At 36.5% G+C, this 70,085-nt stretch overlaps 2 protein-coding genes across 17 annotated transcripts; one reads left to right on the top strand and one right to left on the bottom strand.

Moving 5' to 3' along the window:
* Window positions 1-10,435: 10,435 nt before the first annotated feature.
* On the bottom strand, window positions 10,436-12,185 carry si:ch211-135n15.2 (uncharacterized protein LOC557207 homolog). Its single transcript, XM_067399107.1, has 6 exons — window positions 12,081-12,185; window positions 11,898-11,981; window positions 11,763-11,819; window positions 11,601-11,681; window positions 11,252-11,347; window positions 10,436-10,669 (listed from the first exon to the last, which is right to left on the bottom strand). Exons 1-6 carry the CDS (start codon window positions 12,183-12,185, stop codon window positions 10,436-10,438), a joined length of 657 nt encoding a protein of 218 aa, XP_067255208.1.
* Window positions 12,186-15,774: 3,589 nt separating this feature from the next.
* slc4a7 (solute carrier family 4 member 7) lies at window positions 15,775-68,481 on the top strand. 16 transcript variants are annotated; one of them, XM_067410280.1, is made up of 27 exons: window positions 15,775-15,911; window positions 32,007-32,088; window positions 38,343-38,486; window positions 38,592-38,730; window positions 40,180-40,340; window positions 40,426-40,614; window positions 42,368-42,781; window positions 44,576-44,691; window positions 47,334-47,396; window positions 50,404-50,561; window positions 50,731-50,818; window positions 52,139-52,285; window positions 52,445-52,548; window positions 53,410-53,584; window positions 53,807-53,940; window positions 54,907-55,152; window positions 55,258-55,363; window positions 55,793-55,954; window positions 56,035-56,148; window positions 57,919-58,080; window positions 58,155-58,406; window positions 60,456-60,524; window positions 60,654-60,827; window positions 61,408-61,539; window positions 61,753-61,844; window positions 64,726-64,833; window positions 66,484-68,480. In XM_067410280.1, the coding sequence occupies exons 1-27, from the start codon at window positions 15,867-15,869 to the stop codon at window positions 66,563-66,565; spliced, it is 3,858 nt and encodes a 1,285-aa protein (XP_067266381.1). In that variant the 5' UTR covers window positions 15,775-15,866; the 3' UTR covers window positions 66,566-68,480. The 16 variants fall into 16 exon arrangements, with proteins under 16 accessions (XP_067266381.1, XP_067266409.1, XP_067266422.1 ...); XM_067410308.1 differs by lacking the exons at window positions 15,775-15,911; window positions 64,726-64,833 and adding exons at window positions 21,663-22,127; window positions 64,297-64,435 and having other exon boundaries at window positions 66,484-68,481; XM_067410321.1 differs by lacking the exons at window positions 15,775-15,911; window positions 64,726-64,833 and adding exons at window positions 21,663-22,127; window positions 62,004-62,055 and having other exon boundaries at window positions 66,484-68,481.
* Window positions 68,482-70,085: the final 1,604 nt, after the last annotated feature.

The raw sequence follows: 70,085 nt of genomic DNA, 5'->3' as shown, positions 1-70,085 counted from the left end.
GTGAACTTTGTTTATGCTGTGATAGAGTCGAAAGCTCGGGAGGGGGCGGAGAGCGTGCGATTTAAAGGGGCCGCAACCTGAAATCGGCTCGTTTCTAAGTAATAGGCAATTTAAAAAATTAATTAAAAAAAATCTATGGGGTATTTTGAGCTGAAACTTCACAGACACATTCAGGGGACACCTTAGACTTATATTACATCTTTTAAAAAAAAGTTCTAGAGCACCTTTAATGACGGCGAAAACTAGCACTTGCGTCACATTGCACCGGGTGTATGACAGGGCCCTATAAGTTAAAAACAATAAAATCTCTAATGTTAGTATATGTGACATGCTGTTAATTACAACAGAAAAGACTTTCTAGCAAAATCAATGAAAAAAATGTTTAGGTAGGGTACTTACAAAGGAAGCCTATAGAGCATCACAAATAAATGGTGATAAAATTAAACTGTCACACTAACGCATGTCAGCATGAGACCTGTGTGATAGCAATGTTTGCTATGTTCGTTCATAACACTGGGACATGGTACACAATGTACAGGTCAGGTACAAACAGACTATTTTGTAGCATATTTCATGAATTTAATCCTTGAGTGATATAAACAGAACTCAAGCTCTAAATGGCAGTTACTCGGGTACAAGTAGGGTACAAAGTAAAAGTCTTATTTTTGCCATTCAGTCAGTGAAACGAGGAGCACTACCTTTAAAAAAATGTTCATCATTAACTGAATGGGTTACATTTCTGAATTTTATTTAAGCTTTTTACTGTAAATTTTCTTATTTTTAGCAATATAATTTATTTATGTAGTAATTCACTAAATATAATTAGCCCCCTGGACTATTTTAATTACTGAAGCAATAATAATATATGCTTTCGGAGTGGAAGAATGATTACAGAAGTGAAGTAAAATACCTTTACGTTGTGATTGACATGATTAGATGAACATCCTTAATATGTTCGAAAACACTTAAGCACAAACAAGGCCATAGAAACGTTCATACACAAAGTGATGCTTTGTTGTTTATTTAATACTCCCTCTGCTGGAGTATATGGATACTGCACACACCTGCACATTCTTATTTTATGAAATATTTCGCTTTTAAACATGAGTTACAGTCATTTAATTCCCATTTATTCCCATTTACATTTAAAGCTCAGAAATTGTGAACCTAGCAAAGAGATCACAGCAAAATGTGAATGTATTGAGTTTATTATAAATGTTGTCATCAAGACACTCTAGATTTTAAAATACACTTTCAAGAAAATCAAAACAGTAAGATCTATAATTTAAGATAAGATTAAAAAAATGACTGGCAGTGAATCTTATAGAGATTTTATAGAGGAGAGGTGGCTCAATGGGTAACACTGTTGCCTCACAGAAGGTCCCCGGTTCGAGCCCGGCTCAGCCCCTTTCTGTGTGGAGTTTGCATGTTCACCCTGTGTCAGAGCTGGTTTCCCCTAGAGTCCAAAGACATGCAGGGTAGATGAGCTGGATATGCTACATTGGCCGTAGGAGTGTGTGTGGGTGTGCTGCGGCAGGAAGGGCAAAATCCAATGTGTGGATAATTCCGCTGTGGCGACCCCTAATGGGAGCAGCCGAAAGGAGATGGTCAAGGAGTTGACACAGTAGTGGACATCACTAAGCCTTTGTGAAACCACCTAAAACCAGGACTACAGATGTTATAGTGTAAAAGCTCTGGATAAAAAGCCAAATTGTGCTATAGTCCCGTGGTTTAAAACAGAATGACTGTAGGTTCAAACCCACCAAGAGCTAACACTATTGTATAAAATGGAACATACTCTTAAAGGGATAGTTTACCCAAAAATTAAAATTATCCCATGATTTACTCGCCGTCAAGCCATCCTATATGACTTTCTTCTTCCAGACAAACACAATCGGAGTTATATTAAAAAATATCCTGGCTTTTCCGAGCTTTATAATGGTAGTGAATGGGGTTCGAGATTTTAAAGCCCAAAAAAATGCATCCATCCATCCATCATAAATATAATCCACACGGCTCCAGGGGGTTAATAAGGGCCTTCTGAAACAAAGCTATGGGATTTTGTAAGAAAAATATTCATATTTAAAACTTTCTAAACTTTAATAAGTGGTTTCCAGCAACGGCTGTATGCAAATCGAGTTCCGGCAGATGTGTAACACATGACCCGACATATGACGTAGGATGTAGGAGTAGCATAAGCACCGGTCAGAGGTTACTCTTCCGCCAGAACTAGACTCACGTACGGTCGTTACCGGAAGCCAGTTATTATAATTTATAAATTTTAAATATGGTTATTTTTCTTACAAAAACCCATCGCTTTGCTTCAGAAGCCCTTTATTAACCCCATGGAGCCATATGATGGATGGATGCACTTTTTTGGCCTTTAAAATCTCGAGCCCCATTCACTACCATTATAAAGCTTGGAAGAGCCAGGATATACTCTGATTGAGTTCGTCATATACACTTAGGATGGCTTGAGGGTGAGTAAGTCATGGGATAATTTTCATTTTTGGGTAAACTATCCCTTCAACATTTGTACACTCTAAAAAATGCTGGGTTAAAAACAAACCCAAGTTGGGTTAAATATGCCCTATTATGCCCTCTTTCACAAGATGTAATGTAAGTCTCTGGTCTGGTCAAGTTTCAGCTTAAAAAAACCCACAAATTTGCTCCTATTTGGGGGTGAGTAAAAACATGCCTTTTACTATATTACTATATTGCTGGCTAAAAAAATAAATCCAAAATTGGTTGGAAAAAAATGGCTGGGTGAAAACAACCCAATCCCTGGGTTTGTCCATATTTAACCCAGCATTTTTTTTAGAGTGTATAAATAAGAAAAAGCGTTTTTGAAATGTTAAATAATTGGACGTTTCAGAACATTCAGAAATAACGTGTTCATAATATTGTAATGGGAAAGTTATCAAAATGTTTTCTTTTTCTTTACTACAGGATGAACCTGTAAATTGTTTGCCATAATAAACTAGCTTTAGCACTGTTGGTTAATGACAGCTGACAAAAACTGCTTGCATATCTAGAAAGAAATACAATGATTATTAGATAAAAAATTGCTATTATAGTACAGAAACAAGTAACTAATTTATGTTAATCTTCTGGTTGGGATCTTGAACATCTATTGAGCTTCAGTCCTCTTCAGCTTTCAGTCTGGAACAAAAGGTATAGATCCCTGTGGATAATATTCAGGCTGTTATTAGAATTAATATTAAATTATTAACTTAATTATTAGAAAATGCACAATGCACAATAATTACACCTCAGGTGTGCATTATTTTCTAATAATTCAACAGACCAGAGTCAATTACCACACCTCAAGACATTGCTCAGATGTTGTATTTCAAAGGTTTTTGTCCTTAAAATGTTCTTGTGTGTAGGGCTAATTTCTTTGCATCTCATCCAACGCCTCTGTTGCTAATTCTAAAATGTCATTTTAAAGCTATAGTATAGGAGGCTTCAGCCATTGATAACAGGCTAATGCAGTTATTAGAGAGAGAGAGAGAGAGATGAAGCTTGTGTGAATTACCTGAGTCTGTCTCTCAACAGTGTTCGGCAGAAGCGTCTCTACTAATGGCGAAAATGTAAGTTTATCTGCTTCAAGAACAGCGCTGTTATTACTTCACTAGTGAGAAATGTCATGTAGCTTTTAAGGTGATAAACTATTTTACTGATAAAATGATCAGAGCAGTGCTGACAACACGTTTCTGTGCGAGTGTGTGTCCATACTGTATGCGTGTGTGTTTGAGAGGGAGAGAGAGAGCGGGAGAAAGAGACTATGTGCTTTCTGTACATAATAAAACATAATTTTGTGGTAAAATGTTGGAATATTTTGTTGTTTTTATCCTATTGTATACTATATTTATTTGCTTGGTCAGTGTCATTGTGGGTTTTGGTTCTTTTGCTGTTGTAGGCTGTAAGGTCCTTTGATATGGACACTGCTGTGATAATGCGATTGCAACATGCCTGGAATTGTTTTAGCCGTGCGTTTCTCTGAAAATAATTGCACAACGTAGAACATTCATCAACCAATCACATTCAAGCATTCAACAGCCCCGTAGTATAAATTGCACCTTACACTGATCATTAGTTTAAAGAATTTCCTAAAGACAAAAAACACTGTGATTTTATCAGGGTTTTAGTACACAAGCCACAGTTTCTTCATGCTAGTCAAAGTAGCTCTATTACCTTATAGTCTGGTACAGGAAGGACCATGTTGAGGTGGTAGACCATATTGGACTGAAGTGAATACTGTTGTTGTTGTTGCAGCAGAGTTTGGTTGGGCCAGAAGCACAATATTGTTGACAGTCACATTAGTACGAGGAATATTAGTTCGATAAACCCTAGTGCGGCAAGCCGGTCTTCGCTAAAGGATTGAGACAGAAAACAGAACCAACATGGCACATTTATTTCACATCCTGTGATCTCATTTCACCCTTTCAGCATGTCATGACGAGAACGTGTTAAGGCCTGTTTACACCAAGAGCGATTTTCCAGCTGTTGAATGATAAAACACTGACAGCCAATCAGAATCCGTTGTAATTTAAGTGCCGCTCACGCATTTAAAATGGCAGAAGTCATTGTGGAGAAGTTAGTCGCCAAGGTCCAGAAAAGCCTTTTCAAAGATACTTTAAAGAAAATGGATATATGGAAAACAATTGGTCATCACCTCGGAATAAATGGTGAGAAGTATTAACGATGAGATCATTATGCTAGGCTAGAAAATAATTGTAACATAAAATTAGCTCAGGTATCCAGCATTAGTTTCGATAACATGTTGTTTTGCTTCCTTTGAAGTTGCAGTGAAAAAGACTAACGTTACGAGTTGTTTTTATTCCACTTTTGACTTCGTCATCTAAATTCACTGTTAGATTAGATCGATTACACTAACTATTCACTCGAAACATAGTACGCTGAGGACGTCTGTAAATGCAACAAGAACAGCAAAAACATGTTGTACACACTTTAAAGTCGCAGCGCATGAGCTTAGAATAAACAGACTGTTGTCATTCATTGGTGTGGTCGCAAATTTAGTTATCGTTATAGTTATCGATCTTGGTGTGAACAGGCCTTAAATCTCTTGATGATTTTGGTCTGCAGCAATAACCGTATTTACCGTAGGCAGTCGAAGCAACATGGATTCGAGAGAAGGTCCATAGCAAAATATCACAGACTACAAGGGCAATGAAAATCATAATCTGAGCCTGTAATAATTCATCTCAATTCAGTTCAATTCAAGCTTTTTTGTGTAGTGCTTTTCACAATAGATATTGTTTCAAAGCAGCTTTACAGAAACAGCTTGTTTCCATGTTAGAATTTAGGAAGTGTTCTGGTATCAGTATTCTAGTTATTCTAGTATTAGAGGCCTGAAAGTGAACATGGTTGATATACAGTACTTCTTGAATGTACAAATGATCCATTATTAGATCATTGTTAGCAACTTTTAAGGGAAAAAAGATGAACCTCACATTCGTCTGGATGAATAAATATCTATCTGTGAGATACAAATGTGGTTCATTTTTTGTTATATGGCTTTTGTAAATATCGACAGAATTTTATCAGCACATATGTTATGTCAGAAGTCCCATTAAGTAATTAAGTAGTGTTTGAACCACATCTTGAGTTTTACCTTTGTCCTGCAGCACTCACAGGAAGTCGAGGCAACAATAATAGAGATGGCGATGACCAGAGCATCACAGACCATCAAAACAATGTGAGTCACACCCTGAGTGAATATCAGAGGCAGGATGATTATGAACGAGGTAAATTTCATGGTTGATATAAACATTATGAAGGAGAGACTAGTATAGATCTAAATAATTACAGTAGCTTGAAACTGCATTTGAAACCAACCAACATGTAAAATACCTTCTGGAGTCATTTTTACAGATCTATCATGTGTTGGTAAGAAAGTCTATACACTTACATCATTTGCAAAGGCATGAAAGGGAATGGAGATAGCAGCTGTTATGGGATTGAGGTAGTTTAGCGATTGTGATGTTCTGATCTGAAATGAGAAAGACTATTTAGGCAAATCAAATGTATTAAAACAATGCATTGTATTCTAATATTATTACTTTCATTCAGATACAATGAAATGTAAAATACTCAAGATTTTCAGACAAACCAATTGTTTGTTATGTGTGCGTGCAGCTGACACCGTCACAGATCCAGTTAAAACTGACTACAGTGAAGAAAATGAACATTATTCAGTATTTGTTCAATGCACAATGTTTTCCTGATGCTGAAATAAAAGACTTACAATGGGAGATGCCCAGAGAATGTAAAATAAACCTTTCCAGGTTGTTAAGCTGAACATCCCTATGCCTAATAATATTTCCAAAACCTGTAAGATATAAAACAAGATGGTCAATGTTTCCTAATGGACCAAAAATTAGCATGTAGCAGAAAAAAACCTTGAAGTGGAGCAGTTTGATTTACCCCCATAATCACTGGCCTGATCATCATGAAATTAGACAGCACGTACTGGTCAAATGGTGACAATGGCTTCTGCTGAGAGCTGGTCACATCATCATGTTTAGGCATCTTTAAACACACTGAGAGAGATATGTGTTGGGATGGGAAGTGTATGAAATGTTATGTTCTGAATCTGATGCACTTAGCCATTTCAATTTTAGTTAGATTTTGGTTACTAACAAGCTATTGTACTTTTACATCTATACTATTAAAAGTTACATTATTCAACTTTTTTTTTTTTTACTCTACAGTTGTTTCTCTTTGCAGTCAGCCAAAGAGAAACCAACAGTAAAAAAGTCACTGTTTACATTATCTGAGCTGAAAATCAGGATTTACTAGAAGAGTTGCACAGACCTCACATGATGGGAAGTTAACCAAACAGTGTTGGTTTATTTGGATTTTTTTTTTTTTTTTAAATCCGAAACAGTTCAAACTAAAAAAGGGACAAGCAACATCACTATTTTCTGATAAAGCTTTGGAAGAAGCACGTTCATTTGATTCGTCACACTACATAAGATCTAAAGGTTCAATCTAAGGTTGTATTGTATTCCACATATTGTATAATATTAAAAATAGTCTTCCTCCCAACCTCTAGTAGTTACAGATTAGCAGTATCAAACAGATCTGTTCTACAATCTGAGGAAAATAATCACTATATTAATAGACTACTTTACCTTGATGTTGCTCTTGTCTTGGGTCTTGCCATTTCCTCTTTCCCTTTAAGTTGTAATTTAGATAAAAGGCAGTTTATGAGACTCCACCTCCTAAGGGAAGTTTATGCATATACTGTTTGTGATATTATGGGTGGCACAGTGGCTCAGTGGGTAGCACTGCCGCCTCACAGCAAGAAAGTTTCTGGTTTGATTCACGGTTGACATGAGGACATGTGACATTTGCATGTTTATGAGAGACCACTGTATGCTCAGGTCTCCCTTACAATCAAAAGACATGCAGGACAGGTGAATTTGAGATACTAAATTGTGCATCGTGCATATGTGTATGATAGCTCAGCAATGGACTGGTTATCTGTTCAGGGTGTTTCTCTTTTTAATGGCCTGAGATGCTGGAACAGTCTCCATGCAGCTTCCCAATTACCCTAAACAGTTTGGAAAATGGATGCATGTTTCTGAAACTTCACTCTATTCTGGGATATGCAACTTATATGCAGTATGCAGCAATTTGTCTATTTTTTATAACACAGGCCACTATTCTGATAAAATGTCATAAAATACCAAACATTTGAATAAGCTGGCAGAGATCGTTTTTGATGTTTTATGATGACTAATTAGGGCCCGAGCACCGATGGTGTGAGGACCCTATTGGAATTGCTCAGCCAATTATTCCTTTTCTCCAAAATGAATCGCATTTTTGAGGGCCTAAACATTATCAAAAACTCATGAAACTTTGCACACGCGTCAGAAGTGGTGAAAATTTACATCTGATATGGGTTTCAGAATTAGGTGTGGCAAAATGGCTCGATAGCGCCACCTACAAAATTTCAATTACGCGCCCTTCGTGCTACGTTTCACGTACAGTTATGAAATTCAGTAGACAGATGTAACCGCCCAATACCTACAAAAAAGTCCCTGGGTGCAAAGTTTGTAAACCCAACAGGAAGTGAGATATTTTGAATTTTCTCTGCAAAAATTTGGCAGTTTTTGCCATTTCCACATGTTGTACTTTAACGAACTCCTCCTAGAGCTTTAATCAGATCAACATCATATTTGGTCAGTCTAATCTAAAGGCCTTTGAGACGTTAAATTGCGAAGATCTAGAGTTTTCGCTGAAGGGCGTGTCCGTGGCGGCCTGGCAAAGTTCGATGTTTCGCCATGAAACAGGAAGATGTTGTAACTCGGGCATACAATTTCTGATCTGCCCCAAACTTCTCATGTTTTATTAGAGTCCTGACCTGAAGACATCTATATGACAATATTCAGTTACAGTCATAGCGCCACCTGGGGGCAACAGGAAATGACATGTTTTACACTGTGATTAACTCCTCATAGAGATTAAACCAGATCAACATCATATATGGCCAGTCTAATCTTAAGGCCTTTGAGGCGTTAAATTGCAAAGATCTTGATTTTTCGTTGAAGGGCGTGTCCGTGGTGACCGACAAAGTCTGATGTTTCGCCATGTAAGATTAATCACTTTTTTGAGGGCCGAAACATACTCGAAAATTCATGAAACTTTGCAGATGCGTCAGAAGTGGTGAAAATTTATGTCTGATATGGGTTTCAGAATTAAGTGTGGCAAAATGGCTCGATAGCGCCACCTAAAAAAATTCAACGAAGTGCCACTGACACTACGTTTCACGTACAGGTATGAAATTTGGTACACACATCTAACAGCCCAATACCTACAAAAAAAGTCTGAAATCTGAAAACCAACAGGAAGTCAGATATTTTGAATTTTCTTTGCAAAATTTGTGCAGTTTTTGCCATTTCCAGACGTTGTACTTTAACGAACTCCTCCTAGAGCTTTAATCAGATCAACATCATATATCATCGGGGGCGGTGAGCCCGGGTGCGAGGGCCCTTCCATCGCTGCTTGCAGCTTTAATAATATCTTGTATTCACACCTAATGCACCTAATAATTACAGTAAAAAAAAAAAAAAAAACACTATGTGTTTATCATTAAAAGTTCAATACAATATTTACGAGTTTGTTTCCTCATAAAATCTTTGAGCTAATAAGGTTGAGCGTATTTGGCTTGCTGTCCGCTGTGGAGGACTCGAGGAAGCAGCTTCAACTCGAGCTTGGATATACCCCCAGGGACTTCTAGTGCCTGGAAGAGGAGTACGATAGATGAGATGCCTAATTTATGTGGTGGAGTTCGGGAGGTGGAGGGATATCGAAACAACTGATGCCAGAGCAGGGTGAGTAGCTGCTAATATGCTCTGGATGTAATTGAAAGATTAGGGTTCCCTGCTCTTGAGATTATGTTTGAGTTTCACTGATAGAAAGATTAGATGGGTTCACTCCTCCTGAAATTACGTTGTGAACTTCACTAATCTCTATTGTGTCTGTGACATGCTGTTGATTACAAATGAAATTTTTAACTCGTCTCCAAGGTTGTATATACAATGAAAAACATGCAGTGCATTTACAAAGAAAGCTTATGGGGCTATCACACTGTAAAAGGATTAGTTCACTTTAGAATTAAAATTTGCTGATAATTTACTCACCCCCGTGTCATCCAAGATGTTCATGTCTTTCTTTCTTCAGTTGAAAAGAAATTAAGGTTTTTGAGGAAAACATTCCAGGATTTTTCTCCATATATTGGACTTCACTGGGATTCAACGAGTTTAAGGTTCAAATTGCAGCTTCAAAGGGCTCTACATGATCCCAGACGAGGAATAATTTTCTAAAAAAAGAAAAATGTATATACTTTTTAACCACAAATGCTCTTCTTGCACTGCTCTGCGTTGCGCCGCGCATTACGCAATCATGTTGGAACGGTCACGCGTGGCGCAATGGAGAGCTTTTATTTATTTTTTTTCTCCAGAAAATTACCAATAGTTTCGCTAGATAAGACCCTTATTCCTCAACTGGGAGACCTTTGAAGCTGCATTGAAACTGCAATTTGGACCTTCAAGTCATTGAACCCCAGTAAAGTCCACTATATGGAGAAAAATCCTGGAATGTTTTCCTCAAAAAATGTATTTTCGACTGAAGAAAGAAAGATATGAACATCTTGGATGACATGGGGGTGAGTAAATTATCAGGAAATTTGAATTCTGAAGTGAACGAATCCTTTAATAATTGTTAATATGAAACGGTCACACTGTTTTAAAGTAACACTTAAACATGGTAGCATGAGACTTTTTAATTATATTCAGAAAAGTGAATAAGTAGCTCCAATAAAACTGATTTCATCAACAGACTAGAAATTGCCCCTTGTTTTCCAAATAGTTTGATGGAATGTCAAAAGGACCTGGATTATAGTTCACTGGAGGTCCAGAAGGACTTGACTGTAGCTTGGTGGAGGTTCAAAAAGACCAGGATCATATCTTAGTGGAGGTGCTGATGGGACTGCATCATAATTTGGTGGAGGTGCTGGAGGAATTGGTTCGTAGTTTGGTGGAGGTGCAAAAGGGCCTAGTTGGCCCTGAAGCACAATATTGTTGTCAGTCATGTAAGGCACATCTCTGTTTATGTAGCTGACTGCAACATCTCTTGACTAGAGAACACAACAAAAAGAGAACATCATTATTGTGTTGCATTCATTATTGGATGTATCTCAATGGGATGCAGTGGCAGCTGTTAATCTACCTTCTAATGCATTAATTAACCAGAAAGGATATGAAAATGAGGTCACTTGTTTCTGTCAAAAATGCAGTTAAATACTCATAAGAGATAAAATGTGGATCTTTCTGAATAACCATCATTAAACAAATATAACTTTATTTCTGTCAGGCTGCTTTTGTGAACTGGTTTAACTGATATGTCCTTATGTTCCTTATATGTCTTTAGAATATATATATATAGCTTGCAAGGATATAAGGAATCATTTTTTGATGGTTTTTTTTTTGTTATTTTGCAGAATGAAATTCCCATTCCTCATTCATCTTCATTATATTGAAGGATATTCTATATAGTTTCACCTTTTGTGTTCCACAGACAAAATATAATAGGGGTATGGAATGGCATGAGGGACAGTAAATAGTGTTTTTTTAATTTTATTTTAATTTTTTTTTTATTTGTACATTTTTAAAGTTTATTTAAGATAAGAGTCTTTGAATTTCATCTTGATGAGTTTTACCTTCTTCATGCAGCAGTCACAAGAAGATGAGGCAACAATAACTGAGATAATGAAGACCAGAACATCACAGACAACCAAGAGAATCAGAGTCATGCCCTGAGTGAGTATGGAAACAAGATGATAAATACATTTTATTAGTAGTCATAAATAATAGTCATTTGTCTTTAAGAAATTGTCAGAAATGGCACATCGTGATTGATATTGAAGTGCAAATTAGTGTAGAGGTTTATCTGGTTACAGTTGGAACCACTTTTATAGTTGATCGCACTTATATTAGCACTTTTGAATGTAAGTTTGGCAGATATTGTACTTTTGTTAGACTCAAAGCAGGATGTCTACAGACACTTACATCACTGTCAACACAATGAAATGGGAAGGAGATAACAGCTCCTATGGCATTGAAACAGTTTAGAAATTGTGAGATTAAGACCTGAAATGAAAAAAATACCATTTAGGTAGATTAGAGATATTATTTAAAATATTTTCTATTACATTAGATATTCAGACTAACCTGACATTTGTTACGTTTGGATGCAGCTGATATCGTCACAGATCCAGTTAAAACTGACTACAGTGAAGAAAATGAACATTATTCAGTATTTGTTCATTGCACAATGTTGTCCTGGTGTTGAAATAACATACTTACAATTAGACATGACCAGAGGAGAAATAAAAATCCTGTCCAGATTTCTAAGACAAACATCACCATACCTAATGATATTTCCAAAACCTGTAAGATATAAAACAACACATTATCTGTTTCCTCATTTCCCCCAATTTAAAATGATCAAGAAGCAAAAAGAAATTGAAGTGGAACAGTTTGTTTTACCCCCATGACCTTTGGCCTGATCTTCATGAATTTAGACACCACACGCTGGTCAAATAGTGACGCTGGCTGCTGCAGAAAGCTGGTCATATCATCACGTCTAGGCATCTTTAAACGCACTGAAAGAGATTTTGTGTGGGAATTATGGGAAGTAAGTGCATCAGTTAAGAATCTGATGCACTTAATTTCTGTTATAAGCTAATGTACGTAACAAAAATTCAACAATATTGGTTGCAGTTTATTAACCCTAAACAGAAGTTAAAGGCATGTTTTTCTCTTTACTGTTAGAGAATTTGAAATCAGCATGAAGAGGAACGAAATGTCGCTGTAAATATTTTCAGAGCAGAAAATCTGGATTTACAGGAAGAGTCGCTGAGACGACACATGAGAAGATAAACACTGTTGGCAAAACACTTTTTTCCCCCTAATACAACTTATACAATACAAAAGTACAACCTAAAGATAACGGCGCAGGAGATGTCACTATTTTCTTTAGGTCCCAAATAAAGTTTGGAAGGAGCATGTTCACTTGATCCTGCGTGTCACAACACAAGAAATCAGCGCAAACTTACAAAACAGCCATGATATACAAAACCATCATAAGAGCACAATGAGCAAATAAAGAGGATTGATATATGATAGTTGCACTGGTATTCTATTCTAGCCGCCAATTCCAGCTCTTATCAGACCCACAAACACAGAGAGACAGACGATAGAAGAGCAGAATACTTACATTATATTTCCCCCAACTTAAAATCCATTCAGATTAGTAGTGTGTGAAGAAAAGGTACTTAATACTTAATGAGTCAGTATAACTGTTGACGGTGTGTTTGTCTTGACTGATTTTCAGTTTGTTTTTGATTTAGTTTTTCTTAGTAAGAAGTCTCAAGACTCCACCTCCACAAAATATGAAGAGAATGGCTCTTAAACGTCACAGTTTCAGGATGTAAACATTGGGTGATATACTGGGTAAAAACAAATATCCAACATTTTTGGGAGTTTTTTAAGAGAGTCAGTAGAGTCAGGATGGCCGAGTGGTTTAAGTCACCAGACTCAACAGGTGTTCAAATCCCACTGGAGTGACAGGACTAAAGGACTCAGCTTCAATGACAGAATGTAAATAAGTGATAGTGATGTGTAAGAGCAATGCAATATCTGATCACCATGATAGGTTTGTGCTTGTTGAAATAAAATACAGTACAGGAAACACAACTTAAATGCTTTTATTTATATTATGTTAATCATATATAAATTATTAAATGCTGGAATAGTAACACAGAATAATGTCATGTGACATTGTTTTAAAGTTTATTTTAGACCTCCATCCATCTACTATAGCCCAGATAAAAGGATAACACATGCAGAGAAGTTATGAACCACAAGGGGGCATCCCTGTACAAAGATAGAAATTTTCGAGCAATAAGTGTTGTAATCTCAGCTTGGAAGTAAATTAAGTAAATGGTTTAACAAACAAAACAAACAATAATTTAAATAAATAATCCAGCCAAAATCGGTGTGAAATGAAACAACAACAACAACAAAAAAGACTATTATATATAAAATGTAAAATTGTCTTGTCACTGATTGTCACTGATGCCAAAGTAACACAAATGAAGTATTTTTCATCATCAGTGGTATTAGTATTCATACATAGTCATTCACAGTTAATTTTTTTTTTGTTTATTTTTAAATAAAACAATTATTTAATTAACCTTATGTAATCTTGTTATATACCTGCAAACTCCAAAGTGGTGAAAAGGGTGACATGGTAACAAAGTAAGTAGTTGGGCGGTCTGGGGGCATCTTCCTCTAGGAGGATATTTTTATGATTTTAACATGTAAACTAAGCATTCTGGTGCACTCTGACAAGAAAATAAGTGGAAAAAACAACCTTTGCTTCAAGTAAACAAACAAACAAACAAAAAAACATTAAAAACATTTATTGACACTAGGGCTGGGCATTGACACAAATTTCACAATTGGATTTAATTTTGATTCAGAAGCTTGCAGTTTGATTTCAGTTTGATTACCTTCAGTTCAATATTGATTAATTTGGGGCCTATATCAGGTGCAGTACACGGCAAATTTTCTCAAAGAAATAATATAAAAATACCCTCCACCCCTGGAAAAACTCTTCGGATCTACACGATTCACCTAAATAACGTATTTTGATTCAAAACGGCGAATTTTGACGAAAAGCGACTAGTTTGCAGGTATGTTGTTAACTTATTTAAAGGTGATAAAGAGGATCTTTTCATTGACTGAAAAACCAAAGACTGTTACTGAGTTTTTGAAATGAGCGCATGCGTAAGAACAACCCCCCTCCTTTCGAGGGAACGCCTCCCAAAAGTCGTGCACGAGTATTGGAACACGAGTGTTTACCACCGGCATTCGCTGTGTCGTGTTAGTGGATTCATTATGTCGGACTCACCGCAGGTAACTCATAATCTGCAGTTGTTACTCCTGTCTCCTGACAAAAACACTGCATGTGGCGCCTGTGGAGTGTGGAAAGTTACTGGAGCGCGTCTCTCACAAGGAACGTCACGGCAGTGATTGACAAGCCAGAGGGCCGATGATCGCGTAAACGATTGGCTGATGTTTTTAAGGCCCTACCTCGTGCACAGATGATGTATATTGATATTATTCCTTTCAGTGCACCTAATAAATAGTCTTTTATCAGTTAGTAAAGACAGTTTCAAGTAATATTGCAAAAATGTATAAAACAAAACATCCTCTTTAGCACCTTTAATCTTCAATAAAACTTATTTAATCTTTTTCCACCTAAACTGTGTTACTCCATCAATAAAAAATACAAATGAATTTGGGCATTGTATTGTTTCGGTCTTGATTTGCCACAGCAAATTTTATTAACAAACAAATCTTAACAAATTTAAATGAAAATGTTGACAAAAGAACAATAAAAAAAAAAAAAAAAAAAATATGTGCAATATGATGGACCTCCATTAGGCATTAACAAATTGACTCTAAATACTGTACCAAACTACAATATACGATACATTTAGGGTCTGCAAACAGTGTGTATAACAGATGGGTACTTGGTTCAAAAAAAGTCAGAACCCCTCAAATTTAAATGCATTTAAATGTAAATAAAAAATTTCCTTACAATACATGTTTTTTTTTTTTTTTTCATCCAAATTGTTGTAAATCAGCCCTGTCAAACAGGGGAGGACTACCAAAGAAATTTAAATAAGGATCTGATAAGCATTTTTTTTTATTATTATAATAAAATGTATTATAAACTTAGTGTATTGTTTCTTCGTGTTGGCTGGGAGTCAAGGTTGGGGTTAAGGGTCTGCAAAGGTCAACCCCTGCTGTACAAACAATCCCTGCTTATAATAGGCTGTTGAGTGGTTGGATAGTTTTACCTTGACATTCCTTTTTGTTTTTGTTATCACTCATTCTACAACACATTAGGCTTAATAACACCATAATACTTCTTTCAAATCATCATCCTCATCCTCACCGCTTCTCTAATAGATTTTGTACAAGACCACCCAATAGCCAATCAACCCCTCCCTTCTTATTAATATTAATATCCAAGCGTCGTTCCGGCGATGTTATTGGCTAAGAAAAAAGCCGGTCGCCTGAGAGTGAACGGATGAAATCACCTGTCAATCTCAAAAAGGGCGGGATTTGCCAAGCCCAGATATATGTAAAAATACCATTCACACGCGCTCAGTGGCTGTTACACGAGCGAAGGGGCTTTTCGAAATATCATATTCAAATCAGTCTCCGGCTAGGGACGGAAGAAGTGGACAGTTCGAACAAATGGAGGAAGATAGCAATGAACAGATGAAACCCCTCCTGACCACAGTAAGCATAAAGTTATTTGTTGTTGTCTCTTTAGAGATGAGAGTTTGGAAGCCTAGAGCGTTTCTGCGCGCGTTTATTTCAAAGAAAGAAAAGGGACGGGGATGAGGGAAACGGATGGTGGGATAGGTTTAAAGCATCACTTTCTCTGGGTTGTTAACGACCCAGGAACATCCACATCGTCTTAGTGGACTTGAAACGTGTTTGATTTGAGATTGTATTGCTGTGGAAATATACTTTCATTGTTTTGGGGTGATCACGCTTCTGCCAGGAAGTGTCGTTTAGATCATTGCGTCACAATAACGGTGAAAGACCAGCGGAGCAGACGATGAATCTCTCTCTCTCTCCCTCTCTCTCTCTGGAACGATAAAGGATTTATAAACATACATAAACGTTATAACTTTTGTTGTATGTTTTATTTTCTTTCCTCACAATAATGTCCTCGTCTTTTGGGCACATTTTGAATATACAGGAAAATACAAGCATATTCTCTCTCTTTGTATGTACATTTAGTTTTTAGCTGAAATTTGCTGCTGTTTATAAAACGTAAATATTTCCTTTTGTTTGTCACTGTTACCACCATCATTTCCCTTTTATAGTGATGCATTATTCCAGAATAATAATAAAAAAAAGTCATAATCACATCATCCTTTCAGAATTATGATTGAAGTCCACTCGTTTTTATCACTTAGAGGACTATCTTTGTAAACCTAGGTAATGTGAATTTGTATAGTAAACAATTGATTATTCTCTTCTTCTCTCTTTCTGCTATTACTGTTTACATGTAGTGTGCACTTCCCTCTCTCTCTCTCTCTCTCTCTCTCTCTCATTCTTTAAAAGCTTATTTTCCATGTAGTCATAACAACTTCCGTATATATTTCCTTCTCTTCACAAATTATTTGTCATCTGTAGATACTAACAGCCCTGATGCACTTCCATGTGTACAGTACTACATCATTTACTCAAAGCAATAGTAACAACTCTTAAAGGGATAGTTTACCCAAAAAGTCATCATTTACTCACCCTCATGCTTTTCCAAACCTGTATGAATTTCTCTGTGTTCAGCAGAAGATATTTTGATGAATATGGGTTTGACTTCCATTGTATGGAAAAAAAAGTACCACAGAAGTCAATGGGATCCATCAACTATTTGATTACAACATTCTTCTAAATATCTTCTTTTGTGTTTAGCAGAAGAAAGAAATGTATACAGGTTTGGAACAACATGAGGGTGAGTAAATGATGACAGAATTTTCATTTTTGGGTGAACTATCCCTATAAGTCGTTAAGTATATAAGCTCATATAAATAAATACATACAATGTTTGTAAATTCAATAGAAACATCACTAAATTGCAGTAAGCACCCGTCTAATAACATCCAACAGTTTATGTCTCATAACATCCAAAGTCCAATGGATTTGAAGAGTCATCAGTAAAAATCAGAAATAGACATTGGACGACCTGTTTGGTGCAAAGATAGTATTATTTTTGGAGTGTCAGGTGTGTTTACATGGTATTTTGCTTGATTTGTCACGTCTATGATTTTTTTTTTTATTGACATTTAAATAGGCAGTGTGAATACTGTTACTTATGATTTATCTTTTTCAAAGTGTGTAAAGCAACAATAAGGGCTTATGTTTTCATATAAACAGTCGCTACACTGATTTTTTTTTGGTTTACACTTTTAAAGTATTGGTAATACTTAAAGATAACAATCTCTGACTTGCTTACATCACTATCTTGTGTTTTCCCCACAATTATTAGTCTCCGGTTTGTTGTGAGTATTATGTAATGATGATTAAGGTCCAAATCTGAGTAAGACTGGAATCCAGATAAGGAAATGCTTGTAAGTTATTGTGCAATTACGTATATTGTTTAGATGTCTCTAAACAAAGTTAGCATTCTATTTATCTGAAAATGTTGCAATGGCCAGTTCCTGGTGTGTAACAAAAAGCCTTGTTTTAATTTCCACCTGTTGCTTACTCATCACTCAGGTGTCTTCAGGACAATGATGTTCCTCATGCCTGTTCTCTGCCATGATTCTATCGGGATATTGGCAATGAGGGAAGATTTCATGGTTCGTTGAGTGTGCGGTAACGTTACAGAACTGGTTCAGAATGGAAGATTAGACAGGAAGTTTGTCATTGTTCTCTGGTTGGAGGATCAGCAGCTCTCGGGAGTGCTGGGACCCAGCAGACAATGCTGTTGATAAAGCCACAGAGGGCACAGCCATAAGCTCAGCAGGTTTAGAGTAATTGGGAACAGTAGTATGAGGCGCTGTGACCTGTCTGTCTGTGTGCAGTAGGCAACACAGTTGCTCTGCTACAGATAATTCACAACAAGTCTTTCCGGTCCCACTTGTTTACATATGTTGAGAGAGATTCTTCTAAAATGCAGTTCATTAATAATAAATGAGCACAGAAGTGGTGGGATGTTTTTAATTTTTTTTACAGATTTTTATTAATAACAAAACCTCTATTCACATGGGTTTTGTTGTTTCACATTTTTGTGTTGTACAAGATTTTGTTAATCTTAGGTGAGAAGAGGGTTTGAGACTGTTCAGCGGTGCAAAGTCTGTTTGCCTGTGCCTAGTATTAGTTTAGTCTGTTTTAAGTGTATCTGAGAAAATTATGGTAACACTTTGTAGTAAGTTTTCATTTGTTAACAGTGAACCATATTAGTTAATATGCTCAATATGCACATTTGTTAATCTCAGTAAATGTTAATTTCAACATTTACTAATACATTATTAAAATCAAAAGTTGTCTTTGTTAATAGAAAGATTAATAAATAATACTGTAACAAATTTATTGCTCATTAATGTTAATGTTAAAGGGACAATATTAAATTTAGATTAAACTACTCAATTCATATGAATTAGTTTTACGATCTCTTTATGAACTTTTTGATGCGTCAAAGTGGTAGTCGCGTCGCTGTCTATGGAAGGACAGAAATAGAAAATTATGGCCTAAAATCAAAACCTCAATTAATTGAACATTTTACGATTACGATTACGATTACTGAATGATTATTTTGTTTGTTTGTTTGTTTTTGCCCTCATAGTTCACTGACAAGGTTTGTACTGTAAATATGATTGACTATTAAAAGGTGGGATATTTTTCCTATTGAAGAGTGATCTGACATAGCTCACTATTAGCAGTATTTTATCTATGGTTCGTAACATTTCTTAGAGATTTCTGCTCATTGTAAATCATATAAAGATAAATTAGTATGAGCGATTGCGTGTGTGAATTAGTCATGCCGTCTCTCTATTAATTGTGAAGCTGTGGGTTGTAAATAGTTCTTCAAAAGTAGAAAAATATATGCTATAATAAGTTTTGAATTTCTAAGCTACCTTAGTGATAAATCACAGGATAGAGCTGACAACTAGTTTCTGCGTTTTACGCAGCTACTATTTGTATTAGTGTTCGTGCCACAATGCAGGTGCACGAGCACGGTAGCTCAAAATAATATCCAATCGTCTAAAATGGCTTAAATGTCCAAACTGTCACCCAAGTAACTTTGTTTTGGTAAGCCTTTCTCTGAAAGCATGTGTGAAAATGAGCTGCTCAGATTTAGCTCCCCTTGTGATGTAGGAAGGGGATCTTATTATAATATTACTGCCCCATGAATCTGTATGTTTACACCCACGGCGTTGCCATTTTGTTTTTGCAAGCGGCAACGGTGTACCTGTTCTAACGTCATGGCAAAAGTTTGAGCAAAGCATGCTAACTGTTATGTCATTGGCTGCACAGATGAGCACAGAGCACTATTTAGAGTCTTGTTAGCTTGGAAGTTGACCCTGGCAAGCGCGATTGCTAAAAAAGGAGAGTTTCTGTCCAAGCAATATTTTGTAAAAAAAAATATTAGACCATTCACAGCATTTGATAGCAATCATAAATGTTAGCCTTGTGTATATGGCTCTGTTTGGCAAACAGGTACGCTATTTATGTGGGTTTTGCACAAAAGATTAACATGACGGCATGCGCTAGTCGATGAGTTGAATCAACTCCACAGCAACTACATAAATTTATCCATTAACCATTTAGAAACGTCCAGTTGCATTCTAAAAGTTGTAACTTCTTCCTGATTCTCTCCATCAGTGTCTGACTCTGGTTTGAACAATGTAAGGCTGAACACCGTTACTGACAGTCGTCATTTTGGCTGTGTGAGATTTTCCAGCTTTGTTGTTGTTGAGCAGCCGAAGCGCGAACTGTTAAAGCTCTGCCCTCTTTTAGAAAGCGTGCCAGGAAAAGCAGTTCATTTGCATTTAAAGGGACAAACAAAAACAGCGTGTTTTTGCTCACACCCAAATAAGGGCAAATTTGACAAGCTATAATAAATGATCTGTGGGGTATTTTGAGCTTAGACACATTCTGGGGACACCACAGGCTTATATTACATGTTGTAAAAGGAGCAAAATACAAAGAAAAAATTACACATTGCTCTTGACTGAATAACTTGTTACATCTTTCAGTCTTCTCTCTTCATATTGTGTTTCACATGTCACCTTGTTTGTGCAGCTTACTTTTATTACACACAATGACATTATTAGTATCAGCCATATCAGTCAGCCTTATTAACTTATGCATCATTTATAAGAATGTAGGTTGTTTAACTTGTTGATATGATCATTATTCCTAGGTCACATTCTGATTGCATTACATCATCATGATTGCACTTCACACATGATTTTTTGCTTAGCTATTTTGTTTGCTCATTGCCACGATATAAGTGAAAGGTGCCTGCAGGGTAGCAGTATTTCAGTGTAATCTAAGTTGGAGTGAGCTTTACACGGTCAGGGGCTTTCTAAGTGTCTGTGATGCTTTGACATGATTGATGCTTAGTCACCTGAATATGGCTCAGGTAACCCGTTTGTGCTTGTTGATCAGGTTTTTTTTTTGCACAAAAACACTTTTCCACATGAAATATTGAAAGCTCAGTACATCAAATGACAATATTCGCTGATTAATCGTTTTGACCTTTCATTTGTTTCCATGAACTTTCTTTCAGACAAACCATATAACAGGGGTTCCTCCTAGATTAGAATGGGACTTTTTTTATTTTATTATTCTTCGATAAAGCCCCCGTCATTCACACAGACTGTGCGGCTTCTCAGATTTAATTATAGGCATCAACAGATTCACTGGCTGAATGGCACAACTTCCTACAAAGGTTACTCTGTTGTCAGGGGCAACAGGTATGCATTCTTTCTCTTCAAGAGCATAGTATTAGTGTGCATATTTACAGCTCAGAAGCATTGTGTCTGTGTGATAGCAACATTTATTCTCTTTTACACATTTAATATCATCTTTTTACTGTAATTTTCCATTAGCTTTAGACACCTTTATATTGCAGGGACCCTTTGGTTCAACCGTACAGTAGTGGGTTCACTAAAAACTCTGTTTACTTGTATATTACATATTATATATGAAATGAAAAGTAATTATGAAAGGATCCTCCATGTGATTTATTATGATTCCTATAACAACAAAAGGTATAGACACTGTGTAAATAAGTGATTAATTGTGCGACATAGGATTGTTGATTATTTAGTGATTATATTAGCTTTAGTGTAGTAGCCTTTGATATTGCTTCATGCCCTTTAACTGCTCAGAGCATTGGCATGCTATCCTGGCTTCCCAGGCCATGTATAGCTCCAGTGCTCGTGGAAAAACACATGCACGCTCACAACAACACACCCTCACACACTGAAACGGCTCTCGGATATAAATATCGGCTCTTGTTTAGGTCTTTGCAACCAGGAGTGAGACCCATCCGACGTCAGCATAAGAAGTGTGCACTGGCAGAGACTTGCAGGATTCTCTCTCACTTCTGCTTCCTTGTCAGAGTGACAGATCTTGGTAGAAGCAGACTGCCATTTTTTAGGAAATGCGTGGACTTCCTCTTCCACAGATCCTGATTGTAGCTTGTCATTCCTTTTTGCTTTTTTAACTACGTTTTAATGCTTTAGGTTGATCTTTTGATCTTTGGTTTTAACATCTTTATCTAGCGGACCATATTTATGAGCCAGCTGAATAATCAGTATCTCCGGACCTGAGTGACTGCATCATTGAAGCCCTTGCGGTCTTAAGTGCAGTTTGAGTTTCCCCAAGTGACGAAATTTTAAAGTTCCTCCCCAGGGTCTGTGAAAAATGCAGGATTTCTGGGGAGATGTTATGAATTTGAGGACCACCAGAGGAGCTACGATATTCTCGGTATGTCTTTTTTTACTCACTGTTGTGTATCTGGCCTAATGCAGGTTTTTTTTTTTTTTTTTGAGCTTGGCACATGATTTAGATTCTGCGTAGCTCATCGAATATGCTTTTGCTTGGTGTTAGTGTTTGCTCTGTGGGTTCTGTTTCAAAATATTGCTTTAAGAACAGAGTATAGTGTGTTTAGTGTGACATTTAATTTACATGAGAGTGAAATTGGGTGGCATTCTGATGAAAAAGGGCAAATCATGTCAGGTCTCAAGACACCTTGCCTGTCATGTGTCCTTATGGTATTCTAAGTCCACTTTGTACCCTTTGCTGCGTTTTGCCCTTTGGGGTGATATCTGATGCCATGGCACTCAGGAATGCTTGGACAGTGGCCCGTAGTGTGACAGAGCCACCTTGGGTTTTTTTAATACACTGGACTGTACTGGAATGTGCTGGAAGAGAACATACTTATCTCACATCTCATTGCATAATATAGTCTAGCTAAACCTTGATACACCTTGATTGCTTTATATATTCCTTTATACACCGTGGTAATAAAATTGCCAGTGGCTAGTCAATTTTTTAGTTACTAGATATAAAGATATTAGATAGTCATAAGTGATATCAGAAAAGCACATTCTAAAGATCAGTCAATCAGGCATTATATTATGATATTATGATAATCAAGCCTTATTTAATGATATATAGATATTTTATGATATTAATGATCTATAGAACTTAAGTAATTAGAACTAAAAGTTGGTAACCATGTTTAAATGAAAATGTATGAATGCATATGATTTTAACTAAACTGGTGGTGGTGCCAGTGCTCGAAGTGGGCCGGTACACTTCTCAATATTTATCTTTAGTGTACCGCCAGTTTTCCTTGTGTACCGGCACGTCCAACATGTTGCATGTATGAAAGCCCACTGCGCTCTCACTTCTCCGTTTTGAATCGAACATCGGGAGTACCGGCACTTTTATTTTTCAACTTCAAGCACTGGCTGGTAGGGCTGGGCGATGTATCGAATGCTTTTGTCACGCGCATTTCTTCAGTAAAGCCGGTTCCCTGATTACCGCTAAATCGCCATCACCTGCTTTCAAATGAAGCGGCATTTAATAGACAGAGCCGTAGTTCACTGATAAGACACGCAATATCGCGTTCAATATCGATATGTATCGCCGTCGATATTGAACGCGATATTGCGTGTCTTATCAGTGAACTACGGCTCTGTCTATTAAATGCCGCTTCATTTGAAAGCAGGTGATGGCGATTTAGCGGCAATCGGGGAACAGGCTTTACTGAAGAAATGCGCGTGACAAAAGCATTCGATACATCGCCCAGCCCTACTGGGTGGTGTTTAAGACATTATTGTTCTTTCAGTGTTACTGAAAAAACAAAAAACAATAAAAGCCTGCTAATAAGTTAATAATACTACTGCTAATTCTACTACTAATAACAAAATAAACGCATTAAGGATTGATGAGCTGCTGGGTTCATGAATATTACGTTGTCTGCATTTGCTCGAACTGATATGCTGAAATCAAAACGGACAATAATAGGGGAGCACCAGCCAATGAGATTGCTGTTTGCGCATTAGTTCCGCCCATTACTGGAGAAACTGGAGGTTGCATTTGTTTGTTCTTAAAGACTTAGAATAATTCCAAATGTACTATGTTATTTTGACAGGAAAATAAAGAATATCATTTACATGTAGCGTGTCAAATCCGCATGGTTTGTAAGACTTTCTTGCTCTCTCTCTCTCTCTCTCTCTCTCTCTCTTTATGTGCGTAAGAGAAACACTGAGTGCTCTCAGGTAAGTGATGGTGAGTGTGTGCCTTCACATTAGAGTTTAGGATGCTGTACATTAGGGGTGTGACGAGATCTCGTGTCACGAGATCTCGCGAGACTAAACTGTGACGTGATTTCTCGTTGAGGCGAAAAGTAGTGATGTTGCCATGACAGAGTGTTAGGATGATTTGGAAAGAATATGCCACCGCTACGTTTACATTACGCCTCCACTGTCGTTTTGCTTTGTATTTAAATAAAAAACATTTAATTAAGTTGGATAACGATCGCCGCAGCTCCATATTTACAGAGTACGTGCGATCAATGAAAGTGAAAGTAAACATGAGCGCACATTCAAACGCGCTTTCAATACCCCGCATTTTGAAAGCGGCTCCCTGATGAATGCAAATATCTCTCAATATGAAAGCTATTTTAGGCTGGGCAGTGTAGTTGTAACCATCTCTTAGCTCTGTATCAAAGAAAAATTTTGGTCTTATTTGCACTTTGAATATTGAGAGAGTGCGATTATGGTTGCACTTATTGTAAAGTGTTACCATAAAAATGAATAACAGTTTTCTCTTAATCTTATTAAGTCTCATTGTTAGTTGATGTTAATAAACGAGACCTTATTGTAAAGTGTTACCATTTTTATTTATACTGTCTTTATTTCTATGATCAGTTTGTGGAAAGGAGTTCAGTTAGGAGTAGGCCTGCACGATAAATCGTTATAAAATCGCGATCTCGATTCACCCTGTTCAAGATTTAATTTTTAAATGACTTCGATTTAAAAAAAATAAAAAAAAAAAATCAGCCTTTATTTTGAAAGGACCGCTCTTCACCCTCAGCCAACGACAAAGCGCCTGTTCACACCAAACGCGAATAGAGCGTCTGGCGCGAATGATTTCAATGTTAAGTCAATGTAAAGACGCGTTTACGCGCACTGGACGTCTCGCGGCGCGAATGAGGCGTTTCGCGCGAATGGTGCTTTTTGTGCATTTAGCGTTTGACGCGAATTCGCGTCTGACGCCCGAGTTGAAAAATTTGAACTTTGGTTAACGCGGCGCGAATTTATGCCAATCAGGAGCCTGCTTGCTGCTGTGGCGGCAGGCCCGTCCGAAGTCACTCATTCAAAATGGAAGAACGACTGATATTATCAGTGAGCAGTCACACAGAGATTTATGACAGAAGTTCATACTTCAGACAGGAATAAGAAGGCCCTCGCTTGGAAGAGTGTCGGTGAGGAGATTGGGCTACCTGGTAATTTGGACACATTTCACTTTTGAGTCACGTACACGTTTATCGACCCGCAGCCTTCCCGCGACGCTGACTCCTACGCCGCTTTTCTGCTCTCCAGAGCAAATACAAACAAAGCGGTATCTCTCTCGATGAACGCACGATCAACATCAGCCATCTTGCAAACAGACAACCGCCTAGCACTTGCCCCTCCCACAAGAAGCGGATTTCGCCTCGGACGCGTGTCAATTTCGCTTCATACGCTTGTTTTTTACGCGCGTCTATTTCGCTCTAGACGCGCGAATGCATTCAAAATGTTCTAGCGGCAAACTAGACGCGGTAGACGCGAATTTGACGCTCTATTCGCGTTTGGTGTGAACGCTAGTCTCGTGTTTCACTCGTCAAGCGAGCGCGGTAGTTCTATATTGAAGCCTCTACAGGCTTGTGGTGATGTGCAATGTTCTATAGGTGCCAAAACAAATATTTTTGGTACTTCCAATTTGTTTTGTTTTGTCATGGTTCATGTGTGCAATAAACATTACATTTCATGAGAAAAAAAATCGTTGTAGAGAATCGTGATATCAATTCTAAGCTAAAAAATCGTGATTCATATTTTTCCCAGAATCGTGCAGGCCTAGTTAGGAGGTCAAAAGTTGTAGAAAGTTATAAATCATGTACAGTAAGGTCTGAAGGGACTGAAATCACAGGAGAGAAGCCAGTTAGTTGAGTTAGTGGCAAAACCTTTTACAGTACTTGAGTATTGTTGTCTTTTACTGCATATGATAATTCATACTCAGAAAGTAGAACTGAAATGACATTGATTACAAGATGATTAGTTAAAACATTTCAAATACACCTGCAGAATATTTTTTCTAGTCACGTATTTCGTCATCTTGTCTCGTCTCGTGAACACAATCTCGAGTCTCGTCTCGTCTCGTGAGATGCCTGTCTCGTCACACCCCTACTGTACATCCATTGAGATGAACTGAAGTAGAGCGCTTTAAGGATCGCTGGAGTTGGAGAGCAAAAATCCAAGCGCTTAGTCAGGTTGTTCGATGAGTGCTAAACTTAGCATCTAACTCACACACTGGCGAGTAAAATCTAACAATTTATTAGCCAATGGCTAATGTTAGACATCATTTAAAGGAACACTCCACTTTTTTTGAAAATAGGCTCATTTTCCAACTCCCCTAGAGTTAAACAGTTGAGTTTTACCGTTTTCAAATCCTTTCACTGATCTCCCGGAAATGGGAAGCCTCAGTTGCCGCTTCACTCGCTGTCTCCTCGTGGAAAGGTGAAGTTTTTCTTTGGCTCGCTCATCTTTCTATGAATTCTTGAAAAACTGTAATATTGAACTTTGTGCATCCACCATTGTGCGTGAAAGTTCATTAACATGCGGTGGCAAAGAAAATGACAGCGTAGGCTACGCAAAACAAGTTAATCATAACCAATAAGTTTACCATATTTGTGGCAGGGAGGTGGTTTTGCAGCCTTGGCTAAAAGTAGTATACATGAGACTAGATAATGATCTGAGATGTCATCGCTCTGTTGCAGAATTTCAAAGGCATCAATCGATTCCATGTGAAAATATTAGATCTGAAGTATGATAATAATTAGGTCAAAGTACGACAATGAGTGGGTCTTGACACGTGTTGTCTAACTCTTTTTCATTATCTACATGGACATTAAAATCACCATCAATTAGGACTTTATCCGTAGCCAGTACTAACTCCGATAGAAAATCAGCAAATTCTTTGATAAAGTCTGTATGGTGCCCTGGTGGCCTGTATACAGTAACCAGCACATATGTCAAATGGGATTTGTCACTTACATTACATAACGTTACATAAAGCACCATCACTTTGAAGGAATTATATTTGAAAGACTTTTGAGTAATACTGAAGATATACTCAAAAGATTACTATAAATTACAGCAATACCTTCCCCTTTGCCTTTCCAATGCGGCTCGTGTCGATAATAGTAACCTTGAGGCGTGGACTCATTTAAAGTAATGTAATCGTCTGGTTTTAGCCAGGTTTCTGTCAAACACAGCACATCTAGATTATTGTCTGTGATAATATCATTTACAATAAGTGCTTTTGAAGAAAGAGATCTAATATTCAGCAACCAAAGCTTTATCATTTGTTCATCAGTATCTGTTTTTTATTTGTTGAACACCAATTTTTTACTCTTAAATGAGTTTGTGAGGGTTTTATATATATATATATATTATATAATATATATATATTTACTAATTCAGGGTACAGACACTGTCTCTATGTGATGATATATAGAGTTTATATGTGTTGGGATTTCTAGGACTTCTGTGATGTGAGAAAGCTAGCAGATGGTCGGTTTAGCCGGTCTGTCTGCTTCCTAACCTGGGCCCCAGTTTATCATGTTTCAGCTCTAAGACTGTGCCATATTTCTAGAGAGAAGAGCGGCACCATCCCAGGAGGGATGAATACCATCTCTTTTCAACAGGTCCGGACTGCCCCAAAATCTTTTCCAATTGTCTATGAACCCTATATTATTCTGCAGACACCACATAGACAGCCAGCCATTGAGTGATGATAGTCTGTTAAGTATCATATCACTCCGACGAACAGGAAGGGGTCTAGAGCAAATTACAGTGTCTGACATCCTACTTGCGAGTTCAGACACCTCTTTAATGTTAATTTTAGTGATCTCCGACTGGTGAAGTCGGACATCATTAGTGTCGACGTGAATAATAATCTTAGAGTATTTACGATTAGCATTAGCCAGCACTTTTAAATTTGCTTTAATGTCTGGTTCCCTGGCTCCCGGCCAACATGTGACTATTGTAGCTGGTGTCTCTATTTTCATGTTCCGTGTAATAGAATTGCTAATAACTAGGGCACTTTCAACAGGATTCTCAATGACTGCGTCACTGAGTGGGGAGAACCTGTTTGATGTTCTAATTGGAATGGAAGAGCGGTGTTTTGCCCCGTGACTATGCCGTCTCACAGTCACCTGGTTGCCCTGCTGTGCGGTCTCTAAAGCCGGAACCGAACAATGTACGGAGTTAACTACGCTAGTCGCATCCAAAACAGCGTCTAAAGCCCTTACATTCTTACTATCCTCGAATAAAGTTTGAATGCGTGTCTCTAATTCTGAGATTTTTCTCTGTCAACCTGACTATTTCCCTGCGTTTATGACATGTTAATCCCTCGTCGCTGACAGAGAAAGCTATACTGAACATGTGACAGGCAGTGCAAGTAACAATAAAAGGAGAGGATGACATAACTCACCGTGTTTGTAGACTGATCTGACTCACCGGTTGTTAGATGGACTCGTAGAAAAAGGAGCACAAAAGAAAAAGATGGTAGGCATGGATAACAAGTTAACAGGCTAGCAAAATGATAACGCATTGTGATAGAGATTTAGATTAAAAGAATAAAAAGCCAGCGATGTCAGATTAATGTGATAGGCAATATTAGACAATATCAGATATCAAAACAAAGCTATACGGAGATACAGATGCAAACCACTATGAGTAGTGAAGCAGACAGGAGCAGTTAGAGTAACAAATCAACAGTTCCTTCATTTTTTATTTTTATTTTAAGCAATCAGGAATCTGGGGGGCCAGACATGTAAATATAACGAACTCATATCGAACATTGACCCCAAAACCGAGGTACGAACTGAACTGTAAATTCTGTGTGCCGTTACTCCCCAATTATGTATATTAACCATGTTTTATAGGGTAAAATCTATGAATTCTATGAAGTCTGATGTCATGTGTCAGTTTTCGGGTCTAAATGCTCTATCACTTGCCAAATGCATAGAATAAACAGTGCTAATATAATCTTGTCCACTCTATGATTTCAATAAATTTACAAGTCATCAGGCATCAGTACTTATAATACAGAGGTGAGATGATGGTTCAGTACTTGTGAAAACGTGCATAGAAAATAATATAGTGTTTAAAATAAACACTGAATATCCTTTTTTTATTGGTGTAAATTCTTGACAATTTGGTCTCTGTTGTTTTCTGAGAACTTTTCTGCTTATTGGTATTTTGATGTTACCTCATTGTGGTTCCTTTCTCACATTGTGATTGCCAATTTATTACGCAATTGAATGTTGGTTATGGCAGAATTTATTTTTACACTGTGCTCTTTTGAATGAGCTCAGAAAAATGTGCCCTGAAATAGTTTAGGGGTAAGAATAGCTGTGAATGTGATCTGACTATGGTTACATCATCCTTGTCATGCAGCTGACCAGAGGGCGCAGTTGCATCTATTGTTTATTTTACAGTTCTAATATGCAGTGATAGTCGACTTGTTGTCCAACAACCAACTAGTTGGTTGGTTGATTCATCGGCCATGCTTTTATTAACACGCTGACATTGTTCTGTCCCAAAGTTTTCTTTCTTGTAAAAGTCTAAATAAGGCATCACACCATGGAAGTGAAGTTTAAGATTCCCATGTCAAGTTAAAATAATCTAAAATTTTAAATGCATCTGCATTTTGCTTTTTGTTGCACTTTGTATAGTTGTTTTTGAGCACAAGAATGAACACATCTTACATAAACACCCCTTAAAGTTGCCACAAAATGAAAAATCACCCAATCTTAAGTTTTCTTAAGTAGTTTTATTATTGGGAACGATTCACCCTTGCATACTTTTTTTAATCAAAATGTCATTACTTGACCTTCTGGTTAAACATCAGACTGCAGGCTCACATTCAGATCTATCTCCATCCAATCGGTAACCGAATGATAGAAGTCCCTATCTATTTTTTCACCCATATGTACGTCACAATAAGGAATAAAAGATTTTTCACTACTTCCATTACATTGCAACTTTAAGCTGTTAGCATTTGGCTTCAGGTAAACCCGTACCAGTCTATTTCACTTGTCTTCCTTATAATAGATTAGTCAACTAGTCGTTTAGATAAATCTGATAAGTGTTACTTAATTTTTACTTAAAGTCTTGTCACAGCAAAGGATAAGGTTACTTAGTTTTCTCACAGACCTATGCTGCGTTCTGTCTGGAGACTTGGCCCGTGCAGCTGCAGCAATGGTAGGGAATTGTGGGAATTGGGGTATTGTCTGGGGAACTTAAACAAATATGCAGTAGAGGGACTCAGGCATAGTCCTGAGAATACCCTGGGTCGCATCTGGAAAAATGTCACATAATCACCATCTCCAATACTCCTGCTCCTTCTACACAAACCACCAAAATGTTCTCACAGACATGCGGGGATCTCTTGGGAAATTCAGGACAATGTTGTCTAGTGCGTTCTCTTGTGTCCCAAGCATACTTTAGGGTCCCTTCTAGGCTGCAAGTGGAAATTTTTTCTCAGTTCACAATAATCTTTGTGCCTGTAGATTGCGGCTTTGTCCTGATAAGAGAGAAAATGTAGTAAACTTGGATTGGGCCCAATTTAAGATCATTGTCTTTGTATACAAGTGAGTGGGCAGCATGTAATAATTAAAAATCACTCGTTTACATGGTCACCAAATGTGACTCAAACTATTAAATCGGTGTGGTTGGAAATAAAGTGCAGTAGACGTATTATAGACTGGAAGTGGACATGTGCAGCATGTATTTAAAAGAAGTTTAGTCTAAGCCCTGTCTTAGACAAAATTATACTTTATTGAAGTGTCCTGTGTCCTAGTCCCTCATGATGGAGCATCGATAAGCAAGGGCGGAGAAACCATTATCATTTGTGGGGACATGTCCCCCTCACTTTTTAGGAGATAATCATTATTTTTCAAAGACTAATGCCTTGATGTGTCCCCACCACTTTTCAGATCTTTCCTGCTTCCCTGCACACAACACAGGTGCCAACCGACAGCAGCTGTTAGTTGATAATATGGTTTCAAAGCATGTCTTATTTTAGAGACGTGTTATTATGGCCACAGGTAAAAAAAAAAATGAGATTTTTAAAAAAAACATTCTGAAGAAATAATGAATGGTGATTGATGGCAGTACATTTTGGTAACACTTTACGATAAGGTTTTAAAAGTTAACATTTGTTAACTAGCTACTTTAGTTAAAATGAACTAAGAATGAACAACACTTCTACAGCATTAATTAATCTTAGTTAATGTTAATTTCAATATTTACTAATACATTATTAAAATCAAAAGTTGTATTTGTTAACATTAGTTAATGCACTGTGAACTAACATGAACAAAGATTAATAAATACTGTAACAAATGTATAGTTCATTGTAAGTTCGTGTTAGTTAATACATTGACTAATGTTAACAAAAGAGACCTTATTGTAAAGTGTTACCCATATTTTTATATTTAGGTGTTAAAAAAATGATTAGCAGAACCGTTTTTGATACAATAAGTACATGATCTTTAGACTACAGCATTAAAAACAAATGCATCATGAATAATTTAATGAACATTACATTATTATTATTTATGCCACCACAATTTATGTAGGTAGCTAACTAATGTGGGATGAGTTACAGTACATGCCAAAGTTAATATTTTAGGTTAGGAGTTTGTTCCGGTCCCAAAATCTTAGTATGAGAAATAGTAACAGTGATGGTTGCATTTTCCACTAATTAGCTTAATATTTATGTGGACATGCCCTGTGTATTTCAGTTTTTAGTCAGTTTATGTTCTTGTTGGCTGAAGTAGTAGTGCTGTTCATGTGCTTTGGTTCACTTGACACAAAATAAACTCTAGTTGTTTATTTTGTGACCAGTTTCCTTCAGTTTTTGTCAAGGAAAGCATTGTCAAAAACAATAGTCTTAAACTCTAAACTATTGCACAATTCTCAGTTAGCCAGCAGTAACTGGAATGGCACCCTCTTGTGTTGCCATGGATTGTTTGTTTACTCTGTTGTGACATAAATTCATCTGTCTTTATCTCTCTCTTTTCAGGGCAATGATGAGGAAGCTGTTGTTGATCAGGGGAAAACCAGCTCTACCATCCACACAAACTTTGAAAAAGAGGAGCTTGAAAGTAAGTCACTCCCTTCTTTCACATAACCCCCTCCTTTCTTTACCCCTAAAAATCATATGCTTTTGTTTTTGTTTTCTTTTGTTTTTGTGTGTGCCGTCTTATCCTGAAGCATACCATCTGGTCTTTTGGCACATGGAGGTCTATAGTGAATATCTGCGGTTCTTTCACTCTTTACTTTGGGAATGTTTTAAAGCACAGTGATTAAAACCATCCATCCCCTTCAACCTCATTTCACTCTTTGGCTGAGTTCAATGAGGTTTTAAACCTTAAACGTGTCTTAAACCACCCCCCTTTTCCCTCTGAGGGCTTTCCCATGGGCCAACGGCATGTTTCCAGGTGATCTAATCCTGCTATCAGCCTTCTGCATGTGTTCTGGAAGCTCGTGCATGTTGGAAAGGAGGCACTGGGTGTTTGGTAACAGTGCTTTGCCAGATGAGTAAAGCAAGGAATGTCTTGAACTCTCAGGAACTCGGTCTTAAAGTGACTCGTGCATAGTGTGAGGGGGCATATGACCTACATCTGGCTCTTACAATTATGACATTCAGAGTCTGGGAATGGATTCCCTTAATATAGCGTCAATGGAAAACAAAGCTGTGAGTAGTGGCTGTTATGTACTGATATATACATAAATAATTCAGTTCAACATTAGACATACACAAGTTGTAATGCTCATTATATACTTAATCAGACCAATTTAATGCTGACAAATGTTTTCTTTGTTAGTGTTAAATTGGTTTATTTATGTATTATTATTTATATGTTTAGTTATTAAGTTAAATGTTAGGTATTATTTATGTATTTCTATATTGGGGTGTGCGATACTACAAAAAATGTCTCCATGATCTGGTTCTGAAGAAGAAATATCATAGTATTTAGCAACACAGCGGTAGGGTTACGCTCACGTGACATTGCAGTTGAACATTTTATTTGCACGCTGTTCTGACAAGCTTTTCTGAGTACGTACACCTAAAGCCCACGCACACTAAAAGCCTGTCACACAGCGCGCGAGTACTGAACTTGGTTGTCTTTCGCATCTTATTAAACTTAAACTGTCAAATACACACAAGGTTTACCTAAACAAGGTCAGTTATGTCTTAAAGGGATAGTTCGCCTAAACTTAAAAAGAGAAAAAAAAATTATCCCATGATTTACTCACCCTCAAGCCATCCTAGGTGTATATTAGGCTTGCTGAGATAGTCGGTTGTTACCGTTGTTGCCGGTGTACACCATGGCCCCCCAGCGTTGATTTAAATTTTTAGAGTAATAAAAATCATTTAGTTCAGTTAGAGAATAGACACTACAATTAAAAACTGAAGGTGTCTGCTCAATTCAGCGTGAGCCGAACAAGAGTCGCAGCACAGATCAGCAGCAGGAGTCAGATTTTACCTTACTTCGCCCATTTTGCCTCACTCTTGACTGACAAGACGATGCCAGAAGGTTTGGTTTCAAAGCAAAATGTAAAAGCACCTATTTAAGCGAGTTTGTCATTGTACTGTTTTGTTGTTGTGTTTTTCATTAAGAATAATAATGAACCCACCTTTAAAACTCTATAATAGTATAAAAATAGTCGAGTTCTGGCAGAAGAGTAACCTCTGAAAAGGTCTTCCAAACTTAAAATTTTCTATAAATCTTTTCTATTTTAATGCATTTTAAAATGTAATTTATTCCTGTTATGGCAAAGCTAAATTTTCAGCATCATTACTCCAGTCTTGAGTGTCACATGATCCTTCAGAAATCATTCTAATATGCTGATTTGGTGATCGTGAAATATTTCTTATTGCCTCAGTTGAAAGCAGTTATCTTGCTTAATATTTTTGTGGAAACCATGATTTTTTTTTTTTTTTTTTCAGGATTCTTTGATGAATGCTTTTATTTTTTATTTATTTATTTATTTATTTTTTCAAAACGACTTTCAGGACAGGTTTAAGCTTCAGACACTGTAGTGCCAGAAGCTTAAATCTGTCCAAAAGGTCGTTTTTGTGATATGATTGTAACGAGTTAAAGAGGGAACCTGTAAAAAGTAGCATGTACGGGCTGTGCTGCGCTGGCCTCCCGCTTACTTTAATAGCATTACGATGGATTAGACAACAGCTCAAGATCTAATTAATTAAACTGGGCCTGCTCGGGTCATGCATTTGTGCCCTCCAGTATTAACTGCACTTTCTATTCCTCACATAAAACACAATTTCGCACTGAACATTCTTGTTTGTTCTTTTTCACTTTTTTTTTGACAGCCAATGTAATTTTAAAGCTTCAGTCCGTAACCTTTTTTTGTTAAAAATGAATCAATTTTTGAGCAAGTACATAACCAGCCAGTTTTCAAAACTATCTCCTCACCTTAGCTCAATTCACAACGGTAAGCTTGTAATAATGTTTTATAATAAGAGCGGTACTGGTGGGTTTCTGCTGGAAATTTGAGCTTGTAGCCGTTCCTCTGTGCATCATTACATCACGTCTGTAAACAGAAAGGAAGGAGTCCCAGCTATCATGTGAGAATCCTGCTTAAAGCGGATCATTTATAGCCTTTTCTCACAGCAGCTGAAATAATTAAACTTATCATTTTGATGGCGAATTGTAATCCAGAAAGATCCAAATGACAATCATCAGTGACAACTGGAGATTCACCCGTAGTCAAAAGCAAAAGACGTCAGACTGCGGAGTAGCTACGGAAATTGAGAATCTACAGGTAACGTTAAATACACACTAAATACACATAGTCACGCAATGCTAATGTTGTTAACATGAACAATTTGAGAACAAAGTATAACAGTAATAATAATTTGCACGATTTGGCATGATCCGAGCTAAGCGATTGTTAGATTTAATCATCATTGGCAGCGCGATTTATTGTAGGCCTAATGCTTTTTTCCTCAGTTGGTCAGAACAAAAGTGGCAGACATGTTAACTTACTTGTTCAGATGACATTTTCCGGTGAAAATTCTTATTTTGGTCATACTTCCAAGACTTCCAAGTAGAATCTGTTTCCGAAGTACAGTATCCACACCGATGTGGTGACTGACACCAAACATTAGATTCATCTGCACTGAGGAGTCATGCTGATACACAACGCACGTAACAATAATAATTCTGCATATAACTGCAATTTCAGGTTTCAAACAAAGATGTCGACAAAGAGGCAAAACTTACGAAAAGCAGCTTTAAAAGAAGTAACAGTAAACCCTTTGCATATTATTCGGTATAATCAATGATTATAAAAGCATATTTCTTGCATGGCATCATTTCCTTGAATATTTACTCATTTAACTCTGTTAAAGGGGTAGTTCACCTCAAAAATGAAAATTATCATCAATTACTCACTCTTATGTCATCCCATGACTTATTTATTTCCATGAAACAAACATTTTTTTAATAACAAAAGAAGTTATTTAGCACACTGCTCTTTTCCGTACAATTAACATAAATGGTGACTACAGCTGTCAGTTGATTTTCAAGCCAATATTTTCAATATTTTATATATATATTTTCAATATTTATATTAAATTATTTAAATTTCAGTCTGTTCTTCACACAAAGCTAGTGTGTGGTTTCAGAAGAATTGGACTTTAGTGCATGAATCTTATAGACCAATTTCATTGTCCCTTTTGTGACCCACATGAGAAAAAAAGTCAGGTTTGGAGTGACATGATGATGAGTAATTCGTTTTTTTTTAAATATTGCTTTAAATTCTAGACCTCAGACAGGATTTCTTTAACTTTGTTCATGCCTTTCTGCCAGACACGTGTAATGATATGATCGTAACAGACGTAGGTCAATGAATCATGTCATTTTGGTGCCAATTTTAGCTCCTCTGCTTCATGTGCTTTGATATCTTTATAATGTTGTTCTGTGTTTTTCCTGCCAACTGAGTGCCTTGGCTGATTATTGTAATTAGTAGGACCAGGATGGGTTTTCACAGGCATGCAGCTTTGCAGAGGGCTGTTGTTTTGTATCTGTTGTTTAGGGGAGTGTTGAGATAATGTGGGAGGAAGGTTTAGTATTGGTCGTCCCACCTCCACCCCCCTTTCCATAGTTGTTGCTTTGTTGTTGCCACTGTTTTCTTCTACATCTAATAAATATGGCTCTGTTTTGTATGTAATCTAAAACCAGTAATTGCCATTAGAGACTCAATTTAGATTTAATGATGTGTTTTGGAAACCTTTGACCCCAGTGTGTGTGGAAAGTCAACAGTGACTCTCTTCAGCTGGGGAATACATGCTTTGAAGGACTGATGCACATGAGATAAGTGATTTGCAGGTTTGGTGACGCAATTGCGTTTCCTCTGTGTGTTTGAAAAATTTGCAAGATGTTTTCATGAGCTGTTGAGGCTGTCAAAGTGTGTACTTGAGTTTCAGCCTCCCATGCATTCTCCGCATACACAAGCGTGTGAAATTGGTGTAGACACTGCAGGCGTTTGCACAGACCACACATGTTTTCGCACACTTCCCACCCTTACACTATGAGCACTCCCTGCACAACAGCCAGCTGAATGAAGTTAGGTTCAAATTGCTTGGAGTTTTCTTTTCTTTTTGACATCATACTTGTGACGCACACAGCTTCTGCTTCCCAGGAATTTGCCTTAAACACAAAAACTCAAGCATGGGTGGCAGATTTAACTTTTAAGCTTTCCTTAAAGCACGTCAGAGGCAGTTAAGATGTTATTTATGTCTGTTAAGAGCATGTCGGTTTTCATGCACAGTTTTTTCAGATTGAGTTTAGGAGGGATATAGGAAGTTTGGGATATGTGTACTGGAACATAAGAGAACTTGTCATGTGTTACTCAAGGTGTTTTGTTTTAAAAATAGAGTGTTCTGGGTGGATATACAGGTACTATGTTAGTTACCGGTATTGAATGATATTGGATATTTAAAGGTGCCATCGAATTGAAAATTAAATTTACCTCGGCATAGTTGAATAACAAGAGTTCAGTACATGGAAATGACATACAGTGAGTCTCAAACTCCATTGTTTCCTCCTTCTTATATAAATCCCATTTGTTTAAAAGACCTCTGAAGAACAGGCGAATCTCAATATAACACCGGCTGTTGCGTAACAGTCGGGATCATTAATATGTATGACCCCAATATTTGCATATGCCAGCCCATGATCGAGGCATTACACAAGTGCAGCCAGTATTAAAGTCTGGATCTGTGCACAGCTGAATCATCAGACTAGGTAAGCAAGCAAGAACAACAGCGAAAAATGGCAGATGGAGCGATGTTGCTAATGTACTGTTAAATGTGGTTAAAGTTACCATCGTTTCTTACTGTATTCACAGAGACAAGAGCCATCGTTATTTTCATTATTAAACACTTGCAGTCTGTAATTCATAAACACAACTTCATTCTTTATAAATCTCTCCAACAGGGTAGCATTAGCCGTTAGCCACGGAGCACCATCAAACTCATTCAGAATCAAATGTAAACATCCAAATAAAAACCATACTTACGCGATTAGACATGCTGCATGACGAACACTTTGTAAAGATCCATTTTGAGGGTTATATTAGCTGTGTGAACTTTGTTTATGCAATGATAGAGTCGAGAGCTTGGGAGGGGGCGGAGAGCGCAAGCAATTAAAGGGGCCGCAGCCTGAATCGGTGCATTTCTAATTATGCCTCAAAATAGGCAGTTAAAAAATCTATGGGGTATTTTGAGCTGCAGCTTCACAGACACATTCAGGGGACACCTTAGACTTTATATTACATCTTGTAAAAAACGTTCGATGGCACCTTTAATTGTGCATGTCTATTTCCCCTATTTTTACATTTAGATTACTATGGGCATCATCTAACACTCACTTAAAGTTTATATTTTGAGAACATTAATAATTTAATAACACTTCTAAATGTAATATTTAGCAAATCTCAAAATGAATATCAATTTTTCTAACTGTACATTAGAATATTGTGATGCTTAAACTAGCTTGTAGCATCTGTATTTCAGTTTTAGTGTTTTAGTTTAAAGTTTTTAGACAAAATACTATGCCCTTACACACACAAACCTGTGCTTTGTATTAGTGGATGGAGTCCATGTGTTTTGGGTAGATCATGTGCATCATTGCACATTGAAATGTGGCTCAAGATGTGCTTATTCCTGAGATAGGCAGTTCAGACAATAAATAATTCAGCTTGTGTGTCTGGAACACTGTTTTTATGTTATATTTGATCTCTTCCTTTTGTTGTCCATAATGGACCTTAAAAGGACCTCCTCTCACATGCATTACAGGACAGGTGGATAAAGTCTTTCTCTTTACAGGTCACAGGGCAGTTTATGTGGGCGTACATGTACCTTTAGGAAGACAAAGCAGACGTAGACATCGCCACCGTGGTCACAAGCACCATCGGAAAAGGAAGGACAGAGGGTCTGAGCGAGAGGACGGGCGAGAATCGCCATCGTACGGTAAGAATAACAGTCTAGAATGTCTCTATGCAGCTAATTTTTATGAAGAAATGGTAATAATTTCCTGTTCATTCTTGACTGTCTCTCTCTAACTCATGTCTGCAGACACTCCTTCACAGAGGGTCCAGTTTATCCTCGGCACTGAGGATGATGATGAGGAGCACATTCCTCATGACCTCTTCACTGAGCTTGACGAGCTGTCGTTCCGTGATGGAAACGCTTATGAGTGGAAAGAGACAGCCAGGTGAGGACACAAAAAGAAGCCTGAGAGTGCATGTATGTCAAGTCATGTCAAGTCACCTTTATTTATATAGCGCTTTTTACAATGCAGATTGTGTCAAAGCAGCTTTACATTGATAACTGGTACATAATTTGGCTGCACAGCAGCCCTTAAATAATAGTGTCAGTGCAGGCAGATCAGAAGCACTGCTGAATAAATGTCAAGAATACTGTTGAATATCAAGTGTCCCCAACTAAGCAAGCCAAAGGCGACAGCGGCAAGGAACCCAAACTCCATCAGGTGACATCAGGTGGCAAACAAGTGGCAAATAGCCTGGTTCCTCCCAAGGTTTTTTTTCCTCCATTTTAACACCTTAGTCGGTGGGCCAGTTCTCCTCTGGCGAACAGTGCTTTGTTACAATCAGGTTGCTATCATAAGTCTGATAGGATCGCAACAATCAAAGTATTTATTTCAGTTCAGTATGTATTGGGTGTTCTTGTGTGTACTGATTCATTGGAAACTGCTATACTACATATATTTCCCAAATTATTAATTAGCTGATAAGTATAGAGTGGTTTAACAGACTAAGTTAAGTACTGTATATAATGAAGTTAATAAATATGTCATGGAAAGATGCAATAAATAAATAAGGCATGAAATATACTTTTAGGCTAATTTATTGTTTAAAACATTACATTATGTATTCAGTTATTTTGTGATTATTTGATTTGTATTATATTGACTGCTTAATGTTATTTCAATGTGTATTTTATGAAGTTTTTCAGTTTAAGTCATATTTCAGAGGTGGTGTTTCACCTCCTTTGTTACATGAAAAAAAAATCTATTTCATGTTATATTTATTTGTTCCTACATTTTATTATACATATAAAATGAAATTGCATATAATTTAATTTATGTATATATGTGTGTGTGTGTGTGTGTGTGTGTGATGTATATATAATTTTTTATTATTATTTATTTATTTAATGTATAATGTCACTCCATAATAAGGGCCATTTTGTCATTATTTTCACTGGCTGATTAACAGAACAAAAGCGTACAGAATGTTTTCAATGGATAATGTGCTTTTTCTTTTAGTAAATTAAGTATGAATATGATATAAAACACATTTAATTTCTGATAATTTTTATTAATTTTGTTTAAATGTTATATTTTATATGCCCTATTGTATTAACTGTTCTCTAGACATGGACTTAAGCTTTGGTCCTAAAAACATAATGGTATACACTGGCCTCAAAAAGTATTTGGACACATTTTAAAATGTCTGAAAATCACTGCATTTAGACTTTAAAAGGACTTAAAAAGGTAGTTTTGTATGATGCCATTTCTTTTCAGGTTCACCACGGGTGTAGCTCATCACAGAAACTATGGACAACCTAAAAATTTGTCTACCAGAAAGTGTCAAAATACTTGTCTTAATTCATGGTCAACGTCAAATCCTTCTTGTTTCAGGTGGTTGAAGTTTGAGGAGGATGTAGAGGATGGAGGAGAACGCTGGAGTAAGCCCTATGTCGCCACGCTTTCCCTGCACAGCCTGTTTGAATTACGGAGCTGCATTCTCAATGGCACTGTCATGCTGGACATGAGAGCAAACACCATTGAGGAGATAGCAGGTAACATTTGGCTGTTAGATAAACCCTTTTATATCAGCATGAACACAATGAATGTCTAAAAAATAAAGTCTCTCTCTGCTCCCAGACATGGTATTGGACAACATGGTGGCATCTGAGCAGCTGGATGAGAGTTTGAGGGAGAAGGTACGGGACGCCATGATGAAAAGACATCACCACCAGAATGAGAAGAAGCTCAGCAATCGCATCCCGCTCGTACGCTCCTTCGCCGACATAGGCAAGAAACATTCAGACCCGCACTTGCTTGAGAGGAATGGTGAGAGCTTTTGCTGCGCTTGACTTTCTTTCTAATATTTACTCAAAGTAATTAGATTCTCTTTAATCAACTACTTATTGATCCTTTGTTCCTACTCAAAAACGAGAAGTGAAGGAAAGTAGGGGTGCATAGGGCCCTGTGTCCAGCAGTTGTTAAAGATGTCCGGCAGGGAGTATATGTGACTAGATGTTCTGTTCCTTTAGTGCTAAAAGCATTGAATTTGATTGTGAAGTGCATGGCGCATTTCATTGACTGATTTCATGCCATCACTGTGTGCTGTGTTGGTTGCATTTCTTGTATTTACTCACACCAAAATCTTCCTCAAGTAAGTGCTAAAGTGATGGTGTTGTCATTGTCAAGGCATGTTCCACAAGAAATGGAAGCTTGAACCAGCTGCGTGACAGAACCGCGGCGTTATACATAAAATAATTATGGGTTACTTTGGAACATTAGATATTTAATGATATTTTATAAATATTTATTTATTTATTTATATTGTCTTGACATCTAATTTTGATGAGTAGTGACATCAAATGCTACCATTCAAAAGTTTGGGGTCAGTACGATTTTCTAAAAACCAAGGCTGCATTTCTTTTATCAAAAATACAGTAAAAACAGTAATATTATGAAATTTTGTTACATTTTTTTTTGATTCTTTGATGAATAGAAAGTTCAAAGGAACATCATTTATTTGAAATGGAAATCTTTGCTATAATTAATTAATTATAATTATCCATTCAAATTAAAATATTAATTTCTTTTTATTAAGAAAAAATGTTACTGACCCCAAACTTTTAAACGGTTGTGTACTTGCATACAATTGGTTATTTAATATACGTTGAGCAGAAGTCAAACAACAAAATAAGGGATGGTTCACCCAAAAATGAAAATTTTGTCATCACTTTCTCACCCTCAAGTTGGTCCAAACCTGTATGAGTTTCTTTCTATGGTTGAACATTAAAGAAGATATTTTAAAGAATGTTAGTAATCAAACAGTTGACGGCAGCCATTGACTTCCATTAGTTGGAAAAAAATACTATGGAAGTCAATGGGCCCTTATCAACTGTCTGGTTACCAACATTCTTTAAAATATCTTCTTTTGTGTTCAACAGAGGAAAGAAACTTGTAGGTTTGGAACAGCTTGAGGGTAAATGATGACAAAATTTTCATTGTAGGGGTGAACTATCCCTTTAAATTGCTTGGATTCAGATATTTACTGAACAGAAAGTACTGCATATGTGGAACTAGCTACAAACCCAGTGGACATTTTTTTTTTTAATGTTCATAAGTTCATAACTTGTATAGCTTGAATAGCAAAAGATTGTGTTGATTAAATGTATTTTATCTTTTTCTACTTAGTTGAGAGTATTGCTTGCAGAAATAGGCTCTGTTCTGAAATGCTACTTGAGTGCTGCTTCTGTGAAACAGGCCTATCTCTGATACTCAGAGTTGAATGTGGGCTCTGTAATGGTTTACAACCAAAAACAAGCTAGCTTGATTTAGTAAAATCTTGACGATCAGCGTGTGATGGTCATGTCTCTGGGTGTTGATTCGTGACTGATTTGCACTTTCCGTTCTTGCTGCCATCTCACTTCCTCACTTCATTCTAACCTTCCCAACTCTCTCATCTCAACATTTTTGCCTTTATTTTATTCATCAATGTTATTTTATTCCATCAGCAGTCTGTTTACTTTGTTTTCCTCTCTTCATACTTTTCCTCATCCTTTTTGACCTCCTGCACTGGTCCCATCAGGGGAGGGTCTCTCTGCTTCCCGTCTGTCCCTTCTTAGACGTACCTACTCCACCTCCACTCCCCCCAGCTCGCGCCGTCCCTCCAGAGAGTCCCGCGGTTCCCGTTCCTCCATCATTCTCAACCTCTTTCTGCCCAGCCCCAACTCCTCCCCTGTCGCCACCCCCAACGGCTCCCCTTTCGCCACCCCTCAAAACACACCCCCTACCGCCCACCGCGCTTCATCACCTCTCCGCTCCCCAGGACCCTCTCAGCAGGGGCCCGAGCTGCTGGTGGCGCGGGGAGAGAGAGAGGACATTCCAGAGGTCGTGGTGTTCCCGCCTGAGGAGGAGGAGGATGAACTGCAGTCACGGTCTTTCGAGAAGGTGGTTCATGACCCGACCAGGCTGGCACAGCTATTGCCCCTACCGCAGTCAGGCAAATATCCAGCCCATCAGCATGATGTGTCACCTGCATGATACATTTGCTCAGCCTCTCACTCTTTTTATATTGTCATGAGTGTTTTTTTTGTTTTTGTTTTTTTGAAAGAAAAAAAAATATTATTGTCTAATATAAAATGAATAATGGAAATGTAAACCCAAAACCTCTCACCAAAAGCTTGCTAAACTCAAACTTTAGCAGGAAAGTATGTGTGCATGTGTGTGTATGTATGCACAAAATAAGCATAATTTAACAATAAAATACTTATATATTTTTTTCATTAATTATAAAAAAAAAATCTGAAGTCATGCATGAAAATAAATTGTATTTGTCAGTAAACAAATACATAGAAAAAATAAATATATTTGAAAAAAAAAAAATAGAAAAATAACATCCAAATAATCATATTATGTAATACACACTAGTTTCAACACATTACCTCCAAAACTCTCTCTCATTCTGTCCTGTCTCTTTCTGTCTTATCTCAGTCACAATCTTCCCTCGGTCACCCTGATTAGTATTTGAATGTCTTCCTGTGTCCCCACATGTTTTTCTTGAGTTTTCACAATGTCCATTCAATCATATGTTTTAAGGAGTGATTGACTATACCCATATGAGACAGTTCAAATTGGCACTCTTTTTTATCTTTCCCTGAGAATACACATATGCATACAGAACATCCAGTAACAGCATCTGCAAAGATCATAGTGGTTCAGATATTACTGTTGTCCTTGGTGTTTTATACTGATCTATAATGAAGTACAGTGGCCTCAAAAATATTTATATTTGCACCTCTTGCATATTAAATACGAAATATCTGATGATTTTTATTATTAATACACCTGTCTGGGTTTATTAAAGGTCTTCCACAATCGATAAGTTCGCAGATTTCTGCTTTAGTTATTGGGGCATATGCACACAAGAAACCAGAAAACGAATCACCACAAATTAAGCACACTATGAAGGGTGGTACTAATAAATTATGTCATGTTGAGGAGCAGAAAGCTTCCTGTGAAACTTTAGGTCACTGGCCTCTTGGAATACACTTAATTCCAGAAGTGTAAACTGAGCCTGTTGAAATGGGAGTGGGTGATGTCATGTTGTATATTGCTACATTCACGTTGGCAGAGTGTCCAGCTCGTGTACTCGCAAACCTCCGTTTTGTGCCTGACCAGGCCCTAACGAGGAGGCAGTGATATTAAACAATTGCAATGACTGATTTGTCTGTTCTACAGGGAAGACCATAGAAGGAGGGTCTTTTTTTGCTCCCTTTATTTTTAAGTTTGCATGACGTCAAGCGGCAGGCTCAGATAGCAGGAGAGCTTGTTTCCATGAAATGTCATCCCAGGCCTACGCAGTTTTACAGTGCCTCTTTTTGGATATTCGGAGATGGTTTTCGATCGCTGTGCTGTTTGAAGCTAAAATCCTCACACAGAAGCCAGGAACAGTTTGTTATACCTCAGTTAATGGTTTAGCCTTAATGCTCTCCTCAAATGAACTCCTCCTGTCATTCCATAAAAAAGGTTTGATTTCTTTCCAACAAATTCTGTGGGTTGGAAAATTTTAAAGACCACTTTCTACATGTTTGAAATACAACCTTACAGCATCCATGAGTGTACACACTATCGTGTGATGTTATCCAGAAAGCATGTGACCTGCTCTGCATGTCCACACTCCAGACCACACAATGAGTGTACAGTTAACCTTCCCTGCATATTAAAGATCTGAGTCACAAACATACATCTAAAATTGTCCTCTTCCACCACTTTCCTCTTTTTCTTGTCCCAACAGGTCTCCTTGCATCACCCCAGTCAGCCCCGGGAAGCCTGGACAACAGTAAGCACAGTGAAAGCCGTATGAATGGCGCTGGTGGCAGCCGGGAAAACAGCACTGTGGACTTTAGTAAGGTGAGCTTCCTCTGCAACACATTCTGTTGTAAACGTTGTGGAGAGGTGTCACTTAGAGGAATAGTTCAACAAAAATAACATTTGTTTCCTCGTGTTCTCTCCTGGCTTTGGAACACAATAGAAGATCTTGAACAGTTCACCTATGTATTGTCATTTAACTCTTATGCCAAAAACTTGATCGTGGCATGTGTCATTTCTTAATTCCAGTAAGTTTGTTGAATAATTGTGGGTTAAGGAAGATTGTTTTTCCTGTTTTAATATTTAAAAGCACTGTGAATTATGTTTTGTATAATTTGAAGCACTTTTGGACTTTTATGGTGAAGGGTTTTTTAGGGCTGAATAATAATCACAATAAAATTGTGATATGACTGTGATTTATGTAAATAAATATATGCGCTGTGCGTTTCAGAGTACGACACTGTTCATTTGGGAACGCAACACATGCCAACCATTTCACCATCCCTGTTGGGATGCAACAAGAGGATAATAGCATTAAGGGTTCCCTGTGGTTTTCCGCCAAAATAAAAGCATGATGGTTTAACTTTGAAAATGGAGAAATTAAAGGTGCTAAAGAGGATCTTTTCGTCGACTGAGAATCCAAAGACTGTTACTGAGTTTTTGAAAGAACAACCCCCCTCCTTCACAGCTTAGTTCAAGGGAACGCCTCCCAAAACTCGTGCACGAGTACTGGAACACGAGTGTTTACCACTGGCATTCGCTGTGTCGTGTTAGTGGATTCATTATGTCGGACTCACAGCAGGTAACTCATAATCTGCAGTTGTTACTCCTGTCTCCTGACAAAAACATTGCATGCGGCACCTGTGGAGTGTGGAAAGTTACTGGAGCGTGCAGCCGTGCTCGTCTCTCACAAGGAACGTCACGGCAGTGATTGACAAGCCAGAGGGCCAATCGCGTAAACGATTGGCTGATGTTTTTAAGGCCCTACCTCGTGCACAGATAATGTATATTAATATTATTCCTTTCAGTGCACCTAATAAATAGTCTTTTATCAGTTAGTAAAGACAGTTTCAAGTAATATTGCAAAAATGATTAAAACAAAACATCCTCTTTAGCACCTTTAAGACTTAAATATTAGTATTGTCATTTTACAGTTGTACTATAAAATAATTATTATTTTTATTAGATACTCTATTTTTTACTTTAAAATACAATAGTATTACAATAGTAATATATTTATTTTGATAATTTATATTAATAATTAATATTAATTACAATATATTGTGCAGCCCTACAAACAAGCACAGCACACCAATTTTTATCAAACATATTTTTATTAAAGCATATAATTTGACATACAATTCACTTGTACATTGTGAAAAAATGACCATCACAATTTAAATTGCAATTTTTAACAGAAAAATCACAACTTCATTTTTTTCCCTCAAAATTGTTCAGCCCTAGGTTTTTTTTTTTTTTTTTAATATCAGTCTCAGAGAATTTATATCTAATATAGGCCATTATCTGCTTTAAAATATAAATATCAGTTATCCAAAACAGCCAAAAATCTCTATTAGCTCTTAAAGGGTTAGTTCACCCAAAAATGAAAATTATGTCATTTATTAATCACCCTCATGTCGTTCCACACCTGTAAGACCTTAGTTCATCTTCAGAACACAAATTAAGATATTTTTGATCAAATCTGATGGCTCAGTGAGGCCTCCATTGCCAGCAAGATAATTAACACTTTCAGATGCCCAGAAAGCTGCTAAAGACATATTTAAATCAGTTCATGTGACTACAGTCGTTCAACCTTAATATTATAAAGCGACGAGAATACTTTTTGTACACCAAAAAAATTAAATGACTTTTCAACAATATCTAGTGATGGCCGATTTCAAAACACTGCTTCATGAAGCTTCGAAGCTTTATGAATGATTGTTTTGAATCAGTGGTTAGGATCACGTATCAATCTGCCAAAGTCATGTGAACTTTCAAAACACTTATGATGTAACGAAACCTCGTTTACTGAAATCACGTGACCTTAGTGCTCTGAACCACTGATTCGAACAAAAGATTTGTACAGCTTCAAAGCAGTGTTTTGAAATCGTCCATTACTAGATATTTTTAAAAAAGTCATTATTTTGTTTTTTTGGCGCACAAAAAGTATTCTTGTCGCTCTATAACATGAAAGTTGAACCACTGTAGTCACATGAACCTGTTTTAAATATGTTTTTAGCAACTTTCTGGGCATCTGGAAGTGTTAATTATCTTGTTGGCAATGGAGGCCTCACTGAGCCAACAGATTTCATCAAAAAAGATCTTATTTTGTGTTCTGAAGAAGAACATGGGTGTGGAATGACATGAGGGTGAGTAATAAATTACATAATTTTCATTTTTGGGTGAACTAACCCTTTAATAGTTTTGAGAGATTGTTTTCACCACCAACTCTTTTGTTCAGATGTCACAATTCAGGCTTTTCAAGGAGGTTTTAAGTGAAGGATGGAGGTAAACTTTATTTGGACAATGGTGCAAAAAGTTTTTTAAGTGCACCTAAGGGCACCTTTTAAAATGCATCAAATGACCTGTGGTATGAGATAGTTCTGAACATAAAAGTCTCATGGCAAGATGGCAGATATATTCAGAACACTGAACACTCTCCATGTCTGTCTGGTTGGTATCAGGACAGCCAATCCCCTTTTCACTGTAGTTGCAGCTCTCTGGGAAGGGGCAGCAAAAGGCCTACAGTAAGTCTCTACATCATTATTTCTTCCAGTGTGTCGTCATCGAGTGCCTTCATGAGGTTGTGTTTGTGACTGGTCTTCTGTGATGTCTTCTCGAGTGGTTAACCTTGTTTTGATTACTGTATTGTGTGTCGTGATAAATGATGTTTGAAGTGTCTTGGAAAAAGGAGCAATTTTTCTGTTTTGATGTTGCAGTACTTAACAATGGTTCTGTCCAAAATATGGGACCTTCAGACAGGCTGTCATTTTTTTCTTTTTCTTTTATACAATATTCTAGTGGGATGGTAACCCAGGTTAGTTTTGGAGTGAATCCAAAATAGTGGTCGACTGAAGTTTTTTTTTATTTTATTTTTTTATCTGATATATAATATGGTAACACTTTAATTTGTTAACATTAGTTAATGCATTAGGTATGAAACCAATTTTTAATGTTAATTTGAGCTGTTTATTTTTAAATTGTTCTTTTTAATAATACATCTAGATTAATGCATGCTATAAAACCTAGAACCTAGAATAAGTGCTGTAAAAGTATTTATTTTATGATACCGAATGCATTAACTAATGTTAAGAATATAAAGTGTTTTCAGTATTATTTTATGTTGCAAATGTGTTGATACTTATTTTACTACATATTTATTTACTCAACTTATATTCACTAAATATTTAAAATGTTTTTTTTTTTTTAAATGTTCATTATCGTTGAGACATTTAATGCTGCATTGCATTGCAGCTATTGTAGCCAGTAGGGTGACATAAAGTGATAAACAAAGTGAGCCAATATCTGTGGACTTTACTTGAAGTTACTGTTGAAACAGTGAAGTATTTGTTTGAAAAAAATTCTCACGCCATTGTTCATTATGACAGCTTTGTTTCAAAATAAAACTGAAACCCTAGAGTGAAACCTGTTTTTCTACGAATGTCCACCTGTCTTGAAAGAAGTTAATGTCCTTTGGGTGTTAAAAGTACCTGGGTTTATTTGATAGCTTATTTTGGTTCTGCAATTGATCCTGAACTTCAGATGATGTCCTGTTTTGTTAGGAGTTAGGTGACATCTTCCCATGAATACTGATCCTGGTTAGAAAAATGTGACTCGCTAAGAGAAAAAACATTTCTCCAGACTGAACTGGTCTACATTCTGCTGTCCTGTGGATTGTGAAATATCACTTTTCTCTCACATGTCAGTGGTTTGGTATATTAGCTGGTTGTGTAATTGTTGTTTTTGTTCATTGTCAATAGTTTACCATAGAATTATTTTTCATGGTTTATTTTTGTGTTTCATGGTTCATGTTAAGTTTCATTGATAACCATGTTAAACTGGCTTAACCAGAGATTGGAAGAAGTTTAGTTCCTGAAGTTTTGAAACCATTTAATTATTGCATGAATACCAGAAATAAGAAACCCCATCACTAAACTAGTGTGATTTACTGGTCTGGTTTTTGTAATACAGTGGAATGTGGTTTAAAGCCCAAAGTATACTTCGGTTTTCGGTATGCGAGTGTCCGCTTACAGTGCTCGTGATGCAAATTATGTCACCAGAATAGTACACACGTACTGTGCGCACAGATCGCACATGCACATTGAATTTGATTTGCACTAATCAGTTGATTAACAAGGTGGCAACACTGGCCGGTTTCACAGTAGAAAATGAAACTAAAGAAACTGAACAACAACAAAATATGAGAGAGTGCAACAACAATAGACACCCGCATTAACAAATGCTTGTGTGAGGGGGTTATGAGATAGCCGCAACTTTAGTATACAAAGAATACAAAGACATTTTTATCAGTCATAACTTCTGGCGAAAAATAGCGCAGACACTGGGCAAAGATTAAACTTTCTAGTTTTAACAATAGTAATACATTCAAAATATAAAACTCTACAATCTACTGGCAAAATATGCTTTTAATTCAGCCATGAAATCATACCATGATGTATTGTTCTTCTACTGGACATACGTCTTCATGTGATGCAAATTCTCAGGTCAGAGTTCTTTGGAAAGCAGCAAAATGCAAAATTTTTCACACAGAGATGGTCTTATTATTGGGAGATGTGAGGGTCCGTGGCTCTACCATTGGAGAAGTGTAACCGCTAACTTGGATCACGTGTGCCTTGATAACTACAAAAGTAGTTTATACAGAGTTGTGAAGCCTCTCCTTCATTGACATAATAAAAAATGAAAAAAACGCCTCTGGTCTCCTTCCCTGCATACCACAGTGCAGGTGTTACGCTTTTTTTGCTAACCTCGCAGGCTTGCCTTCAAGTGGCTTTGTTTTCGCATGAGCATGCGGTTCCGGTCTGACATATTCGCATGCATATGAATGGAAGTCAGTACAACAAAATGTGTAGTGTGACCACCCCTGTATACTTTGGGCTTTATGCTGCCTTCACGTGCTATCGGAAATTTCCTAATTCCCACTTGTGAAGTTGTGATTATGAGCTTTTAGCATTCAAGTGCCTTGTCGGAAAGAACAGGAATCGTAGAAGAGACCAGGTTTATTTTTGCCTGTTTATTGGGAAAATCTTATTAAAGCCAAATTATAGGCTATATTTAGCGTCCCATTAATTGACAACCATATAAACATTAAGCGCCCTATCTACAATTCTGGAATTTCAGTCAAAAACATGCTATTTTCGCTGTGTATAAAACATACAATGTGCTTCAAATGATTATTCATATATGTAAACATGCACTACTTTAACGACAAGATAAGGCGATGTAGCTGTTGTGGAAAAAACTAATAAAGAATACCAGCAGTTGTTCTCCCCTCCACCATGTTTAAAGTTTATGGCACGCCCAACTTTTGGGATCAAAATTATCCCTGAGCTTCCCAGTAGTAAATACTACTTGAGAATGTGTTCATGTCCAATTTTTAACTAGGAAACTCCGATAACACATGAAGACAGCATTACTTCAACTGTACACTCCCAGTAAACCAATACCTTGAAGAAACACATGAACGTCTAAAGTCAACACTATGTACCTGATCTTCTACTTATCTGTGCTCTTAAGGTGGACATGAATTTCATGAAGAAAATTCCTCCAGGCGCTGAGGCTTCAAATGTTTTGGTGGGGGAAGTTGATTTCCTTGAGCGTCCAATCATTGCTTTCATCCGTCTCTCACCTGCTGTTCTTCTCACTGGACTGACCGAAGTTCCCGTTCCAACAAGGTAGTGCTCAAGCACCCCTAAAAACCCTTGTATTTACATACACGCACACAAATAACACCTTTTGTACTCCAGGGAGACTTCAGTAGGTCTCTTATGGTTGACATAATATGTGAAGACTTTTCTGCAACCTTTTCCTGCAGTTTTATTTAATTCCTCAACTTATTTACAGGTTTCTCTTCTTGCTGTTGGGGCCTTTCGGTAAAGGGGGCCAATACCACGAGATTGGCAGGTCTATAGCTACTTTAATGACAGATGAGGTGAGGCATCTACCTTGAACATGGCTGTATTTCTTAGTCTTGGTATCCTGTAGCTCAAACAGTAGAGCATGTCCCTAGCAACAATAAGGTCATGGGTTCAATTCCCAAAGAATGCATGAAAAAAGATGTATACCTTGATTACAATAGAAGTTTCTTTGAAAAGCATTTGTCAAATGCATAAATGTAAATGTCATTTTATTTGAATGAATACAATGCTGTGAGAGATAAAGTACAGTCCATTCAAGAAGTTGTACTGTCTTAAGATTATAGGTCATGTCTAATTTTCACAACCTTTGCGTCTTGCATCCTGGACATTTTTGTAAAGATATTTTAATGTTTTTCTTAGTAGAAATACTTTTTTTTTTTTTTAAGTTATAATTTTGGGCATTTTTGCCATTATTGGCGAGGCCAGTCATGGAGAGACAGGAAGTGATAGGGGAGGAGACAGATGCACAAGATCGGGAAAGGACCACGAGTCGGGACTCGAACTTAGTTAACTTGGTTAACTTAGTTAACCAATTGACAAGTTACACAGCAGTTCAGCATATTGGACAGACTTTTGAACCTCACAGCTTCGTTTTCATTCACGTCAAATTAAATATGTCATCTACCCTGACAAAGGTCCATAAAGATCAGGATAAACTAACCCTGCTTTAAACCTTCAGTAGCATTTTATAGTGTTGTTTATAATCTACACTTCTGTTCAAAAGTTTGGGATCAGTAAGTTTTTTTTTTTGTTTGTTTGTTTGTTTTTTTTAATAAAGAAAATACTTTTATTCATTATGCATTAAATTGATCAAAAGTGACTGTAAAGACAATGTTAGCAAATATTTCTATTTCGAATAAATGATGTTCCTTTGAACTTTCTATATATCAAAGAAGTTATCATGGCTTCCTCAGAAATATTAAACAGCACAACTTTTTAACATTGACAATAATAAGAAATGCTTCTTGTGCACCAAATCAGCACATTAGAATGATTTCTGACGGATCATGTGACTGAAGACTGGAGTAATGATGCTGAAAATTCAGCTTTGCCATCACAAGAATAAATTGCACATTAAAAATATATTTAAAGAGAAAACATTAATTTTAAATTAAAAATAATACTGTATTTTTGATCAAATCATTGAAGCCTTGATGAGCAAAAGAGACTTCTTTCAAAAACATTAAACCCCAAAACTTTTGATCTGCATTGTAAGAGATGATGTTGAAGGAAGCTCAGACTGTCTTTACTCATAATCATAAATTTTAAGATTGCAGCAGCTCCATTTATGTCTGAATAATCACATGTTAATGTCTTTTCTAACTTCGTGACAGATCTTTCATGATGTAGCTTACAAAGCCAAAGACAGGAATGACCTCCTGTCTGGCATAGATGAGTTCTTGGACCAGGTGACAGTACTGCCTCCAGGAGAATGGGACCCCACGATACGAATCGAGCCTCCAAAGAGCGTTCCATCTCAGGTAATCATCGCCTGCGAGTTGGGGCTATTGTAGAGTAGTGGTTACGGCTCAGAAGTGATAACCAGAAGGTTGTTGTTTCAATCTCTGGTTAACAGGGTGCTGTTGATGCTCTTTCTGGCTCTTTTCTTACATTTTGTTGTTGTAATTCCATGGCTGCAGGAGAAGAGGAAGATGCCTTCCATGCCTAATGGCTCTGCTCCACTATCAGAGATTATCAATGAAGAGGAACACCACACTGGACCTGAACTCAAGAGGACAGGACGGTCAGAGCTAGTTCAACCTCCACCACTTATATATACTGCATACTCTTTACATACATCACCCATATTATTTTTGAGTTATCAATAAAATAAGTATGTTTTTAGATTCATATGACGCTTAAAGCATATATTAAAATGGAGAGATTCTGTTTATATATGAAGCCCTAAATATGGCTGATGAGTTTATATAAATTACATACTTAGACATGCTGTGCTTTTGCATTAAGCCATTAAGATATCTGGACTTTGAGGACATGCAGATGAATGCGTTTCAAAGCTGAACCCTGCTGAACACAGTGTTAGGGAGAGAGACAGAGAAGGGGGTAATGTCGGATTTACTTAAGTCTCTTTTGATGAAGGAGGACCTTATTAAACACGCATTAGGTGGAGGGGGGTAAAAATGTTTTTATGGTGCAAATTTTGTAAGCCTTTCATGTCGGAGGTATTGAATAAAGGCAGTATATTTAACAGTGGTGCCTCTCCTTTGATGTGCAGCTTAAGTGGCCGGCCAGAGACGGTTGTGTAAGAGAGCCGTCCATTAAGCCCCAAAGCGTTCTGGAAATACAGTACACCCTAACAGCCATTAGGACAAAATGAAAACCCCTTATAATATAATTTTCAAATGCATTTCCTAATTTTATTTCCATGAATGTAGTGACTTTACATAGTTAACTCCACTGTCATAACCAACAGTGATGTTAAGTTTATTAGAATTTAGCGTTGTGTGTGTAACAACAACTATTATTATTATTTTTGTTTGTTGACATCTTCAAATTATTGTTTATTTAACTCACTGCTTTTGTAAATATGACCTGGTTGAATTTTTTTTGTCATTTCTTTTTATTTTTTTCCCCTCTCACACAGGATATTCGGGGGTCTGGTGCTAGATGTGAAGCGGAAAGCTCCATTTTACTGGAGCGATGTGAAGGATGCTTTCAGCCTGCAGTGTTTAGCTTCTGTTCTTTTCCTCTATTGCGCCTGCATGTCCCCCGTCATCACCTTCGGAGGCCTTCTGGGGGAAGCCACCAAAAACAACATAGTGAGTCAGACTTGTAGACTTGGCTCTCCCTGGAAAGATCAATGGAGGATTAAAGCTCCATGTGGAGCAGACAGTCTAAATATGATTCAGATTCACTGGAATCAAGAGTGTTATTGAGCGTAGCCCTTAAATATTTAATTTCTACTTCCACAGAATGCTGTATTCTTTGCTAGAAACTCTCCCACAGTTTGATGACAACCCTTTTGTCTGTGTTTGTTTTAGAGTGCCATTGAGTCTCTGTTTGGAGCTTCACTGACCGGTGTGGCCTTCTCTCTGTTTGCTGGTCAGCCTCTCACTATCCTGGGCAGCACTGGGCCAGTTCTAGTTTTTGAGAAAATTCTTTTTAAGTTCTGCAGGTGAGAGAGAGACTCACTTTCAATAGTTTCACAACTCTCCTTATTCTGTACCTCAGGCATTATTCTCATATTTAAGAATTTGTGCTAAGAAACTGGGGCAATTAGTGACTTTTATTTATATATATATATATATATAAAGATTTTTTTAACTATTTATAAAATATAGATTTTTTTGAAGTGAAATGATTCATTAAGATGAACAGTTTGAACTGAATCATGCTTACAGTACCAACTCTAATGCTGTTTTTTCTACTGATGTTTCAATCAAAAACACTATTAAACACTATTATAAGCTTAAGAGACAGAACACGGAAGGATAATGAAACTGCCGTTAGAAAACTTAATGGCCATATAAAAAGGGGAAAAAAATCATTGCAATATTCATGGTTGCTTAAGTTTATATCACTGGCAAATTCATGATTTAATGAAAGTTCAGCACCCAGATGTTTATATGTAATATCAGCATTCTTAACACCATTTGTCCAGATTATTGGCTTGTAACAAACTATTGTATAAAAACGTTTTAAATGATATGTGACATGTCACATTGCAGTCAATGCTTGACATTTAATCAACTACCCTACCATTTAAAAAGTTACAGTAAATACAACTCTGTTCAGATGTCAGAGATTGTTTCCTCTTGGGATATGCTGATTTTTAAACCTTATATACTGTGGTGCCATCTACTGGTGCAGAAAAGAGTTGGCACAGGTCTCTGGAGATTCAAGACGCATTTAAGTTCAGCATAGCCTCATTTTAATCCTACTTGTTTAATCCTACTGTTTGACGTGTTTTTGTGCAGCAATGCACATATAAAACTGCATACTTTTCTTGGCTTGATATTGAAGTAAAGAAAAACACATGGCTGATTATATGAATAATCCAGTAGAAGATATTTATATTCCTTTATTTAGCAGATACCTTTATCCAGAGCAATATATAACATGCCTGTTTGTCTCTCCTCAGTGACTACGGTCTTTCCTACCTCCCTCTGCGCACTAGCATTGGCCTTTGGACGGCCTTCTTGTGCCTTCTGCTGGTTGCCACAGACGCCAGCTCTCTGGTGTGCTATATAACAAGATTCACAGAGGAAGCCTTCGCTGCTCTCATCTGCATCATTTTCATCTATGAGGCCTTGGAGAAACTCTTCCAACTGGGGGAGATGTACCCTTTCAACATGCATGACAATTTGGACAACCTCACATTTTACACGTAAGAAAGTATTCAACTTGGTGTTTAAATGGACCATATAATCAGGGCTAGATTAAAAATAAACTTGGCCCCCTAATTCTTATTCTTTCTTTCTTTTCCCCTCAGATGTCAGTGTTCACCTCCAGCCAATACTACAGAGGAAATGGTACAGTCATGGAATCAGTCAGGGTTTACTTCTGAGACCATTGACTGGAGTGAACTTAATGTGAAAGTAAGGATTTATTTTTTCAGATTACAGTTGAAGTGCCTTTTAACATGAAAAGAAACACTATTAAAGTCAAAAGACATAAGAATAAGGTGGAAGGTCAGAATAAGGGCAGCAGAAAAGGTGTCCAGTTGCCAAACTCTCATTTATCAGTAAATGATAACAAAACTACTTCTTAACAGCATATTAATTTCTAAATAAAACCATATGGAACTTTTAAAATAAAAGTTAAAAATGAAAGTAAAATAATTTCAATTTTTTTGTTCCATAGAATTTCTTGATCATCGAAGCTCGACATGTTCAAAATATTACCTACTAAACAAATGGAACACTTTAATCTTTTGAGAGCCTTAATTTTAAGTTGCATTTGTATCCATATCAAGATAAATTAAATTATTTGTTGTTGTAATTGTTATTTTCTCTGTCTCTTTAAAGGATTGCAGGATACTCCATGGCGAGTTTGTGGGTCCTGCTTGTGGACATAATGGCCCGTACATCCCTGATGTATTGTTCTGGTCTGTCATTCTCTTCTTCACCACTTTCTTCCTGTCATCCTTCCTCAAGCAGTTCAAAACCAAACGATATTTCCCCACTAAGGTTAGTAGAGACATTTCTCTGCCTGATTATGTGCTGATACAGTGTCATTTACTCTAATGGTTAGTTTCTGTCCTCTACAGGTCCGCTCTTCCATCAGTGACTTTGCGGTTTTTCTAACCATCATGATTATGGTCTTGGTTGATTACTTGGTGGGCGTCCCCTCTCCTAAACTGCATGTCCCAGATACCTTTGAGGTACTATAAATGTCATTTTCTATTATTCATTTGTTTTTGTTCATTGTAATATGATGAGTTGATAAACTTAATGCAAGAAAACATGTTTGGCTGGTTTTAGGGTTTTTGGACTTTTGACCTTCCACTCCCCCAAATTTGGTCCATGTTTATTTTACTAAGAAAAGTTGGAGTCAATATTTCTTAGAGCAGCTTCAAAAAGAGTTGCAATGAGTTTATCATCATTTGAACGGAGGCAAAATGGCAAAATTTGTTGTAAGCAGCACAAAATAAACAGAAAACACACTAAGCGGGGTGTAGTTGACTCTAAACCACCCCAGCTGTTTCTGTTGTCTGTTATCATGCTGGGCTTTGACTATTGATTTAACCTCTCTAGTCCAACTATGTTTTTCTATAAAGCCTAAGAACCACATGCTATATTTTTATGCAAGTATTGTCATCTTCAATAATGCTCAAAAGTTTAATAATGTTTAATTTTGGGTTCAGTAAGATTTAAAAAAAAATAAATAAATAACACATTTATTCAGCAAGGAAACATTATATTGATTAAATGTGACCATAAAGACATTTATAATGTTAAAAAAGTTTTATATTTTAAATAAATATCTAGTTCAGTCGTGAAACTCTAGAGGGCGCAGGCTTATAGGTCCTTTTACATACAAGCAATCTGCATTATTACTGCATGGCACAAGCTGATTGGTCTCTGCTGATCCTGCAGCCAATGAGATTGCTTGCTCAGCAATGGGCTAGACTGCTATCAGAGTTCCTCTGAAACGCTCCACCTCCCCAGCTCCACTTGCCTAGATCTGCTATGGGATTTATGTACGTATGTACATGCATATCTTACATGCTCACAGCAGCGTGTCTGTTTATCCATTAGCAGCAGCAAGTCCATACTTGCACTAAAGCAGCAGCAACGTAGCAGATCTAGTCTACGAAGACCAAATACATTAACAATGCCATATTAAATAATGCTAATAGTATTCTGAGACTTGACATGATTGAAATGTTGTTCTTATGAACTTTCTATTCATTAAAGAATTCTGAAAAAAGTATCATAATTTCACACATAAATATTAAGTAGCACAACTGTTTTTAACGTAGATAAAAAAAAAAAAAAAAATGTTTCTTGAGCACCAAATCAGCATATTAGAATTATTTCTAAAGGATCATGTGACACTGAATATTTCACAATATTACTGTTTTTACTGTACTTAAATAAATGTAACTTTGGTGAGCAGTTGGTAAAATTTTAAGAAATTGTACCAATCCCAAACTTTTGAACGTTAGTGTACAGTATCAGTATGTGTTTCTTGGATACTGTTTATTTTGGCTTTGGTGACATATTCATTCCCATTGTAAATGGGGATGATGATTTTTCTAAATAAATAAAAAAAATTAAAGCACTTAAAACAAAAATCAATTTTTTAGGCATTGAATTTTAGATTAATTTAGGCATCACAACAATGTACTGTGTGAAAAATGGATATTCATTTAGAGATTTGCAAAAGATTTAACAGTGTTATTAAATGATTCGTGTTTTAACTGTATTTGAGCATTAATTCATGGCAAAGGTGATCTAAATGTAAAAATAAGAGAAAGGAGCATGTGCACTGAAATATCCAATACTGAATGATACCAATAAATTAAACTGTTTCTAATGTAGGCTGATAACCGATATGGTACAACAGTTGTGCATCCCTAATAAATCACATTTTATGTTTATCACAAAAAGAAGAACATGAATGTGAAGTGTTTTCTTCTGCCCCGTAGCCCACCTCAAAGAATCGGGGCTGGCTGATCTCACCTCTGGGTGATAACCCCACATGGACGTTGATTGCAGCAGCCATCCCTGCCCTGCTGTGCACCATCCTCATCTTCATGGATCAGCAGATCACCGCTGTCATCATCAACCGTAAAGAACATAAGCTCAAGGTCAGTTCAACACCTGATCCAGCTTATCAGAGCACTGCAGTGGTGCTGGTGCTCATGGTTCTGTTCTGCTGCAGAAAGGCTGTGGGTATCATCTTGACCTTTTGGTGGTGGCTGTGATGCTCGGAGTGTGTTCTGTGATGGGCTTGCCCTGGTTCGTCGCTGCCACTGTCCTCTCCATCTCTCACGTCAACAGCCTGAAGGTGGAGTCGGAGTGTTCGGCACCGGGAGAGCAGCCCAAGTTCCTGGGTATCCGTGAGCAGAGGGTTACCGGGTTCATGATCTTTGTGCTCATGGGTCTCTCTGTCTTTATGACATCTATTCTAAAGGTAAGCTCAGTATATTAAAATTTATTTAATAATTATAAATCATATGAAGTCTACTGTATGTACACCTGTACATACCTGTTGTACACAATCTACTAGATGCCTTCTACCCTCTGGCTGCGTTTACACTGGCACAAATAATCCAATCTTTTGCTCACATCTGACACAGATCGGAATTAGTTGCACACATGTAAACACAAAAATCCACACGAGATCCGATTTTTTTCGCATCCGATCTGAGCCACTTCCAAATGTGGTTTTAAATCCGATACATATCCGATCTCTGGACATGCGACCTGTCTAAACACACATATCCGATTCCCATTGGAATTCCAAGCCACCACAAGGCGAGGGCGACACGTTTGCTCACTAAAAGGTAGCTTTAATGTTGTATTATGAAGCAGACGTGTTTGTATCATTTGTATGCACTCGCACTAAAAATTTGCAGCAGTGAATTGCAGAGTTGTTGTTTTTCTTATAAGCCAAAAACTTCACTGTAGCTACTCTCTTTCTCTCTCTCACGCGCGCTCGCTCCCTGCAATACATCCATGACACTGACAGCTGTTAACTTATCCATTCTGACAGGTAATCATGGCCACTCAACATGAAATATATAAATAATTTTAATAGCGGCCATTCAAAACCCAAGGCGTCTACTATGTGCATTAGGGATGGGAAGATTAACTGATATGTATTGATACGCGGTCATGCGCGTGCACGATGCGAGTGCATCGGTAGAGCAGCAAAGGATGTATGAAATTTTGGAAGCAAATCGAGATACATTGTTTTTTGCGAGATGCATCGTTTTTCCGAGATACAGCTTATCATTTTAATACAGAATGCATTTCTTTATTTATTAACAAGTGTTGTCAACCAGTTTTTTGCGCATAATTTAATTGACCTACATAAAGTAGGCCTAAGCAACGGACTTGCGGATGTGTGTACACTACAAGTCAATGTATCAGCTACGCGGATGAAGCCAGTGATGCGCCCAAAGGTAGTTGTCAGGAAGCGCGAGGAGTGATGTTGGATGCCGAGATAATTTATCCTCCACTGAATTTTAAATCTAAAGTTTGGGAACACTAACCCAACCCAAATGTGCATGTAAAACTATCAATGACAATCATTTTGGGGCAGGAAGTAATGTAAACACAGATATCGGATACCAGTCGCATCTAAAGTGAATGTAAACACACTGGCCAAAAAATCGGATATGGTTAAATGATCGGATCTGTGCATTAAGACTTGCAGTGTAAATGCAGCCTCTGATTGACAGTTCATACTTTTTTAGCAAATAATACTTTTCATACTTTTTTTGAAAAATCATTTGATATATCAAAATATATCAAATTTTATGAAAGTAGTCTGCTATACTGTTATAAAGATCTCAATGATTTACATTTACCATATAAATATCAGCAACTGCGGCAAATTGATTATTTTTGATTATTATGCATGTATTTATGTGTATGTATATTTATATGTATGTATATGTGTATAATAAATATATATATATATATATCAAACCAAAATTTATTCAGACACCTTGAACATTTCATTCATTAACACTATAGTTTAAAAAAGAAAATGGTAATAAAATATGACAAGATCTCAGAGTTAAACTGTCAGAAAAAATTTATTTTAATTATGTCAGATAACACTTAAGCAAAACATGCTCAGGTCAAAGTGTCTGAATAATATGTTTTAATAATAATTTTTGGTTCCAAATTTTTTATCAATTTTACTGGTAGTCCACTGTATGAAGAATTTTTGGGTATAATATGTCAGTTTACTTTATTTTGATATCCTCACTTGCATAAATGAACTATAGTGTACTGCACCCACTATTAAAAATATAACAAAAATGTCTGAATAATTGTGTGTGTGTGTGTGTATGTGTGTGTGTATATATATATATATATATATATATATATATATATATATATATATATAAATATATATATATATATATATATATATATATATATATATATATATATAATTATAAGGGTTAATAGTATTTTTCCCTTCTTTTTTCTAATTTCTTTATAGTTTATACCAATGCCCGTGTTGTATGGAGTGTTCCTCTACATGGGTGTGTCATCACTCAGAGGCATACAGGTTAGTGTACTTTCATATTCACAATGCTTTATTTCACTACAGGATTGATGTTCTTTTTCATAAAAGCGGCTCAATCTAAGACTATGATGAATTTGTGGTAATGTTGTTTGTGTATTCATTGTACTGCAGTTTTTTGACCGTATTAAGCTGTTTGGGATGCCTGCAAAGCACCAGCCTGACCTGATCTACCTGAGATACGTGCCGCTGTGGAAGGTTCATATATTCACAATAGTTCAGCTCACCTGCCTGGTGCTGCTTTGGGTCATCAAAGCGTCTGCTGCTGCGGTGGTCTTCCCTATGATGGTAAATATAAAATTCTCCATAAAATCTCACTGACTCATAGTACATTTTACAGTTCAACAAATGCGAGTGAAACGCTCACACTTAGAGCCCTATCAATAGAGATTTGAAGTTGAGAAAAGGTTTTGGATGTACTTTTTGGGTAGAGAAATAGGATTTCTACTGTAATCTAATACAGTTCTGTAGTATATAATCAGATATTGTTGATTTAAATGTCGAAATGACTTGCAATGTGAAAAAGACACAACACATCACTTTCAAACCTCATTATTGCATATTACTTGCATAGCTTTCTTAATTTAAATGTTCATTAAAAATGTAAGCAAATTTATTACGCTCTCGGCTACAGGCTTTAGTACACAGTACATTCTGTTTAACTGTGTTTTACCAAGTTTATTGCAGATTTTCCCCAAAAATCTGCACAAAAATTGGATTCCGTCTCTATATGCTCATTGAGATTACATTTTGAAATATTTTTTAAATATTTGAAATATTTTTTTGTTAATCTTCATTCAGATTGTACTGCTCATCATCCATTGTTGCATGTTTCTTTTTACTTAGTTCTTGTATTCGTCTTTTGTAGGTTCTTGCTCTGGTATTTGTGCGAAAGCTTCTAGATTTCTGCTTTACGAAGAGGGAGCTTAGCTGGTTGGATGACCTAATGCCCGAAAGCAAGAAGAAAAAAGAAGATGACAAAAAGAAAAAAGCAAAAGAGGTACTTGATCAATATTTATACTGAAATTTTAAAAATGGCTCTCCTATACCTCTTCATATGCATTTAACATCAATGTGATGCATTGTTTAACTTCTCCTGATGATAAGCAGGTTTACAATATTTCTGAAGCTCATCAACACACAAATATTTTCCTCCACCATATTGTTAGATTTTTTTAATTAGGTCCTTTCATGTCAAAATCTGTCTACCCAGGAAGCACAGCGCATGATGGAGGCAGGAGGAGGAATAGAGATCCCCTATGATGGTGATCACCTGGAAATCCCTGTGAAGACCCTTAAAGTCAGGTTGGTGACAGTTCATAATAAATCACACACTTAAAAATTTCACAGATCTCTTGTATACTGCAGCTAAGGCATTTCTTTGTGTGGATTTCTTTTAGCAACCTGTGTTGGCCTCATTTAAGGGCTCATTCAATAAGTTTTGACCCATTTCTTTTGAGACAGATCTGACAGTGTAGCCTCCGGCACCTCATACGAGGAAGATACGAGTGGAGTGGTTGGTCTTTTGTCTACACACAGACCTGCTTGTGTTCTGGTTCCTGCATACTCCCTCATTATAGGGGCGAATTCCAATCTGCGTTTTTGTGCTCTTAAAATGCACTTCGGGAAGAAGACATCATTTGTAGGGGTGTTCCAAACGAAAGTGAACAACTGAATCCTTTCATGAAGGGCAAAACCTGCCCAATGGCTACTTAAAACTAGTCCAATCACGTTTCACGGGGGGTCTGCGTTTTTCGGCGGGGTTCCCCTGGTAAAATCCGCATTCCAGGGGCTAAATATCATGTTATCTGGGGTCGATTCAACCTGCGGACATGGAAAATAACCCGCGGCAACAGTGTTAAAGTAGCCCAATTCCATGGGAAAACCGCAAACTTGGCAACACTGCATGTGATAGTCACTTCAAGGAAGTAATTTTATTGTTCATGTGACCCAGGGTGATGAATACTGGCGATTCATTTTAAAGCTAGATGGCGGGAGGGTTCAAGTTAACGTATAAACAGAGTAATTGAAGTCGTTTTGTATGTGATATATTACACACTTTTTTATCATACATTTCACATTAAGTTTAAATGAGTTTCATAGGTAAGAAATGTTACGTTAGTAGATACGTTAGCTAAATGTGACTACAAAGAAGAGATAGTAAATTTGAAAGTGGAATACACTCACATAAATATCATATTTTAAAAATGTAATTTATAAAATGTTATTTATTTCCAAAAATTATATTAACTCTTTCCCTTCCAGCATTTTTTAGAAAAGTTGCCAGCCACCGCCAGCATTTTTGATAATTTTCACTAAATTTTCATGTCCCCCGGAATATTTTGTTGTATTAATATCTGAACACTTTTAAACAAAATAAAACAAAAAAAAAAAAAATTTATTCTAGCTTCAATCATTCTTTTTTATCAACACTTGAATGTAGGTAAGTTTCATAAAAAAAAAATTTTTTTATCAAACACTACATCTGGATCATATCAGTGCGATGATCAAAGCATAGATGCAGTAGATCGCTTCCATCAAAACCCCCAAAGCTTGCACAGTCCTATACCACTTCCTGGATCGACATTTCACTCAGTAACATTAATATTAGGCAGTTTTCATTTATATGCTGTTATTGTTGATGATCACATTATTTTTCATATGCTTGTGCTTGCATATGAGAACGGTCGTTTCTGCGCCTTCCTCGTCTGTGCTTTTGTTCAGAGATTCTGTACTCATTCAGAAGATGCCTAATAGCATCCCAGAGTTTATAACAGTGAAAACATGGAAACCCAGAAAATTCTGTGTTTGGCTGGGAAAGAGTTAACAGCAATAATAAGAAATTCCTGTTGTAATGTCATGTTGACATTCCAGGTGAAGATAATGAGGAAATTAGGTTGTCTTTCACTGCTCACTTCACCAAGTGCATTCCAAACGGCCACAGCATGACTCCAAAGTCAGAGTGAGTAGGGCATAGGGATGCTCACTTCCGATTGGAATTCGCCCCAGCTCATGGTGTTAATCATCACTTACATTTGATTAACAAAGAGTAGTTTGCACATCACTGTCTGAGTGCATGGTTACGAGTCTAAATCTTCTTCTGGCAGCTCTGCATTGGTCAACAGTGGTGCACCTCATTTAGCTCATCCTTTCCCAATGCAGAACAGCTTCAGATGATGATTGTTGCTTATGAACATTGAATGCTCAGTAATCGACATTCCATGTGTAAACCAGTGCTCAGCAATATCTCAACCAATTAACCAGGGCCATCTCATTGACCAATACACTTTCAAGAGCATTTGACTCCGTGTCGGAGGGCTAACTCTCATGACATTATTATTAGAGGCATTAATATAACATTCAAATGACAGTTGAGGTCAAGCTATGTAAATTTACTCTCAAGGCCAAAGTAATCCACATTGTTACATGGCTCTCTAGATTTCTTAATTCCGATTGGGCAATTGTGCAATTATGCGGTATGATACTTTATATGATTATGTAACATCATTATTAAAATGATATACCCCTATATCATCCTGTGCTCAGTCCAGAGGTTTCCTCTTTGATGATTCTACACAATTGGCGAGACTTCTTACTGACCCGAAATTTTTAAACAGTAGCGTAGTTTGGTATTATTATTAAACCACTAGTTTTGTTTTAAGTTGCCCTGTGAATGTGATTTAGCTTTGAAAATCCAAGGATTGATATTTATTTATTTTATTATTATTATAATTTTTATTTTTTTTATTTTTTGTAGTTTGGGAAGGTCGGTCCATTTTGTCTCAGATCTGCTTAGTGTCCTTTTTGTAGTTACTTTATCTAATCCAGATCCGATAGACGATTCTTACAGAAGAAAAACAATTCCAAGAGGTTGATGTTTGGCTTTCAGCAAGAGAGCAAGTACATTTTTATCTATCTGCTGGTGGAGATGAGTCAAACAAGCTTTAATTACTAACATGACATAATGCTCACGAACATCATCACGGCAACATTAAATGCTCACCTCTGAAATAACATGCAGTCTTTGCTGCGAAAGTGTGTCTTTGGTATATCTGATGTTTTTTTTTTTTTTCATGCTTTATTAATCAAATGGCCATCAAGCACAGTGCTGGTGAACAGAAAGAGATAAGAGTGTGTTCAAGTGTGGCCGACCAGCCGTAAGTGCTCTGATGTGTCTTCTCTGCAGCATTGACCCCTCTGTGGTTAACATATCTGATGAGATGGCCAAAACTGCTGTGTGGAGAGCTGTTGCCATGAGCTCTGACAGTGCCAAACTATTGAAACATAGTGCCAGGTAGCCATTGTTCCTCTAACCTCATCCCTGCTTTAAAACGCTTCTCACATCATAAAACTCTGCTTCCTCTCATTGCTTCAATGCACAGCCTGTTTCCTTGTATAGATGTAAAGCTGTAGACCTGTATAATTGAAACAGTGAAGCCCTGTTCATCCACAGTTTTATTTTAATGTATATTGTTGCATTTTTAAAAAAAAAAAAAAATTTTATACAAATGATGCTCAGTGTACACTATTATTTTAAGTCCTTCATGCAAAATATAAATAATTTAAATATTTTTTTGTAGTAGTAAAGGAATAAAATAAAAAAATGGCCTCATTTGTAACAATAATGTTTTATATAAAATGTATATATTTTGTAAAAAATATATATTTATTTTATACTTATAAGTTATATTTATAAAAGCCTTATTAGTTGTCAAGCCTTGTTTTGTTAATTATTTTATGTATTTTTAAATAAATAAATTTAAAATTATGTTTATATAATAATATATACACAATTATTTATATATTTTGTGAAAGTATATTTAAAAGAAAAAAAAAAAGATATAATTATAAAAGTTAAGCCTTATGTTGTTAATTATTCTGTAATTTTTAATTAATTAATTATATTTATATATAAAATTTAATATAAATATTATATAATTTATATTTTATAAGTTATATTTATAAAAGCCTTATTAGTTGTCAAGCCTTGTTTTGTTAATTATTTTATGTATTTTTAATTAAATAATTTAATTTTATATTTAATTTATATATATATATATATATATATATATATATATATATATATATATATATATATATATATATATATATATATACACACACACACAATTTATATATTTTATGAAAGTAAATTTTTTTATATTTATGAAAGTCAAGCCTTATTTTGTTAATTATTCGATTTTTTATAATTAATTAAATTAATTAAATTAAATATATTTATATTAAATTATTTATATGTATATTTATATATAATTTGTTTATATAATTATATAATATATTTTATGAAAGTATATTTTTAAAAATTGTAAATAAATGTTTTTAATAAGTTTACATTAAATTATATATATTATTTATATATTTTATGAAAGTATTTTTTAAACATATATTTTTTTATATTTATAGAAGTTAAGCCTTATTAGTTATTATATTTATATAAAATTATATAGTTTCAATTTTTTTTGCATTTTGTACCCCTTTGTATAGAACCTTAAAATAGAACCTTTTTTTGTTTTCTAAAAAAAAAAAAAAAAAAGTACCAAAATGTACAAATATTAAAAAAAAAAAAAAAACATCACATAATGCAAAAAAGTTGTCAGAATAAAAATATGTGAATAACTCAATTTTGACAAAAATGTCAGATAGAACCTTATAATTCCAAGGTGACAATATATAGACTTTTAAATGTTCTGTTTAGATGCGTTTGTTTTCATGCGACCAGGCCTTTATCCATTGTTTAAAAAGAATGCCTGTGTGTGTGCTGGATATGCTTTTGCACGTTTCTGATGAATGAGAGAATTTTTGTGCTTCATTTTTAATGTGATACTGTATGTTGCTAGTATGGTGATAATAACATTCAGGGAAAGTTGTGCTAAGCGACTTTTACTGAGAAATTTTCCCTTCATCTTTTCTCTTTGTGTTACAGTGACGAGAAGACGGCTAGCATTAAGATCAATGTGGAAGACGAGCATGGGGATAAATGTGTGGATGCGGAGACGTCAATATGAGAGAGAGCTCACTGTGGACACGCATGCAGGGCCCTTCCCAGAGTCCTCTAGTTTGTAACAGTGTTGCTCTGTTCTGTGTGCCCTACCAACCTGCCTAAGTCAAGCCAAAGGTAGACGTGCCCGATAGAGGGCTGAGAAATGAGTTCCAGGTATATTTATCTCAGTTTCTATTTTTAACCACACCAACAAGCCCTTTTTTATTTTGTACAATTTGTTTTTAATATAAATAAAGCACCACGTTTTCAGAATTATATAGGGTATATGAAGAACCCAGCCTCTTAGTTTCATCTTTGATTATTTAATTTTCTTATTTTATTTTTCTCTAGATATAAAGACAAAGTCTTTTAGAATTACTTTTACATGCAAAAATCCTGTTTTTCACGGTACCGCAGTTTTCAATGAATCTCTTTAGATGATTTTCTTTTCAGTACATTAAATTGCTGTTTGCTGCAGAGTGCTGCTTTTTAAAAGAAATAAATGCACATATGAGAAAATGTCTCGAGACCAAAGGTGGTGACATTCAGCTGCATGACTGACCTTCCAAACTGTTTTTGGAAAAAGAACGTGCAAAGCAAACACTTTAAAATGTCACATGTAGTACATATTAAACCTGAATGAAAAATAAAGTATTATTGTACTTTAATTGTAAAAATGTCATTCCCACTGATGGTCTGACAGATAGCTTGATGATTTATGTACACATACTATATTAAAACAGTCCATAGCACAGAATGAGAACTGCAGTCACTCTGAAAATAAATAGCAGGTCAGGAAGATTAAAACTAGAGCGATGTAAATTGTTCCAGATTGTGTTATAAAGCTAAAAGCGATTATCATTTTTGCCCCCGTTTTTTTTTTTTTCATGTTTACAATGTTTCTTTTTTAGTGTTATGAAATAGTGTTTTGTATTGTTAGTACTTTTGATTTGTACAATGTGTTAATCAACTAATTTATTAACGGTCTGGTCAAGTATGCGGAGGCGATGGGCAGAAGGATTGCTGCAGTGTTGTTGGCCTGTCATTTCTTTCCTCTTCTGTAACTGGTGTTAATGTGCACTTTAGGTAGGCTTACCATCACGACTGTAGGCCTGGCAACAACTTATTTAATCTAGAGCAGTCTCAGGAAACTTTTTTGCACTCTTTCCCCACACTACTTAATCTCTTCAGTGCTTTAAGATCACATGTCCTCCTTTTTGCTGTTTATTTTATAAGAAATGTCTTTTAATTTTACACTGGACAGAAAAAAAGTGCAGCCCCCTTCTGTTTATGCCATTTTTTTTTTTTTCAAGCTGGATACATTTTAAAAGCTACAGATGTTGAAGACCCTTTTTTTGCAATATTTATAATACTCCAACAGAGCAATTGTCATTTATTTTATGTCGTTTTTATATATTCTTTTGAGTTACTAAGTGTAGTTCATTTGAAATTAGTAGTTTACTTGCATTAGTGAACTAGCTCACTATCCTCATGCTCACACAGCGCTTCATAAATCCCACAATGAAAATGAAATACCTCTGACTACTATATGTGAAGGCACTTGTAAATCAGTAGGTTGTACACTTTTGCAGCAAGTTGCTTGTTAAATTTGATGAATTAAGGTTGGAATCTGTGGGTGAGAGTAATATTGAATATCTGGAAGATGGTTTTCTGACATACACCAATAGTATCTTCCTGTATAAGCCTCACAGTAGGACTCTGAACAAGTATTGCTGCCTGGTGTTCTGAGCTTCTGTCTGCACAATGTACATGTACTATTTCAGAATTCTACTCATGTTCAATTTCCCTTGTGAACTGGCCAAATCAAGATTTAAAATGTAGGAGATGCGTTGCATTTGTATGATATACAAACAACGGGAGAGTTGTCTTTTGTTATGACGAAGTTGTTTAATAAAGCAATAAAGTTAATAACTGTTTCTGTTGTCTTATATCTACCGTGTGTGTTCGTTGTTTATTTTTGATATTTTCCTGGATAGTCTTAATGCTACACTTGCACTATGTAACTTTTTAAATAAATTCAGTACAAAAAAAATCCATCTTTCAAACTATTTTACCCAAATACAATTTCACAAAACTCTGATTTATAGGCTATTTCTGATCAGTATATTCGCCAGTTCATCACATCATATCCGTACGCGTACACAGAGAAAAGTAGTAGTAGCGTGAAGCTGAAAGTTTGTCACATCGAACGAGAAAATTTGACCAAACCCTTACGTCTCCAGTTTATTTATATATATATATATATATATATATATATATATAATATAAACCGGGCTACTGTACCTTAAACATTTTTATTGATTGATTTAAAGAGTAGTAAAATAGGCATTATTCATTAAATTATTTATATCATTGCAGTATTGGATGAGTGACCACCAGACTCTCTCTCTCTCGCTCACACACACACACACAATCCATCCCTTTATATAGGCTACCCAAAATGGTGCCTTTGGAGGGCACTGAAGTGTTTAATCATTATCAACAGATTTTTAATTAAAGCTGCCATCGAATTGAAAATTGAATTTACCTCGGCATAGTTGAATAACAAGAGTTCAGTACATGGAAATGACATACAGTGAGTCTCAAACTCCATTGTTTCTTCTTATATAAATCTCATTTGTTTAAAAGACCTCAGAAGAACAGGCGAATCTCAACATAACACCGACTGTTATGTAACAGTCGGGATCATTATACGTATGACCCCAATATTTGCATATGCCAGCCCATGATCAAGCCATTAGACAAGGGCAGAATGTCTGGATCTGTGCACAGCTGAATCATCAGACTAGGTAAGCAAGCAAGAACAACAGCGAAAAATGTCAGATAGAGCAATAATAACTCACATGATCCATGATAATATCATATTTTTAGTGATATTTGTAAATTGTCTTTCTAAATTTTTCGTTAGCATGTTGCTAATGTAAAGTTACCATCGTTTATTACTGTATTCACGGAGACTAGAGCCTTTGTTATTTTCATTATTAAACACTTGCAGTCTGTATAATTCATAAACACAACTTCATTCTTTATAAATCTCTCCAACAGTGTAGCATTAGCCGTTGGCCACGGAGCACTATCAAACTCATTCAGAATCAAATGTATACATCCAAATAAATACCATAATTATGCGATTAGACATGCTGCATGACGAACACTTTGTAAAGATCCATTTTGAGTTATAGAGTTATATTAGCTGTGTGAACTTTGTTTATGCAATGATAGAGTCGAGAGCTCGGGAGGGGGCGGAGAGCGCGAGCAATTAAAGGGGCCGCAGCCTGAATCGGTGCATTTCTAATTATGCCTCAAAAATTAATAAAAAAAAATCTATGGGGTATTTTGAGCTGCAGCTTCACAGACACATTCAGGGGACACCTTAGATTTATATTACATCTTGTAAAAAAACGTTCAATGGCACCTTTAAAATAACTCTATAAATGATTTCCAAATCACACTCATCAGATAGCAACTGCCGGCCCAAATCCGGCCCACATCTGCCACGAGTGGTATGATGATCTGAGCCACAT

The sequence above is a fragment of the Chanodichthys erythropterus genome, chromosome 2 (genome assembly GCF_024489055.1).
Source record: "Chanodichthys erythropterus isolate Z2021 chromosome 2, ASM2448905v1, whole genome shotgun sequence".
NCBI lineage: Eukaryota > Metazoa > Chordata > Actinopteri > Cypriniformes > Xenocyprididae > Chanodichthys > Chanodichthys erythropterus.
Note: the sequence above shows the minus strand (reverse complement) of the source record. Positions and strands in the feature narration are given on the sequence as shown.

Coding starts and splice junctions, on each gene's coding strand:
- si:ch211-135n15.2 (XM_067399107.1), bottom strand. CDS start 12,185: ATGCCTAGACGTGATGATATGACCAGCTTTCTGCAGCAGCCAGCGTCA. Junction 11,820..11,897: donor TCCTCTGGTCATGTCTAATT/GTAAGTATGTTA, acceptor TCTTCACTGTAG/TCAGTTTTAACTGGATCTGT. Junction 10,670..11,251: donor GTGACTGCTGCATGAAGAAG/GTAAAACTCATC, acceptor TGTGTTCTCTAG/TCAAGAGATGTTGCAGTCAG.
- slc4a7 (XM_067410274.1), top strand. CDS start 22,065: ATGCAGGATTTCTGGGGAGATGTTATGAATTTGAGGACCACCAGAGGA. Junction 38,731..40,179: donor GAGTGGAAAGAGACAGCCAG/GTGAGGACACAA, acceptor TTCTTGTTTCAG/GTGGTTGAAGTTTGAGGAGG. Junction 56,149..57,918: donor ATGTCCCAGATACCTTTGAG/GTACTATAAATG, acceptor TCTGCCCCGTAG/CCCACCTCAAAGAATCGGGG.